This window comes from Lactuca serriola, chromosome 8 (genome assembly GCF_051521515.1).
Source record: "Lactuca serriola cultivar US96UC23 chromosome 8, Lser_US96UC23_V15, whole genome shotgun sequence".
Lineage (NCBI taxonomy): Eukaryota > Viridiplantae > Streptophyta > Magnoliopsida > Asterales > Asteraceae > Lactuca > Lactuca serriola.
In genome coordinates, this window is record NC_136415.1 from 26,241,078 (window position 1) to 26,313,166 (window position 72,089).

Below are 72,089 nucleotides of genomic sequence, written 5' to 3' on the forward strand. Positions count from 1 at the left end.
GTGGGAGTCTTAATGGTCTTGAAAAGTTTCAAGAACTAATCAAGAATAAACCTTATGTCAACTAGTGGAGGGTCGTTAGCCGAACGGGTAGGATAGGACGAAAACCTTCCATTATAAGTATAATGAATTACAAAAGTAACTAAATGTTTTCATAAAATTCCCAATCTTAGTTACTTAGGCAAAAGTGAATTGATGCAATTCCATGAAATTACACTTTGTGCCCTTGCAAAGACGTTAGTGGAGCGTGTGTGGTTTACCGGCACACTAAATGGTTCTAAGCAAAGGTAGCAAAGGGTGACTCAATGTTTGTCATAGTTCGGTGGAGCGTGCGTGGTTTACCGGCACATCGAATAGGTGACTGTAACATGTGAGGGCACCATGTAAGTTTGTATGGTTATTCACACCCGCTTTGTGATCCTCGGCATCCCAGTCACAAACAATAAGGGCATATCGAGATTTAAACATGCCATTGAAGTGTTCAATGAATCTCAAAGGATCTAGGAGTTTTCATAGATTTAAAACTTAAATTTCTTTTTCGTTTTTCATGGTGGAAGTTAGTGAATCGTCATTCACTTACCTTCAAATGTTCTGTAATTTGGGTTACGGCATCCCTCTCCCGAGTTGTAGAATATTGTGTTGGGTCCTAGCCTTAGTATCTCATTTGGGTGATTTACTAAGGACTCAATCAAACAACTAACTTGAATTCGTTTTCTCCCGTTTTGTAGATGTCAAAGTTCGACAACTATGGTCTTCCCAAATCCCGTCGAATGAGCATTCCACATGAAGATGATATTCTACGATTCGATCGAGGAACAAGAAATCATACTTCACTTCCTCCACCTCCTCCAATTATTCTCCCTAACCCACAAGTTCAAAGGCTTGAAAAGTTCAAGATCACTCAAGCCCTTTTGGCAAGTAAACATAAAGAAGGAAAGTCGGTGTGTGCACACGTCCTAGGGATGAAGTCACACATTGATAGGTTAAGAATGTTGGGATCCGTCGTCTGTGGGGAAATGGCTATTGGTTGGGTTCTTCAGTCACTTCCTAACTCATATAGTGAGTTCGTAAGAGAGTACTATATGATGAACCCCGACGTGACCCTTATAGATCTCACCTATATGCTTATTGTTGCTGAATCAGAAATGGTTTGGCGCAATAGAAAAGCAAAGTTGATTGGTGAATCTGCCTTCAAGACCTCTATGGATATAGACAATGGCAACGAAAGACATGTTATGATCGAAAAGTTTGATCATAAGAGAAAGGCAATGTCTAAAGTAGTTCCTTGTCATGTTCCAAAAGAGTCAATTTGCTTTTATTTACAAGAGAAAAAGGCATTGGAGACGAAGCTGCCCCATTTACCTAAGAGATCTAAGAGATGGGAGAGTCGAAACGTATGGCTCTAATATAGGTTAAATCCATTAACTAACTTTTTTAAGCTTCTATTCTAGATTCATAATACATAATGTGATAAGATTACAATTGATGAATCGAAGAAAAGAAAGGAAGCTTAAGGGAAGAAGTGAGCAGAATCTAACCGTGAAGGAATGGATTTCGATCGCATTTCTCGAAGATTAGATTCTTGAGCTACTACTTAGAGTTAGAATTAGATTGCTAAGAAAGATGTATTAGCATAGTTTTTCAATGAATTGCATTGTAAGGACAAATTTTTCCGCAATAAAATAAATTTTGATTTTATATTATTTATTTATCCTTGCATTGGCGTATATGAAAAATTGATATTTGAATGTTTCTATTATTAGCAATAATGGATTTGGTTCTTGTTATGTTATTTATAGAAATGTCGAGAATTTACCAAATAGAGAGAGTTTCTCATCGCCCAAGCTTCAATTGGACAGAAACTTGGAATCATGCAACTTGGTTGCACGATGAATGAGAAATTTCGTATTTGGAAATTAGACTAATTCATTGACAAAGTGTCAAGTGAAGGACTAGGAGATCGAGCACACAAAGCTGCGTGTTGATCAAGTCCACCATAAGAGTAACAAAATATTCGTCATGATTTACTAAAAGTTTAGTAAATATGATTATACTTATAAGATTAAGTGTAATTCTGAATAGATTGAAAAATTTTAAATCAATAGCAGAACGAATAAGAAGAATCAAGTAGGCAGAAAGATAAAAGTTTCTCCATTCTAAGAAGAAGGGAGAGTACCTTTTATGCTTTATGATAAGTCATAATGATTAAGAACCATATCTCAATTGATACTCTAAGTGAGTCTTAGTACAATTGTATGTATAAGAAGAGAAATCAAGAATTGAAGAAATGGTTAAATCAAAAGGTCTATCATACTTCGTTCCAATAACAAGTCTTAAAGTTAAGATTGTGACAATGAGTAAAAAGTATTAAGAAGGTTTATAACATTCATCAAATGTGGAAAGTTGCGATGTCTTGGATAAGACAAAGACCAACTATGACCATTTTATGAAGTGTTTTGATAAAAGCTACACTAACTCTTGAATATTTGTTTTGTCAAGAAATGGTTATTGACAAGAGAATCTTATATGTCAAGGAGTCAGTGGGAGTCTTAATGGCCTTGGAAGGTTTCAAGAACAAATCAAATAAACCTTATCGATCATCACTAGCACACGAGTTGAGGTTTACAACCTATCGTGTTGACATTATTTTGTTTCTGTTCCGTTCCAATTATGCATGTGAATTCTATGAGTTCTCATTTGAATGCATAAAAGGCAAGGACCTTGATCAATGAAAAGTACATTGATAGGAAAAAGTGAGCTGCTTAACTACTTGGAAGACATGGTGGGCAGCTGTGCTACCATAAGGCAAGAAATCGAGATTAAGAAAGTTCGATCCATATGAGTTTGAATTTGTCGTAAACTTTGGTTTTAACAAATTCACATGGATAGGAACACATACACCGTTTAAATCTAAGTGTCATAAGATTTCCTCCTTCATGAAAATGATTGTGAGGAAATGCTTTCACTAAGAAAGATTTTAAGAAGATAATGATTGTAAAATTGCATTCTCGAATTCGATTATGGTTACGGTATCCCTTTCCATAATTTGAATTGTGAGGTTTGGCAATTGTTTAGACACACATATGAACTATCTAAGGCAAAGATGTATAAGTTCAAGAACCCTTGATAAAAAATTATCAAAGCACTAAGTATTAGAAACATGAACTTAAGAAATTCAATAAGCATTGTTTTTCTGAAAGTTAAGTTGTTTCTGAATACATGTCAAAGCTAGTGGGAGCATAAGTGTTATGTTTATAATAATCATCATGATAGTGGGAGCATAAATGTTATGATTGTATGATTATTAAGGAAAGTATTGCAAGTTGGCAATATTAATTATAGAAAACAAGAGTCATTCTTTGGAAAGTTGTAAGGATGGAATAGTTGTTTTGCTATAATTAAGGGAGAGAATATTATGCTTCATTTCAAATCTAAAGGCTTAGGTTGTGGAATGTTAATAAATTTAGTCAAAGGTACATAGTGTGTTCTTAAATTTCGATTATGATTACGACATTCCTCTTCACAATTCAAATTTTGAGAACATAGCAAATGAAATATTATAGCGGAAGATTGATAAAGTATCAAATCTTTATGTAAGACATTATGCATTGTGTCCCATATGCTTCGGGTATAGGATCGATTGCAAATGCTATCATATTTGACCATTCTAAAATTTTCCAATTGTCTAGCGCATTTAGAGGGAAAAGGACAAGAATCGGTTTTGACTAAGATAATTAAACAATTATCTAAGGACAATCCAAAGTTCGCCTAAGATTGGTCGCTTGTGAGTAGTTGGAAGTATGATATTGGATGGACCATGTCGACATTATTATGAAAATAGAAAAGATTCTATCGAGAATAAGTTGTCATATGGAAAATATGGAAATGTGTCCATATTGGGAATTGAATATTGAAAATCTATGTCTAGATTAGAAACTTTTACGCAAAAGGATGTTCAAAGGAATGTACTTTGAATGAGAAACATCATATCTAAGGAATTATATTGTAACAATCTACGATAGAGGAATTTGTAATTTCATTGACAATAGTCTTTGTGACTTTGGTGCGGTGATATTACAAATGGATCGTTGCATAAAATGTTAGAATCTAGCATATTCTATAAGTGACAAGAATTTGATATTCTTATACTTATGAAAAGGATTTGGAGTTGTGAAATGAGAATGATTGGAAATGTGTTCAATTTGATCTATTTCACAAAGTAAGAACCATAGATAAACATTGTGTGCATGCTAGGAGCATGGGACAAGTGTTGTAATTCAAGTAAGACGTTGACTAACCGAAACGACAAATAATGAGTAATCGACATGGTGATAAATAAAAGGTGTTTTATTTATACTCAAAGGTTTGAGGCCATATGGGATTAGTATTATCCTTGTGTTTCACTTTGCATGTTTTGACTTCCTGAATAATTTAATTGGTTAAGAATAGTCAAATTATTCGAACGGGCCACAGTCGTTCATATGTTGGAAGTAGGTATGAATGAAGACTATCATGAATTGGTGTGTGGAATGTCTAAAAGAGTATTAGACATAAGCAAATGTTTGCTGCAACATTCATGAGTGCTTATGAATATGAATTTGAGCATTGGATTAAACCCACACTCACTTGGATCACTCCATGGATTGTTATCACGAGTGATTGGTGAGACGATAACATCTTATATTCTTGAAACCGAGATGTGTGAGTTGTATCTTGCAAATTGGTTGCACATTGATAATATGTAAACGCACTAGTAACTTGGTGTTATAAAACATATTGTTGTGTGTGATTCGGTGAGTAAGTGCAAGCAAGCATTGTATCAAAGTTTATCCGTTCCTTTTATCCAAAGTTGGATAAAAGCGATATCTTTGGGCCCCTCAATGATTTTGTGATGACAAACGTAAATGCTCGGCCGGGATAGGGCTAATTTGATTTGTTCAATTAGTCAGTCGTCATAAATCGGGAATCGAGAAATAGTACAAAGAGAATTATTAGAAATCATGTCTCATACGATATCTAGAATGGAGGAATATATGATCCCTTATCTAAGGACACGCGTATCTGATAGGATCAGAGTTGACAGCGGCTTTGGAAAGCTACGATTGCAGATCAGGATCTGAAGTCATACGCATAGTAGTTATTAGACTTATCCAAGTGGGAGACTGTTGGATTAGTGTCTAAGTCCATTACTATTTTGGTATGTACTTGACCCGATGGTGCATGGTCCTTTTGGGTTGCCTTCACCAAAGCAACTTGATAGGATGAATTATGGAGAGAAAGGATTAAATATGATTTATTAATATATTATGGGAATAATATATTAAAGGAGAAATCATATTGTTTAATTAATATTAGTCAAGAATTAATTGGTAATTAGTTTTGTGACTAAAAGAGATTAATTAAACTTAAGGGACTGGAATTGTAATTATAAGATAATTGCAATTTGGGCCATGGATTGCCTTATATTAAGGAGTGGAAGAATTCTATGGGGAAACCCATAAGGAAATCGTCCAAGGCCTTAATTAAAGGGGTCCATGGGTTGCTTAGGGCTTAAGCATCCAAATTAGGGTTTCCTTGTTAGATAACCCTAATAGCCTCACTATATATAGACCCCTTAAGGACCAAAAACATGGCTAAGCTTCATTCTAGGGTTTCACATGTTTTAGGGCAGCCTCCATCCTCTCTCCTCTTCATCCTCTTGCTTGTGGTGTTTGTGAGCCATTAGAGGAGTGACATTTGTGACTCTAAGCTTTCTAAAGTCAATACAAGGAAATTTGAGATTTTTATTGCTACATAACAATCAAGGTAACATCTTAAACCTATTCTCATGTTAATATGATTACTTGAATGCTAGAATTAGGGTTTATAGTCTTGGATAACTTGCATGTAGGGGTGCAAACGAGCCAAGCTACTCGCGAGCTACTCGAGATCGGATCGTTAAAATCTCGACTCGAAATCGATTTTAAACGAGCCCGAGCCGAGCTCGAGCTTAATATTAAGCTCGTTTATTAAACGAGCTCGAGCTCAAGCCTATGTCATTAAGCTTGATTAGGCTCGCGAGCCTAAACGAGCCTTTATACAATATAATTTAATATTATTTATATATATTAAAATAAAAACATATTAGGGGAATTATGGATTTAGAGTATTAGTAAACGAGCTTCTTAACGAGCTCGAGCCGAGCTTAAGCTTATTTAGATATATCAGATAAAAAACGAGTCGAGCCCGAGCTCGAGCCGAGCTTGTATAATTCTTTACGAGCTCAAGCCAAGCTCAGTACAAGGAAGCTCGAATCGAGCCGAGCTCGAGCTCGAGCCTTATATAACTTAAACGAGCCCGAGCCGAGCCTGGCCAGGCTCGGGCTCGGCTCGGCTCGTTTGCACCCCTACTTGCATGTACAATAGAGAAACCTAGATCCAAGCATTAGGGTTTGTATGAGCACATAGGATGTTCTTAGGACCAAAACCCATCAAAACCTATCTAACAGATCATATAGCATAGCAACATCCTAACCAAGATACCGACCTAACCGGTCACTAACATAACATCATCCTATATACCAGGGTACCGACCTAAACCATGTCACTAACATAGCATCGTCCTATATACCAGGATACCGACCTAAACTAGGTCACTAACATAATACCATCCTAACTACCAGGATGCAGATCTATCAGATCAATAAACATATCAAACAACACCAGGATACAAATCCGATAAAGGGCCAACCTTGGTGCCTTAGACCCTGTTGATATAGTGAGGATAAATCACCTCGCAACGCTGATCTGATATGAAGAAATGAACTCCCGAACCGCTAGTTCACTGGAAATCCCAAACTATCACACAATAAATACCAAGTCATTATACAACATAACAAACTTGGCAAAGAGGGTCCACTCAATCCATCATGTCCATTCCCTTATATTGGGTCAAGGACCAATTCTAAGTCCATAACCTTGATAGACCTTATGTAAGGCCCATTATTGGCCCAATTTACTAAGTTGGGCCCAACCTCCTTATTGGGCTTAACCCCATGATCCGTTATCACTAAAACTGCCCAACACAATCTACTCAGAAAGTCCAGCAAGGCCCAAACCTTACTAGCACAAAAAGTAGCCCAAACCCAAGGCCAAATCACCAAAAGTCCACAAAAAACGTATGTTGGGCATACCCCAAAGCTACGTGGGGCGTATGCGAGTCTTGCCTTGACTAGAAAACGGGCCATTGACTTAGTACGTTGGGCCTATAGAACCTTACGTTGGGCGTACGCATGGTTTCACCAAAACCTTAATAAGTGCTTAATGGCTTAAGTACTTAAGCCCAAACTCCATATCCATTGACCAAATGTGCCTAGGACTCATAAAGTCTCGAACTTTATCACTTTGGACGTCCAGAAAGCTCTTAATCCAAAGTCTTAATCTATTAAGACCTTTATACTACTTGCATGGGACCTCTTAGACCATTGAGACCTCATTTTTATCACTTAACACCCCATCAAGAGTCTAGAAGGACAAATCATCTCGTCCAAACCACAACATACATCATCTTGGAACTTTTAGGACTAAAAATGGTTCCAAAATGCTAGAATGGCTAGATCTATGATATACAAGCATAAAGTTTGAAGTTTTTTTTTACTTTCTGGAGCTTCTAGGACACAAACTAACTTCAGATCTACAAGTCGATCTTCTTCTCCAACTTCTTGGTGCAATGTCTCCACCTCTAAGAGCTCAAGATACCCACTAACTCACACTCTCACACAAGAACTAGGGGTTGGGACGTTTTTGGAGGATGGAGGCTGAGAAGGAAGAGAGAAAATGAGCCAAAAGGATGTTTATATAGCCCCCAACCCGAGATATTAGGATTTTCATCCTTTATGAGTACGCCCAACGTACACAAGTGTACGCCCGGCGTACTGGGGCGCGCCTTAGTACGCTCAGTGTACCCTTATGTATGCGCAACGTACTCCTCCTGGTCCCAAAATTACAATTTAGCCCTTAGGCTCTTCATGGCTTTACCCTTCCATCCCCAGAGACTTCAAATGACAAACTTGGGATGTTACATAGGGTTTCATTAGAGGTGTTTTAGAGGAGGTGGAGGCTGAAAATGATGAACTCTTAAGGTTAATGGCCTTTAAATACTCCAAAAACCCTAAAAAAAATATGTATCCCACTAGGTGGGGGCGCCCCACGCTTTTAAAGGGCCCTCTGCACTTTCCGATAAATTCTTGATTTTCCGGTTTTTAGCTTCAACTTCAAACAATCATAACTTCTTCATTCTAACTTCATTTTCATTGATTCTTATATGCGTGCAAAGTTATTGAAAGGCCCCACAACTCTCACCACTTACTTTTGACTTAAATCATACATAAATTAATTTATTAATACACACAAAAGTGCATAACATTACTTTTCCCATTTTACCCCTTTGGCTTCAACTCACAATTCAAGGGCTTAAATCACTTAACCAACATTATCAACATCCAATAAGCTCTAAACTTTATTCCCTTGAATTCCAAGACATTTACTCGATCAAATTACGGTCCACTATCTTGAAATCAAGAACATCCGAAATTGGATGTTACATGTTTTCATTTTATTATATATTTGATCTAAAATTACTATTTTATCCATAGTTTGATTTTTAGATTATGTGATTTATATTAATATCCTAACCCACGCCCCAACACTACCAACAAACACTACACATATGAGGGTTACATCTCTTGGTTTTCTTCCTAGTAGTCACAGTTTAACGTTGTTTGTTAGATGCATGGGCACATGACATATTCTATTATCCTTATATGTAGATGACATGCTTATGATCATTAATGACTATGATGGTATTAAGTCTTTGAAACATGATTCGTCTCATTATTTTGCTATAGACTTGGGGTTAGACATGACTTCATAGGTATTGAGGTTTCTCAATCTTAGAAGGGTTATATTATGTCTTAGAGAAATACATATATGATATTTTAAATGTGTATATTTTTCTGACAATAGGACCGTTGATATGATTCTTAAGATATATGGTTGATATTACCCGACTGATGGTGTTATGCTATTAGATTCATGCTTATATCGTACTACTGTCAGTAATTTGGTTTATCTTACAATCACTCATTCGTATTCGGTAGTTTGGTTTATCTTATAGCTTATGTAGTTAATGTGATTATCAAGTTTCTTACTGCTCCTTCTATTGTTCACTATGGAGCTATTCCTTATATTTTTGAGATGTCTTTATGTCACTTAGTTTCAGAGTCTTTTGTTCCCTTTTACATATTATTTATGGTAGTGTGCCTACAATGATGTTGATTAGGATAGTCATCCTAATGGTTACAAATCCATTACAAATCTTTTGTTCTAGTTGTAGGTGAGACTTTAATTTCCTGATGAGTTTCACAAGGGAGGCATTGCAAATGTATTGTTGCTCGTCCGAAAATTTTCTCCCAATCTATTAGTTCATAATAAGATCGACCTCAAGGTGTGCAACGATTGTCGTAGTCCTTTGTAGTTGATAGATATTATATGTTTGGAATGATCATCAAACTGAGTAAGAGTCACCTATTTATTAAACTTTCAAAAAAAAAAAAAAAAATAGAAAAGTGAAGATTCAGGAAACCATCAAGGATGGCATGGAGAATTAGAGAACATTCCCAAATAAAAAAATGTTTTTCCTTATTTCATGTTTTGAAAAAATGCACTAATGAGCAAACCATCGGGTATGGATCCAAGAAGTAGAAGATGCTTTAGAACATACTTTCTGTCTAATTGAGTTACTAACCAAAACTATCAAACCGTGAAGAAGTCGAGGATGACCTGGAGGAGTAAAGGATGCTCTCAAAACTAAACCTCTTGGTAAACAGAGACTTTTTTTTTAATCTAAAACACCAAATCTAAGAAGTCATCGAGCATGGCTTAAAGCCATAATGACGCCTTCTTCTAAAACATAAAATTTTCAAAAAAAAAAAAATCATTTTAAGCTTGTATCATTGGTTTTGATGTTTAGGATCCTTGTCCCAACTTTAAGCTTTGCATCGTCCTCTATGCATCAAAAATAAAAGATATAATAATTAAAATTAAAATAATAAAATAAAAACTAACTAGCCCTCTATTTTCTTTGGGATACTCAATTGTAATAACCATGTGCAATAAGCCTTTTAAACACCTTGATTTACACTGGACGAGTAAAGGCTTGTGAGGGTTTGTAGTGAACATATCTATAGAGTTTAAGGGATTGCAATCGAGTCAAGATCATATCAATATCAATTTGGAAACGCATACTTATATATTTCTATATGGAAACATAATCAAATTGAGATTATTATGAAGGACCAACCATTCGACTAATGTCAATAATCACATGACAAATACTACTATACTAGACACTTATCTTAAGATATAAACTTCAAACCCTCAAAATAGATAAAATTAGGTCCCATTACGACTCTTTAGCAATAACAAATTATGATTACATTCATGTATGCATTATTGAATGGTATGTTGAGAACCAACAAAACATTAATACTCGGGAATCATATCGAGTTTTATTAGTCGGAGACCATGAATCTATTATTAATATTTCTCACGAAGAATAAATTCGAACTTGTTGAACTTTATACGATGCTTTATATCAAAACATTAATATCTGTGAATCATATCGAGTGTCATTAGACAGTAACCGTGAATCTGTTATTAATATTTCTCACGAAGAATAAATTTGAACTTGCTGAACTTTATATGATGTTTTATATCAGGCCTAAGTTTTCCGCCGGCTACATTTTCATATTTTTACTATTGTTTTATGGTAACATGCTAGCACAAAATATGATTATTTTAATGAATAATTTCATAAAATTTGTATAAGATTCAAACTTTCTTAGACGAACTTTGTATAAGATTCCAGATTTTATTAACAAATTTAACTATATATGGGTTCAAAATATATTATTTCTTAACTATGATGGATGAATGTGAAGTTAAATACGAAAGCCTTGATGCGATTGACACTATAAAAGCAAGGAAACTAAAAATCCCCTTACCGAAAAACCCTCGTTTGACGTCCGGTCCCCGAGCTGTCACACCGCTACCAGTTCGCCACTAATCGCCTCCGCCTTCTACGTCTCCTTCATCTTCTACTCTCTACTGACTATCACCGCGAATTACTACAACTACAATCGCCCATTCCCAAAAACACAAGCTAATTCACCAAAAGAGCACGCACTTTTCAGGATCCCTAATCCTCGATTAATTAAAATTCACCGTCTCAGTCACCATTACAGTAAATTGCTATTTGATTAATCCGGTTAGTTACCTGAACTTGTGCCGCTCATTTGGAACAGAAGATTGAATAGAGATGGGTGATATCGTGCCCGAATACAAGGTAAATTTTCACTTGATTAAAAAGTTTATGGTGTTTTTATGATCAGTGTAGTCGTAATTGACGTTTACGGAGGTTAATTTTGATTGATTTGCTGCGGAATGTGAATGTTATGCCGTTGAATTTTCCCTTGTGATTGATTTTCGAATAAATTACAGCTATCGGGGATATTGTTATGTTTTTTGCCCATATTGTCTGAAATCACGCAGAGAAAAGTTGGTTTTCTTGGATCCCTACGGACTCGGTGCTCTTGAATCCCTACGGACGTGTCTGTGACTGTATATTATGTATGTATCTATGGGTGTATAAATGTCTGTCTGAGTGTGGGTAACAATCGGTGCACATTTTCCTTGCTTTGCTTAATTCTTCCATTGCTAGTATAATGCAAGATGTATAACTGTAGCACAGTGGACTATCAGTATCAATTTAGCATCCAGTGTTTGAACAAATGGTCGAACCATACTGCTATCTGTAAAAATTTCAGGGACTAAGTTCTGTAGTAGGATGTTGAGTGGGCTATCATGTATGTCTTTGTAATCAATCTTCATAGTGATGTGATTATTTTACAAGTTTCCAAAATTAGTAACTGCATTTCCCTAGATACTCTATTATTTATCTATCTTTTTGTGTTACTACTATTATTTACATTACTTTTTTTCTGGATTGTTCTATGTTCATGTGTTTTCTTTTTTCTTTTTACAGCATTAACTCTTTTCTTTTGTATATACTCTTCGTTTTTTAGAAAAGAATGGCACGTTTTAGAATCCAAGAACTCAAGGATGTCCTTGGCCAACTTGGTCTTGCAAGAACCGGGAGGAAGCAGGTATATCTAATTATTTATAATTTATACCTGTTTATTATTTTATAATATTCATTTGATTATACCTTCTATAATTTTTCCCATTTCCTCCACATATTTTTAAAAATTTGTGACATGTTTACTTTAATATAGGACCTCATGGATAGGATACTGACTTTGCTTTCTGATGAAGAAGGTATAGGATTAGGACCTCTTGTTTTTTAACCTTTTTTTTTTCTCTTCTTCTTCTCACATTCCTCCTGATTTTGTTTCTATTATTAGATATTCATGGTCCACAAAAGAATAAACTTATCCGAAAGGAAGATGTAACAAAGATAATTGATGACATTTACAGGTAAGTTTGTTTTTTTTTTTTTTAAAATTTTTTCAAATAAGTCCACATCAGTTGTTCCTACTTCCTATTTATATGTTTTTATTGTTACAGAAAAATGCCACATACAGGGGCAACTGAACCAATAACAGGTGGACATTGTGTCTCTGATAGTAGTAGCATTACACAAAAAAAGGAGATTGTGGATCAAAAAGTTCGTTGTCCATGTGGCAGTTCTCTGAAAACAGAGTTCATGATTCAGTGTGCAGATCCACAATGTCATGTTTTACAACACATTCCATGTGTTATTATCCCATTAGAGTCTACTGAAGAAACTCCACCTGTTTCTTCTCAACATTATTGTGAAATCTGTAGAATCGATCGGTGTGATCCGTATGTATAATCTAATCTACCCTCTTATTTATCTGATCAATCTGATTATGTTATTTTTTTTCTGTATTTTATATGGGTTCTGATTATATTAATATTTATGTAATGGGTTTTGTTTTGAATTTTTATTTGATCAGATTTTGGAAGAGTTTGGCTCACCCTTTATGTCCTGTAAAGCTCAGTGTCTCAAATGTTCTGGATGATGGGTAAGTTATATATATTTTTTATCTTCAATACAGTGATTTTACATATTTTGCTTAAATCTTGAAAAATTAAACTGTTTTATTGTAATACAATATTTGTGTTTCTTAGTGAATCACAGTTACTACAGAATGTGGAAACAAGTTTCCAAATTACAAAAGCAAATGTACATTTACTTGAGAAATCTGGATATGATGTACAGGTTTGATTCTTTTATCATCTTATTACATTTTCAAATAGATTGGATCATTTTTTTTTTTAATTTTATTAAAAATTTTGTGTCACATTTCTTGAACAGGCATGGTGCATTTTACTCAATGATAATGTTCCATTCAGAATGCAATGGCCTCAGTATCCTGATCTAAAAGTCAATGGTGTGTTAGCTTTTGTCATTATACTATTTGATTTTTATGCTTTGTATTTATAATTTATAATTTATAATTTGAAATTTAAAATTCCAAGTTGTGGATTTTCCAGGAATTCCTGTTAAGACAATTAATAGGCCTGGATCAAAGACACTTGGAGCCAATGGTCGTGATGATGGTCCTTCAGTAAGTTATTTTATGATTGATTCTTCTGTATGAAGGAATGGAATCACAAATGAATGAATGGAATTAACAACATAATACAATGAGGAATGGAATGGAATTAAAAATGTTTATGAAAATGAAAATAAAATGGAATTAATTTTATTTTCTTTTCAGATTTCGGTGTTCCTGGTGGAGGGACACAACACAATATCTTTATCTGGTTCTGATGGTCGACCTTTTTGCTTGGGTGTCAGATTAGTAAAACAACGTACTATTCAACAGGTACATTCTTTATAAAGTATAAAAATTTATCTGAATAATTAATAATAATAATAATATTAAATGAAGGTTATCAGCATGATTCCTAATGAACAAGAAGGTGAATCATTTACTGAAGCTGTTTCCCGTGTGTGTCGTTGCATTGGTGGAGGAATGGCTGCTGCAAATGATGATAGTGACAGTGATTTGGAAGTTATTGCAGATAATGTCACAATTAATCTTCGTTGCCCTGTAACTATTCTGATAAAACCATTATTTAATTTGCATAATTTAGTAATTTAAGCTTATGTGGTGGTTTTATAATATATTTTTTTGTTGTTTTTTTTTATATGAATGGCAGATGAGTGGGTGTAGAATGAAAACTGCTGCTAGATTTAAAGGATGCATACACCTTGGATGTTTTGATCTTCATACCCTTGTCCAAATCAACCAAAGATCTAGAAAGGTAACTGTTATTATTTTTACAATCTGTATGATGGAATGGAATGATCTAGTCCATTCCCTTTCCGATTGGTGTATACCTGTAATTTGCATAAATGATATGTTTTTGTTTGCAGTGGCAATGCCCTATTTGTCTGAAGAACTATTCCTTAGAAGACATCATCATCGATCCCTATTTAAATCGTATCGTGAAAATGGTATTATTTATTTATTTTTAATTATGTTACATTCTAGAGCAAATTAGATTTTTGCTCCCCAAGTATAACTGATTCTTTCATGTTTGATCCTAAAAGTTTTTCCCTTGCAGTTTTGGTCCCTGTTCCTTACTAAGGACCAAAAATATTCATTTTACTTGGAACAGGGACCAAAAGCTCTACAAGAACCAAAATTGCAAAAACCAGCTACACTCAGGGACCAAAAATGTAATTTATTCAAAATTCTAATTTAATTTTTGTATTTTTAAATAAAAGATGCAAGCTTGCGATGAAGACGTAACCGAGATTGAAGTTAAATCCGACGGATCATGGCGAACGAGACTGAGTCGTCCATTTATGGATCTTGAAAGATGGCATCTTCCGGAAGGATCTTTATCTACATCTAAATTTAATATTAATTCAAATTCAAATATGGAAACCTCTGAAGTGAAAAGCGAACATGAAGGAAATCAGTTAGAAGAATGTGTTACACCTTATGGGCATGAAGTAATATCAATGAGTAGTGGTTCTTCTGATAATAACATGAAAGAAGATGATAATAATGAGATGATGGATTCCATGCCATATAATAATAATTATAACCAAACATCCGGAATCACAAACAGAAGTTCTTCATCTTCAATCGGTGATCCAAGTGTGATTGTTCTTAGTGATTCCGACGAAGACAACTGCGATATAGCTTCTGCTACAGAAGATCCTGTAGTAGTTCCACCTGGTATGACTTTTTTACCCTTTTTTAAATATAATAAAATTAATATATCTTCTTTTTTTCTAAATATGTCACTATATCTTATTAATGAAGGTTCATTGGATGTTAAAGCGGAATCTAGCCAGATGAGTAATGGGAGAGGAGGAGGGTTAGGGTTAATTGGAGGCGACCCTTTTACATTTCCTCGGCAACCTAGGACTGTAAGAAACCATCATGGGACAAAAGATGTAGCAGCAGCCGACTAAAACCAAAAAGTAATAATAATGATAATAATAATAACAATAGTAATTATTATTATTATTATTATTTAACCTATTATAATATAATTATGCTTTAGTCTTTAGATGTAGTTATAAGTGAGACAAACAAGTGTGGTTTATAGATGATAGTGGAGTAGAAGTAGGTGGTAGGTAGGGTGGGTATAGGTTCTCATCGTTTTTGTAAATCGAAGGTTTGATCATCGGCCTCTTTTCACAAATCTTCGTATTTTTGTTTTTTGTTTTTGGGTTATCAAGAAAGAGCTTTGTAAATCGTAAGTAGTATCTGTTTTGTACATATGGCGAACTGGACCCTACCTTTTTTTTTTTTTTATTTTATTTATTTGTGGCTATTTGCATATTCATTTTCCATTGATGATGCTATTTGTTACATGTTGCAACTGCTTTAAGCACGAAGGGTTGTGTAATTTTGTTCATCTGAATTCAGTGGTAAATCGATTCACTGTATGTAATGTAATCGAAAGGCTATGAAGATAAATGTGTAATTGCGTTTCTTCAATTGCTAATATAATAGTCTATCCTTATAGCTACCATCACTTTAGATGCAACAAAACGGATAGGTTGACTAGATTGTGTAATTGCGTTTCCAATCCTATTCTAGTATTCATTTTCTTTGTTCTTTGTGCAACATCTCATGTTTGAGGCTATGACACTCGGGATTAAATACCACAAAACATGAGGTTTTTATTATGAGATACAACTAAGGCAACAAAAAACACACACCAAAAGAATCCGTCCAATTTGACTTCATATGAGAGAGTTATGCGTGTTAAAGTTGAAAATTTATGGTAAGAAAGAAGTGTTAAAGTTGAAAATTTATGGTAAGAAAGAAGTATGACAATGTGGTGGCTTCCTTGAAATTTTAGGAATTCTATAATATTTAATAGTCAAAATACTAGAAGAAATTCCTTAATCGAGAGATTAGTTGATTATTCATATAATTGGTTTGTAAATAGAAATAGGAAATTAATGGAGTGTTTGAGATTACTTTTTGAACCCAAAAGTTCTTTTAATAAAAGTTTTTTTCTTAAAAGTTCTTTTAAAAAGTAAAGTTAAAAGTTGTTTTTAAAAAATGTTTGGATAATATTTCTTGACTTTTAAATGTTTTTTACCTTTTAAAAGGCCAAAAGTCACAAAACAATACAATTTCATGATTTTTGAAAAACCATTTTTTTCTTTTTGACAAAAAGTTATTTTTTAATTTCAAAACATTTTTTGAATTTTTTTAACTTTTTGAAAAAGTTAAAAGTCAAAAAGTTATTTTAAAAGCAATTCCAAACACCCTCTAAGTCTTAGTAGAGGGTCTTGGTTAATAAACCCTATTTTATCGATTCCTATGTAATTTTTTATTAGCTTTTTGCTAATATTTTTTTAATAAAATTAAGTTGTTCAAAAAAAATCCAAAGTCTAGAAAATTTAAATTTTATGTACCATGTTAAGGACTATGTAATTTAGGTTATTTTTATTAAAACCAGTTGATTCTTGAATGTAAAATCACTAAAATGTAGCCAAGAAAGAGAAAGAAGATGCAAGAAAAAGAATCAATCCAATCCAAGTTTATATGGGAGTTATAAGTGTCCAAACATGAGTAGAAAATTTGATTCGATTCTGGTTGTTACCCAAACCTCGTGACACCGAAGTTGAAAGTCTCGAGATCTAAATTTCATGGTTTCGTGGAACCAAATATGAAATCGCTTGAAATTATACGGTATGGTTCGGTTTAGTACTATTGTTTTTTGCTCACCCATACATTAGGTCCCCTTATTGGTGGTTTTTTTATAATTATTATGTATTAGGTTTTCATATTATTTTTTCCGAACAATATATTGTAATATATGTCTTTTTGAAACAATTTATTGTAATTTTTTTAGTTATTTAAAGTATGATATGTATTTAAAAAATGACTAATTAAATGAGAGTTTTATATAACATTTTAGATAGGGGTAAATTAGTTAACTTTTTAAAAAATATATATATTAAAAAAGGTCAACCATTTAAATATCATTTTATTAAAAATTAAAATTAATAAAATGACGAAGATGATAACAATCTTGAGTTATAATACAAATTGGCCATCAAAGATAAACCAAATAAAACATTGCAAGTAGTAATACAGGAACAAAGTGATTTTTGGATGAACACTTACAACGAGACTAAAGTGGAAATGGAACAAAATAATCAAGAAGGCGACTAAAACAAACATTTTCATTAACTAGGAGCTATAAATGTACTTCGAGTATAAGTAAAGGGGTAATTTACGTAATTTATGGGAAAAATTCTGACACGCCTGCGCTACATATATACGAGCATACAATCATCCCCGAGAACCTCTGTCATTCCCCTCCCACAAAAAGCCGTTACAAAAATGGAGGACCAAATCATCGCCACCAGCAAAACCGTCGGCGCCGTGAAGGCTAACAACGGCGGTGGACAACAATTGCTAGAGACGACCAAATCAGAGAGACACGTATGGCTCATGAAATGCCCTCCAATTGTGTCTCGTTCACTTACGCAACAACAGCAACAACAACAACCGCAATTATCGACGCCTCTCGATGCTTCTTCAGCTCCAATCGGCGCAAAGGTTGTCGTCACCGTTGATCCTCTCCTCCCTAACAACGATTTCTCATCTACACAGGTACATTGCCGTTTCGTTTTGTTACACGTTGTGAAAATGTCAACCCTATAATTGTATTTTTCCTCCTGTATATGTATCAAACGTATGTTGTTTAGTTTTGTGATCGCGATTGTGAATAAATCTAGGTTTCGATTGATTTCATTAGATCATATCTCCGTTTAGATGAGTAGAAGTTCAATTTTGCATTTATGTATGCATGCGACGTGTAAATGAAGCGCGGTGACAGTGCTAGAACAATAAATTCATGTTAATCTATAATCCTCAATGTTGCTGAATGATATCTGAATTTTACAAAGGGTTCTTATATGCGTTTATTCTTCTTGATGATTCATAGCAATTTGGGCCTCGTATCAATCAAAGATCTCGTGAGCTTCAGAGCTTGTTACTTCATTTCCTTCTAATTTATGCAATTCTTACATGATATGGTCAGTTTACCATGGAGTTGCTTGGCACTGAATCTGGGAGAATACCCAAATGTTACTCCATGGACATGTCAACAGATTTTATCCCAATGTCTGTATTTTCCGAATCCAAACAAGGTAAAAGCATTAGCATTCTTCAACTTTTTGTATAAATTAATTACAACTACAACTATCAATCAAGACATTGTATCTGGGACAACAATGGCAATGGTAATGACTAATGTGACACTTGTGGATTTCAGGAAGGCTTTCTGTTGAAGGGAAAATATATCATAAATTTGACATGAAACCTCATAATGAGAACATAGAGGAATATGGGAAGCTCTGTCGTGAAAGAACAAACAAGTATATGACTAAAACTCGACAAATACAGGTCTCTTTACTCTTTTCTTTTCTTTTCTCAAATGAAATGTAAATTAAAACAAAAATTTAGATATTTCTTGTAATCATTCATATCATTCTTCTTTCTTGTTTCAGGTTATTGACAATGATAATGGAGCACATATGAGACCCATGCCAGGGCTTATTGCATTCAGACCCCCCTCACAAACTGTAATCAATGCTGCTTTTTCTCTGTCTTAATTAATTATTACCATGTATTTAGAAGACTTGTTTCTTTTTAGTCTATTTTATAGTTTATACTGAGTTTCTGTATTATTCTGCCATTTTTACAGCAGAGGAAGAAAGCTCCAGTGAAAGGATCAGACACAAAAAGAACAAGAAGGGATCGTGGAGAGATGGAGGACATTATGTTTAAATTATTTGAGAGACAATCCAATTGGACATTAAAGCAGCTTATTTCTGAAACAGATCAACCTGAAGTATGTTGTTAACTTAATTTCCTATTCCTTTTTTTTTTACAAAATTAGATTTTAATAAGGAAGCTAATTTTACAAATGATGGAAAATCATGAAAATGTGTTGTTTTGTGTTCAGCAATTCTTGAAAGATATGCTTAAGGATTTGTGCATCTATAACAACAAAGGATCAAACCAAGGGACTTATGAACTAAAGCCAGAATACAAGAGAACCACAGAGGAACAAGAACCTTCTTCAAAATAGCTCTCTATTTTATTGTTCTTGTGAAAATATTAAATTCCCACTACTTTTCATTTAGTTGAGTTTTGGTGCCACGTCAACAAACCAAAAAACTTAACAAACATTCATTGTAGTAGAACTTTTTGGTTGTGTTTCATTACTTTGGATTAATATTGGTAACACTTATTATGTTTTTTTTTTGGATTAAAAATCTTGAATTTTTGCTTAATTCTTGTTGGCCGCGTAAAGTAGGCAATTTTCTTGTAAAATTATTTAAATTCTAAAATCCTTTATTGTTATAGGAATTAAATTAACTCAATAGCAAACAATAGATTGATTCTTGGTTAGGGTTTGTTTTAATTGTAAACATACAATACATGTTGTAGCCCTTCCTGCTTGTGAAATAGATCAAACATTGTTGGAAATACTTGTAAAAAAACGTAATATTATCTTGGGTAAATAGCACAAAAGACATTAAATTTATATTAAAATTCTAATTTGACACTTTTTTTGTCTCAAATTTGACACTATGTTTTTCAATTTTTTACAATTCTGACCACTTGATCGGTCAACCCGGTTACTTGCTGACGTGGCATGATGACGCGTCAATTTTGATGGCGTGCCATGCTAACGTATCAAAATGAAATTTTTTTTCCACAAAAGATACTAAGTTTTCACTTTTTTTTTTGACATTAAGTTTAATTTTTTCTTTCAATTTTGACACTCTGTTTTTTTATTCAAAATCGAACATCATTTTTCCAATTTTATTTAATTTTGACCATTTTTCATTTGAAACTTAATAAATATATTTTTTGTTACATTTTAAACCTATAAATACAATTTTTTCGTATAAAAACCACATTTTAATTTAAATACAAGGTGGTTCTTTTTACATTCAAAGCATAATGTATAAATATGCATTATATATATATATATATATATATATATATATATATATATATATATATATCATGAGAACCGAACTAATCATAAGCTTCGAATAAGATGTAAAAATTTCACGGGTTGCAAACGTGCCATTTAGGCCTTGATCGACTATACGCCTCCAAACATTCAAAGTCATTTTAAAGTTGCGTATTTAATATAAAATACAATTTTTATATAACTAATACATATTAATACATAAAATTATGGTTTGAATGTAAAATAAGAAAAAAAATCATTGTATTTATACAAAAATATGGTTTTTAAATGAAAAAAATATATTTATATGGTTTAAAAAGTATTAAAAAATATTTACACAGTTTCAAATGGAAAATTATCAAAATTGAACAAAATTGAAAAAATGATGTTCGATTTGGAACAAAAAATCGAGTATCAAAATTGAAAAAAAAAATTAAACTTAGTGTCAAAATCGAAAAATAAAAAGTGAAAACTTAGTGTCTTTTGTGGAAAAAAAATTCAATTTTGACACATCAACATGTCATGTCAGCATGTCACGTCATCAAAACTGACACGTCATCATGCCACATCAGTAGGTAACTGAGTTGACCGATCAAGTTGTTAGAATTGTAAAAAATTGGAAAACACAGTGTTAAATTAGGATTTTTGTGTAAATTTAGTGTCTTTTGTGCTATTTACAGTACTATCTTTCAGCTGAATTTAAGAGCTTATTTAAATAAGTAAGATTAGGTTTAATTAAATAGTTTATTTTAGTTAAACATTTTGACAAGTAAAAGGGCAGTAGAGTTTGTTAACATCCTTTAATACTAAATTAAGTCTTAGTCCAAGTTTAATACACAATTCAAGATTAAATGTACTTAACATTGGATGTTTTCACTATTTATCTTTCCTTTTACATATTCATTATATGCCTTTTTTTTTCATACACCCACATTTGTCACTTTCGTGCCAAAATTCAATATCACATTATCCTTTAGGACACAAACCCTACTCGCATTATATTATTTATTTTGTGTGCACCTCTTAAAATCTTAAAGCTTATTGTAATGTCCAAAATTATTTTATTCTTTTTATTTGTTGTTTTAGAACCTAACATTCATACCCAACTAGGTGTAAGACTCATGTATTATATGAGTTAATAGAAAAAGTTAAATATAAAGATTTAAATATTTAAGAACTTTGGATTTATAAGAAAATAAGAAAAATAATGAATTATTAAAATTAATTTTTTTATCTTTTCAATTTAAATAAATAAACAAAATAAACTAATGAGCTTTTAATTTAGAAATAAAAATGTAAGTCCATTAATGAAATTGATATTCATTTATTACTATATTTATTGTAATTATTACATTAAAGTATTATGTGGAATGTATTAAAATAGAAAAACCTATAAAATGACATGTAGAAAAAAAATTAATTCAAAATAACCACAAAATTTAGCAAATTGAATGAGAATGTGACATATGTCAAAAAAAAAATCTTCATTTATTAGAGTAGATACTATCACTAAATTTCGTAAACTAGAGACAACATAATGTATTAAAAATGTTTATAGTTTCAAACTTGTTCTATGTGTTTCAGAATTTGTTTTTTGTTTGTATAAACAAAAAACTTTCACTACATAGAAAATGATTACTTATCAGTGCTATCCATTCGTAAAAATAATAATTCATAACCTTATTGGATATAGTTTTTTTATAGTTTCAAAATACACAAGGGGAACACTATATATTGTGCATACCATTTATGAAAGTTTTTTCACATTTTATATAGGGGCACCAGCAATCATGGAACTCGCAAACAATTAACTGCCAAAATGTTGGTAATTATATTGGCAATTTTAAAAAAAGATGGCTAAATTATTATATGTAATTTAAAATAATGGCTATTTTGATGTTAGTATATATAAATAAATTTTAGTATGTGTAAATAAAGGTTAATATACAAAAATAAACGCTAGTATAAAATTTAGAAATTTATTAATAATCAATACCTTTTTCAAACTAACTTTAGTTGAACCCGCTAGATAGTTAGTTAAAATATTAATATTATGATTAAAATATTACGACCAAAAACATATAAAAAATAAATAAATATCGAGTCAGAAGTCAGAACGCCATTAAAGATTGCAACTTTGACAATGCGTTTCCAGTCGAAAATTGTCAAAGGAAGGCAGCAACTAAATCAACAAAGAAAGAATGGGTCTCGTCGTCGTTTTATATAATTACTTAATGCATATTCAGCCCCCAAGCTTTGACCAAATGCGTGTGTACATCACGCTGTCGTTTTGGGGGTCTTCGAGAGTGGAAGTCGAACGCATATTACCCCCCTTCCCTCCTTTGTATTCAACGCATCTTCTTCCCTCCATTACTCTCCTTCAACATTTTTTGATTCTTTCATCTGTTTTCTTCATCACATACTCCAACTCGTTGATTTTTCCCTCAATCCATCTTCCCGCATCACCATCTTCTAAAGGTATGACGGAATTACGCTTTTTATTTTTCCCTTTTGAACGCTTGATTTTGATTGTGTGATTCGTTTGAATTTAAGTTTCAGATTGAATTGTTGATGGGTTTTTGCTCAAATTGAGAATTATTAGGGTCGATTAAACTCTGTATTGTTGAAAACTATCTTTTTTTTTTTTGAATTAAGCATTTTCTGTTCGTTTTAAGGAATTTGAGAATTAATTCACTATTATTTTTTTAGGTTCCGAAGGTCAAAATTCTATTTGCCAAAATTGTGATCATGATGTAATTTTTTCACAATTTGAACACAAATAGTTTCTGTTTGTAGTAATTATTGTATCTTTATTATGGTAGAAAGTGAAACATATTCATTAATCCATATGAAATTTCAAACGAATAATAGTTATTTGTCATTTGTATAACAATTTCAAAACATTATGATGTTTATTTACATTTTCTTTTTTCTCTTGCAGATCAAATTGCCATAAAAAATGAACTTTTTTGGTAGGAATATGACCGAGGAATCATCAACTTCTCAACGAGACACTCTTAGTTGCCCATTTTTGCATAACATTAACGAACCGACTAATTTCTCATTTTCATCTTCCGTGGCTATCCCATTACCGGTAATTAAATATTTTTCTTATAATTGTTATTAATATAATTCAATGACTAAATCGCTAAAAAAACAATAATTCAATGACCAAATCGATAAAATGGTGGTAATACATATTGTGTTTTCTGTATTTCGCATTGAATCAAAAAATGGTTAAATCATTACCAAAAACAAGTATTGATATGGAAAATTGGAAAGTTTGTTTTTGTTGTTAAAACCGTCCTCATAGTTTCTTTTATTGTGATTAGGCCCGAGGAAGGGGAGCAACAAAAGGTCCTATATTTGAAGATGGTCCCAATTTTGATAGAGCATTTAGGGTTTTCCATGGCCAAAATGGTGTGGTTCCACTTTCCGATTCTGAGCCATCATCACTTGGGTCCGAACCGGGTCCTCAACGGTTCAACCCGTTAGCGGCTAAAGCAGCTACAATTAGTCTCTCAGGGTTTGGTGGGGCCTTTGGTTTTGATGCATTTAACGAGATGTTCAAAAGTCAACAAAGAAAACATAAACCATCCAACAAGAAAAAGTCTTCAAAGGTACATTAGCTAACAATAAACAACCTACTTTCACTTTTCTAAAAAGAAACACAACATACTTTTTCAAACATGTATAAACTTAAAAAGATCTAACTTGCCTTCTTATGATATCTTTTCTTCTCCAGAACAAAGACTCGAATCATGAAGCAATGGGTGAAGAATGGCTACAAAATGGGAATTGCCCGATAGCAAAATCGTATAGATCAGTGATTAACATCCTACCAATCATGGCCAAGGCACTTAAACCACCATCGGGCATAAACTACAGGTGCCCGCCGGTCATCGTGGCAGCCCGGGCAGCTCTAGCTAAAACTGCGTTTGCAAAAAACCTCCGGCCACAACCGCTGCCCGAAAAAGTACTGGTGATTGGAGTTATGGGCATGGCTGCTAATGTTCCATTAGGGATATGGAGAGAACATACCAAGAAATTTTCACCTTCTTGGTTTGCAGCTGTTCATGCAGCCGTTCCATTTATTGCCATGCTTAGAAAGTCGGTTTTGATGCCTAAATCAGCCATGGCTTTTACTATAGCGGCTTCTGTTTTAGGTCAGGTGATCGGGTCTAGGGCCGAACGGTATCGCCTGAAAACGATAGTCGGTAGGGATGGGCGGTGTGGGGAGACAATTGAGTGGGAACCTGCAACTCTGCAGGTCACTGGACCTGCAGTAGTAGCCTGAGTCCAATTGTCCAATTCCAGTATTGGACAACTGGAGTCATCCTTTATTGGATGAGTGGATTTTTTTTTGTTAAGTGGGTTGGAAATATTAGTCTTTTGTAAGATTGTATTATAAGTGTTGGAGGGGGTTTATTAACGCAAACTAAATATGGGAGGTGATTGGAATTATCATTTTTTGTATTGACTTAAGTTGTATTTAAGCTAATAAAATGAGTCTTTGAATGAAAGATTAATTGTAAGAGGTTTGATTTTACTTTAATTTAAGTTGTTTTACAATAAAAGGTAATATTAACATTTTATTCCAAACCCCAAAAACAGTATAACACTCATCTTATCTTGTGAGGTAAATCAATTACTAACTGTTAGTAGAGATATTCATTATTTGGATAAAACCGAATTGTCCAATTGGACAATTTGGATTGGATTATTTGGTTCGGATATTCGGATTTTTGGATTGGATTTCATCAAAACCAAATAGTCCAAAAAACCGAATAACAATTTGTTATTTATTTATTTTTAATATATCTGTAAGTATTTATTAATTATTTTATAATTTGTTTTTTTTTTTAAAAAAAAGGTCAAAAAGTTTCACTTAATAAACAATTTAATATGCATTTAATCTCAAAAGCTTTTTATCAATTAAATATTAAATTATAATATACCTTCTTAGGATTTGTTTATAAATTTTAAATCACAACTAAATAATTTGTTTTTGCTTTTTCAGTAAAAATTGGATAATATTATAATTATATGTTGTTTTAAAATGTTATGACTGTTGAAAACCGAATTACAAAAACCGATCCAACCGAATTGTAATTGGATTGGATCGGATCGGATTTGAATTTAATTTGGACAATTCGGATCCATATTTTGAAAACCGAAATTAGTTTGGATTTACTTAATTCGATCGGATTGAACCGATCCATCCAAACGAACACCGCAAGAAACTACCAAAGACAAGGGAAGTTACAATTGGCGAAACCTCCACTTGGGCTTGAACCGAGAGGGTGTTTGGATGTGCTTCTTGAAGTGATTATTGGCTTATTGATTTTTCCGAAAAACTAATAAGTTAAAAAAATGTTTGATAAGGGTAAAAGTGTTTTTTAAATGGCTTTTTGTAAATGGTTATAAAGCTCAAAATGAAAAACAAGGGCATGTGACTTTTTAAATGGGTGTTTGGTTTTTTGGCATTCAAATTACATTTGTGCCATTAATAACCCTTTAAAGAAAAAAGGTCTTCCTCACATCGACGCACACATTTCCTCCAATTTACATCAACGCACGCCATAAGTACAAAACCTCTTCTTTCTCGTTCTTGAAACGGTCACAACAAGCTTCTCTCGTTCTTCTCCAACGATTTCCCACATCGGTGACCGAAAGAAAATTTAACTATCGCCATTCATCATTGCGAAATATCATTGAACGAACTTTTTGGAGTGTGGAAAACTAGGTGGACGTTATTAAGAGACATGCATGTTAAGTATAAAATATTATATGTAAAGTAGTAAATGCTTCTAAATATATAAGCATGTCATTTTTGTTCATTTTACATGTAAAAGCTAACCCAAATATTTTTTAAAAAACAACTTATTGATTTTTTGATTTTTGCCAACACAAAAGCTAATCCAAATATATATATATATATATATATATATATATATATATATATATATATATATATATATATATATATATAAACTCCTTATAGGAAAAGCCATAAATCAATAAACATTTGTCAAAAAAACACTTTTGATAATAAAAGCATACCTAGACATCCTCATAATCTCTTTGTGAAATGCATCTTTTTTTATAAACTTATTTTTGTGGGTGTTCCAATCTAGTATAATCTTGACTATCTTTTTTCTGATTTAAGGTGATTTTAGATTCACAAATTCTTTTATGAAATTTATTGTTGTGAATTTTAAAGATTTTTACGAAGATATGTCTTGCAGTTCTATGGATATGAATCATTGTTTCGTAAGACTTGATATCTTAATCTTGGAGAATGATTTTTTTCGATGGAAAATGAAATCACAAACACGAAAACTAACTTCTTTGTATCGAAAGGACGTGAGAGATTGAGAGCTTGTTAATGAGATTTTACACTACATATTGTTAGAACATCTCCAAACCAACGTCATTTTTGGTGTAAACATTATGTAAACCATTTGCATACAACATCATTTTTATTAAAAAGAATGACGTTATTAATGGTATGATTCCATATTTGGAGTATTATCGTTTTACTATTTATTTATATCCAACTTATTGTTGAAGTTTCACTTCTTATATTTGGTCATTTCAAGACTAAATTTATAGAGTTAGTTTTTAATTTGTTTTATTTTAAATATAATAATTATTTCTATAAATAAATGTGTATTATTTTAATTTAGTGTGTTATGAATATAAGTTTTTTTTATATAATTAAATGTTTTTTTTATAATATGAGAATTAATTTGAATTATTTAAATATGAATTACTAGTTTTTTTGTTATATTTATTTACCAATATAATCCTAAATTTATTGTAGCAAAAAGATTTTAGAAAATTTTCTAAAAAACCGGGAAATAAAAGATGTATTCATGAAAAATCTAAAAAATTAAAAACAGAAAATATACTTATAATATATTTCTTTTCTTGATTTAAAATGGTTTAGGATGGAAAACAAATCACTATATGTATAATGTTTTATGCCAAATTTATAATTCACTCATATACATATATAAATTTAGAAAAATAAAACTAAAAGTACTAAATGTGTATCCTAGAATAATCTCATTTTCTATTCCGACCTCTTCGTTTATCGACCCGCCGACACCTCTCATCCATCTCCGTTAACCAGATTGCCTCCATCAATGGACACTACAACTAAAACTCCCTTGCCTATCCTCTTCGGACACACCCCCTTCTCTTTCAACCACCGCCGCTAACCTTCCACATCTTCAGTTGCATCTCCATCTTCAATGTATCTCCGACAACTGCTCTCCTTCTCCACTACACCATTAAAACTCCACCACATTTCCTTCTCCGCCCAACACCACTAAACATATGACACCTATCCTTATTCTCTGATGCCGATGCCAGGTACAAAGATAATGAGGGGAAGTCTTGGGTTTTTCTTGCCATCTACCGCCCTAGTTCATCGTACCTCAAATATTTGCTCATCACGTTGTTAATAGGTCATTTCTAGACTATGGTGATGTTGGTAGCTTACTGAAGACAATGATAATGGTGGTGGTTGACGGATATGTTTAGAGACGATGGTTTGCATAGGGAGAGTTCTAGGATGTAGGTGGGGTAAGATATGTTGGACCTATGTGTTTATTAATTAAAGGGTAAATTACACCAATTGTCGCTCGTGCATGTGCCAAAACGCACGTTTGGTACATATTTTCAAAAATTAATGTTGACTGTCCCTTATATCGTAAAAAGGTGCACGCTTCGTCCCTATAAACATAAAATGACTATATTGCCCTTTTTATTTCCTTTTCATTTAATTTTCTGGTTATTTATCATTTTTAGATTAAAAAAGAAAACAAACCACATCACCCACACCCAACCCACCCTCCTCCTTTTGTTTACCCTTTCCTTTTTCCTTCTACATTTTTTGAAACCAGCACCACCAGAACCACCATCTACCATCGGAAACCACAGTCCACCACCACTGGAACCCACCAGATAGCACCGCTTTTCTCCTTCCATCCCCCCTATCTCGCTCTTTCTATTTTATATCCTCTCTCTAAACTATGCCACCACCCTCTCTTCCATACACTATTTCTCAAATCTGACAGTGGAGCTCGATCTGAAACGTATGGAGGTTATTTGGAAACCTAGCGATGGCGATCTTAGATCTAAGACCCTAGGTAGCGATGGCTTTCACGATCAGTCAAGCAGAGTAGTTCGTGAGTGTAGCTTTCACGATCTATGCCCTTTGACGATGTAGTTGATGATCTTAAACCGTTGATTCGAAACCCTCGACGGTTTGAAACCATGCTCGATGGAGATCTTAGAGGCAGTGATTTTGAAACCCTAAATGAAGTCGATGGCGGCACACATTTGACGAAACCCTAGCCGATGGAAAATGTGTTTAACTTACCTGGTTCCTTTTGTTGGAAAGATACTCATCGCCCCTTCTGCTCCGATCATCTTCTTTGTTGCCGCCACCTATAAATCCCTCAATCGTCGGAAAACTCTCGACCGATCTTTGTTTTTTGTCTATAGATTTCATTTTTTTGTGTGTGTTTCATATTGAGAGAGAGAGAGAGGTGGGTTGTGGTTTGTCGATGGTTGACGACTCTCTTCTCTGGCGAGATAGTGTCTTCTCCGGTGGTGGTTTTTGGTTGCTTAGGGAAAATTGGGTTAGGATAAGGTGTGCAGGACACGGTTTTTTTTTTTTTTTTTTTTTTTTTTTTTTGTACTTTATAAATAATCATAGAAGGATAAAATAAATCCAAATAATAATAAAAAATGCAAAATAGTCATTTCATGCCTCGCAAATGATGAAATGTACAAATTTCAACTAACGAGCGATAATATATGCAATTTTTAACTAATCGAAGGACAATCCGAGTTAATTTGTAAATTAAACATAATAAGAAAGACAAAATAATATATACGAAAAGAGGGAAATTTTCTCAGGTGTTGTTTGTTTTTTTGAAAAAAACCTCTTCAGACCTCTTATTGCTGCTGCGGCGCAGCACATGTGCAACACTTTTCATATCGCAACTGTTTGTTTTTCAGAAGTCTTCAGATTAAAAAACATCTGCGTGTGTTCTTCTTGACGCTACACTTGTTTTACATCTTCCTACTTCTTCCAACCTCCTTTTCTTCTTTTTTTCTTGCTAAAATATTGATTATATATTGCTTAAATCTCATTTTACACTTTTTTTTGTTTATTCTTGTTGAATTTTTTTATATTGAATAATAATAATTTGTTGATGAAATATCATTATTTTATGCTAAAATATATTTATTTTTTGTTAAAATATCATTATTTTTTGCTGAAATATCATAAATTTTTGCCGAAATGTCATATATTATTAAATTTTCGGTATTAAAAAACTATTTTCGGATTATAAAATCAGTTTATTTTAATTTTTTAATATCTGCAGCAGCATGCAGATGTTAAAAAAACAAACATGCTTCTTATTATAGTCTGCAGCTGTTTGGTCTACCTCTTCTACTGCAAAGGGTTACAAAGATAGTCCGCAAACTTTATGAATTTTTTCTTCAAAAAAACAAACATCACCTTAATCTCCCACATATCTAATGGAGCATCTTAGAACGTAACCATTAAGTTGAGCCATTTCAATCATTTCAAAGTTAAACTGAAACTTCAGATGAGTATAAACTATAAGGACTATAATTGTAACTTACGTTTAAACGATCGGTAAATGTCATTCTAGTCCAACCAACTTATGTGTTTTGGTTTAAAAGGTCCTTTATGTTTTTTTTTGGTGGTCTAAGTATCTAAACTTTCATTTTACCTGTTTAAAAAGGGAACCACCATATTTGTTTCCGGTTTACCGATTACAATTGGTATATTTGGCTTTTCTATATATTTTTTTTAAAGTTCAAAATTTAAAACAAATTCATGTGGATTTTTTCTTAATTTTTGGGGTATGTCGGTACAAAGAAACGAAGGGGAACACGACCCTCCTCTTCAAAGAACAAATTGCCAGACATCCTTCAACCTATGATATTCCGATTGAATTTGTGATCTGGAAAAAAAGAAGAAACGTTCCCATCTTCTCCGTCTATAACCGGAACATCATTTCCTTTTGTGGTCACTACCAAGTTGGGTGGTGGCGTAGAGAAATAGATCTCAGATTTAGTTCCATGAGTTTGTCGGACCCGCCGATCTTTCTATGATATCTTCATCTGCATTTATACCAGGTTCATTTAATGAGTATTATACTCTTAAAATCCATGAACAAGGTGAAACAAAAATAGATCTCAGATTCAAACTTGGTGGTGGGTTATGATTATCTCTAATTGATTAGATTTCTTGGTTGTATCTTCATGCTGGTAGGCCCTGCCACCACTCTGAAAGGGATGACACACTTGCTGACTTCGACTTTTATGTGTGGCCATACGAGCATCATCGATTCCTTCAGGATCGGTGTTCGCCATCTCTATCGACATTTTGGGTCGCAAAAATGGAAGCTTTGTGTGTGTCTGTGTGTTTCTGCAGTTATTGGAATCGATGGGTCTATATGGATTTGGGCGAAATCTAAACGAGGTTAATTAGGTCTTGGAATCGGAATCACAGAAGTATGTGTGTGATGTACATATGCTTTTGAGTTGCAGGTATTACAGAGAAAGAATATATGTTGAGAGAGAGAGAGAGAGAGAGAGAGAGAGATATTAACTGATGATGTGATAGTTACTAGCATAATTTGCTGATTAGGAAGAGATTCACCGGGTGACCCTTCATTTTCTCAAAGGAACCTTTTGAACCCAAAAACATGAATCCATACCTTATAGAGCAAAAAAATAACAAAATGGACCTTTTAAGCCAAAACACGTAAGTTGTCTAGGCTAAGTGACATTTACCCTTAAACAATTAATGCTTGTTTTTGAGACGAAAGTTTTGATTGTTTGGCATAATGTCTACGAACACTGAAGATACACCCGACAATCCATCTCCGGCGACGTTTGGAAAGCCTTGGCCAGAGTTCAACGACGGCCTTACCTATCGTGACCTTGTCCGATCACCTGATTCCGGTCCTTCTCCCCCTTTCTAAACATATTCATACGCACGATTCTCTAATTGCACAGAAAACGAGTGAAGATGGTTTAAAACTCAAACCTCTAATTGTGCAGGTTTGACGCTGATTGACTTTTACTCTATCAAGCATCAGAGTTCAGCTCCTTTACTAGGGTAAGCTTGTGTTAAGAATAATTAAATCAAAACATTACTTAGATTGTTGTCGAGTGTCATAAGATCGCTACATTTCATAGATGTAGGTAAATCTGTGCTTTATTTAAACAAATTTGTTTAATAACAATAGAAAACCTCAATTGTTAGCGTAAGAAAGTTCAGACTCGATGAGCGAATAATTTCTTCAGTCTTTTTTTGGTTTCAAATTAGGGTTTTACTCTAGGATTTTAACGATTTCGCTCAATAAGATTCAGTTTTAATGGCAAACGCGAGGTGTGTCTTACTTCTTCATAGTACTAAACATTCAACAGTTGGTTGCAGAGAATCGAAAATGGGCAGATAACAGTTAATGGTACAGTTATCACTGATCCAAAGACTGTTCTAAGGTTACCCTTCCACCTATCAAGATTTTGTTTCATTTAAGCCAATAAATTTATTTATTCACTTATTCTGAGTTCTGACATTTTTGTATTTGTTAGGATTGGTAGTGAACTAGTATATCACAGACATCCATGGAAAGAACCATATGCACCACACTTGCTTGAAGTTCTGTTTGAAGATGATCATTTGGTACTTTGATCAAAAACTTGTGTTTGTTAATCATTCAAATTTGTTTATTTAAATATTGGCTTAGATGTTTATTCATTGTATTCAGATTGCTCTAAATAAACCCTCTGGTTTACAAGTTTTACCTGGTGGACAATTTCAACAAAGAACTGTTCTCACACAGCTTCAATGGCATATGAAGAATCAAGAATCATGTCCTGTTCCAGTTCATAGGCTTGGAAGAGGAACTTCAGGTAACACTTCTTAATGAACAATTGTTTATGATTTAGATAATGTGTAATATTTCTTCTTTTATAATCTTCTCTATTACAGGAATATTACTTTGTGCAAAAACAAAGCTTGCAAAAACTAAGCTTGCAGCTCTTTTTGCTGAAAAAACATCACAGGTTGTTGGTAACAGGTTAGCAAATAAACATCTTATGTTTTGGAAAATTAATAAATAATAATTTCATTTAATCTTTATATGGGCAGAAAAGTCAACAATGAGGTCAACAAGGTAGTCAAAATGTCAAAGATATACAGGGCACTAGTTTGTGGAATTATAAATGATGATGAGGTGAATCTTTGGACATAGTTCTTTTTTATGACATGTAACATTATTATTATTATTATTATTATTATTATTATTATTATTATTATTATTATTATTATTATCATTTTTTTAAAATCTTGAAATGTATTATTACAACATAAATACATTGTGTTACAGATTGTCATTGAAGAACCAATTGGAACATTGAAATATCCTGGAGTTGCTAAAGGGTTATATGTTGCTTCTTCTTCAGGTTCTCTCACTTTATAATTTATATCTCTGGTTATTAATGTAATTTTTTTTTAAAATTTTTATTATGCCTGTTTTTTATACAGGGAAACCGGCATTGAGCAGAGTTCATGTTTTGAAAAGAGATGTAAAAAATAACCACACAGTTGTTCAGGTTCTAAGATTTAAAGATGTATATGAATTATGCTCATGATGTAACATAATAATCTTTATTTATTTATGTAAATGTTAAATTTCATGATTGTGTTTTTTTTGGGAATGTGAGTAGGTGGAGATTCAATCTGGTAGGCCCCACCAGATCCGAATTCATCTTTCATTCATTGGACATCCTTTGCTAGGTAAACAAATCATTTGATTTAAAAAAAGTAAATTTCATTTTTATTTTTTTTAAAGATAAAAAAAAATGAAAAAAGGTTTCAAAAGAAGTAAAAATTGTGAGCACATAATAATATTGGCAGGTGATCCACTTTATGTTAATGGTGGGATACCAAAGTGTTGTGCTCCTGAAACTGTTGATGAAACATTTGCTGAAGATGGGTAACAAACATATTTATTTTATCTTCATCTTCATTTATATAAATATTTTAGATTATTTTTTTTAAAAAAAAAATGTATTTTTAGAGGGTATAAGAAGCCTGCAAATCCTGTTCCTGGAGACTGTGGTTACTACTTGCATGCTCATCAGTTAATTCTTTGTCATCCAATCACAAATGAGGTATCATGTTATGAGATTTTTCATTATGATTATGATGCAATAAGTATTTCTATAAGATTATTATATCTAAATCTTTAATTAATGTATTTGTGTAGCTTGTTTAAATAGTTTGATTTAGAGATTCTGTTTGTTTGCAGTTGTGTAAAATAACAGCTCCACTACCACCCGTTTTCTTAGCTAACGAATCAAGTGAATCAACAGATCAGGAGTGATAACATTTTCTTTTCATATTTAAAATATGTACAATAGTTTATTTATTAATTATGATGTTAGTTCTTGATCTTCTAGAAGCTGAAGAGTGCATGAATTATGCATACGGGCTAATGTTGTAAATGAGTAACTTATAGACCGGTTGTCGCACCCGATTTAAACTAATAAAATTGTCACTGCTAGTTGCACTAAAAATATAGCACATGGAAGCAGGGTCGAATCTTCAGGGACACAACCTAGTGGTTGACCTTTTTGCATCAGACACATTCTACTCAAGAAACAAAAAATCTAAAAGGGGGGTTTTGAATTAAACTAAAAACTAAAAAAATGCAGTGATATTAAATTAAACGAAAATTAATAATAAAAACGATTTCAGTTATGCTGTGACTTTTCTAATAATGCAATCAATTTAGATTTGGTTATTCAGAATGTGTTTTATCTAAGTTGGTTGTGAGAAAAACTAACAAGTTCTAGTATAGTCTTTTTTATTTAAATTAGTTAACTAAAACAAGCTCTTTGAATTAATCTTAATTTTTTACTGTTAAATTAAATAAACTTTTAATTAAATAAAAAAATTGCCTTAAGTTCTGTGTAAAACTCTCAACAATATTTAATACTTCTCACAAGCTCATAACTGTATGATTTTTTCAGTTTATACCAGAGTTAAATCCCAAACACAGAACCAATCCGATACTTGTTATTTTTTATCAGTTGACAAGAACAATTACGAATTCTATTAACTGATTAACTAAATCATAAAACCCTAGCTAGGTGATTAGACTAAAAAGAATTAAAAATCAACCATTCATTAAACTCAAAACTAAAAAACCTAGATAGAAACACAAAACGAAAATCATATCTGAAAACTAATCACATGAAAAGTACTAGTTTATACATAATTGAAAACTAAGGTTTAACCAGACGTGGCTAAAAACGAAACTAAACTAGATAAAATAAACATTTACTGATAAATCTTCTAAACTAAATGTGTGAGATGATTCATAATCTTCAGATCTTCAAAAGTCACTGAAAGATATCAGAAATCGCCTTTAGAAGTGGTTTTCGTCGTCTGGAATCGTCTCTTTTTCGTATCTGATAATGAGGGTTGTATTTATAGGCGAAACGAAAACTTCCGGAGAATGAAATTGATAACATGCGATCACAGGTAGGCCCTATGCGATCACATGTTTCCTTAAAAACGCGTATCAGACCGATTTAATGATGTATATTGTTGTTCTGGGCTTTTTTTGGGCAACATACGATCGCAGGTTTGGATTTTTCATTTCAGATGACTTATTTTGACACTGGGAAGCTTCGTGGCAAACATGCGATAGTAGGAAAAACATGCGATCATACTTGCGATCGCATTTTTGGCCCATGTAATCGTAGATTTAGCTTTTTTCACAAATATGAAAGTCGTCTGACAGTGGATCAAAGCTGCCAGCAACATCCTTTTGCTTCAGATTGTGGAATCTATCTTCGTATGATCAATTCGATCGAATATTTCTTGACCAAAACATCTTCCAAGCATTCATCAACATCCTCCTTCAGTTCCACTCCATTTAGGCTCCAAATATGCATCCAACTGCTCCCAAAGTACTACTTCACTCGAATTATCTGAAATTGACACAAAAATGCTAGCAGTATGAGAATTTTAATAGAAGACATGAGATGAACATTATTTAAACAGATGATATGCAAATGTACAAAATATGATGTTAAATGATAATAAAAACTACCCTAAAAAATGCATAAAATGATATTTATCAGTAACATACTATTTGTGGATTTTGTTTTTCTATAAAACATTGAAAACATTACTGCTCCAAAAACACTATAAGTAGATAAGAAACATTTAAAATAAATAAATAATAAAAGCTAAAAGTTTAGGCTTGTAATTTTTTTTTAAAACTTGTTCTTAAAAACGTATTATTTTTGAGAAATCTTACCTTAACCAGATTCACATGTTAGAAAAATCAAAGTGATAATTAAATTAGTGAAATATACATGCCTTGCATGCAACATGGGAATTCAAAATTGAAAATATACATGGTGGATTAATTGAGGCATTTTTGAGAATATTTTTGTCCCTAAACATTGACTTATATTTATACTTTACTTTAGCTTAAACTAGGCACCTTTGTATTATTCTTAATCTTATCTTATATAATAGATAAACATATTTTAGAACCTACTCCAATATTAATTAATGTAGTGCGCAAAGTCTAGCCCCATATTTAGGGCGGGTCAAATGGCACTATTTATCTTCAAATTCAAGCAAAAATTACCGTAAAATTCCATATATCTTTTATTTCTTCAGCTATGATATGCGGTATTCTTTTCTTTTTTATTTAAGTTGATTTAAAGATTGATGAAATCATATTTTTTTTTTCAAATGAATTATATAAATTTGAAGTCATTTACGAATGCATATTCGAAAATATTAATAACATATACGGAATTCAAACTTAAAATGGTTAATACTTCAAATATAATTAATTAAACCGTTATAACTTATAGGGTACCCTAATTTATATGAATGAGACTGGACTTAGTCTTTAGTGGTTTACATTTACATTACTTTTATTTGTTTGGTGAATTAACTAAGGTCTAATAATAAGATCACATGGGCTACTTATATTTTTGGGCCTGTGACTTGCAAATAAATTCATTGAATCATTGGTAGCCAAAAAATAAATAAGGGTGTGAAGTGTGAACAAATAAAATTCCTTTTAACAAAAAGTAGAAAATACATTTCTTACAACGATTACACTTCATTGAAGATAATAAACACGTTATCATATTTTATTGTGCTTCTCGGTTATACACTCATACAAAAATATTTATTAGTTTATATAGTAGTGGAGTCCTGATCATCTCAAGTATATATCTATATCATTTAATCAAATTCTAGTCAAATTATCAGCTAACATAAATACTCAATAAATGTTGAAATGCGCATTATTTTCTCTATTAAATTATCCTTATTCTTGATTTCGTTGATTAAAATATGACGAAATGATGGGGTTTCTATAATTTGTGAAGTATTATAGTAATGTACGTAACTGATAAACTTGCATTTAATCGTGTAATCCTCCTTAATAAATGAAGGTTTTTGTTGCCACATGTCATCTTCTCCTTCATTTGGACACATGACATTTTCTAAAAATTTTGAATTTTCTATTTTCCACTTGTCATTTTATTGTAATTTTCATTTTATTAAATTAAAATTTCACATTTAATATGTAAGGTAATACATATGTAAGACATTTATTAGAAAGGATTTATATATGTAATGTATTAAAGTTTCATTAATTTTAATAATTAATTTTTTTTTTCATTTTTCTTATAAATTCAAACTTCTCAAATTATTAAAATTTCATATTTAATTTTTTTTTATAAATAAACCTATGTAATACATGAGTCTCACACCTAGTTGAGAAAATACAAAAGTTCTTTGACATCATGTCTAGTTTTTGTGTGACTGAGTTTATACTTTCTATGAATTTATTTGAGTTCAAAGATTAGAGCTCGACCTCTATTTGTTTCTTTGAATCTGGATCGAACAAGTTAAGCATGCATAGTGTGAATATAGTATCTCAAGATCCCTATAAAAATGTTTCATTCATGATTAAATACTCATTTACTATTGATATTATTAATGAATAAGCTAATAAAACATTATGAATTAACATGAATGTTACAATTTTAGTGATTAGCATGATAAAAACCATAAATATTAATAAATATAACAGGTTTCACTAGATATGATTTAAAAGTAATTGACAAAAGGATAATTGTAATCAATAAACCGGATGAACCGAAGTAGTTTTATGCTATTTTGTCTTGGAATATCAAAACAGTATATATAAAATTTAACTTAACTAATATTATTTATAAATACAAGAAGAATAAATGTTATCACTATATAATACGATTACTACAAGTTTAAAATTTTGAACTTACAAATTAATTAATTAACTACATATAATATTTATTTGTTCACACTTAAAAAGTATATGGTCAAAGAAGGTGGGATCCTGAGCTGGGTCTAGTGTTCATCTTCTTCTCGAGATCCATTTTCTATAATATTCTAATGTTTTATTATTATTATTTTTAGCCAAATTTCATAAAATTTTGTTTTGCCTAACAAAGAATTCCGAATAAGATTTTTTTTGCTCAATGATGTTTTCTTTTTTTTTTTAAATAAAATTTTAACGGTACTATTGTTTAAATCGAAAAAAAAATTCTAAAATATAGTTGCTTTTATGAAATTCAAAGTTTTATGTAGTGATTTTTTTGAGAAATAAACTCTTAATTGTAAATCAGATTTTTTATTTTTATTTTTAAATTTAAGAGGATAAAAAGAAAACCAAAATGCAATGAATTTTTAAGGAATTTTACCTTTATTTTTCTTTACAGGGTTAAATTTTATTAAATTTACTGAATACATGTTTCATATTAAATTTACTGAATACATGTTTCAGTTGATAAAAGATATAACATATAATGATTATTTGGAAAAGATAAAATTGCAAAAATGGTCCCTGTGGTATGCATTTTTTTGAGGTTTAGTCAAAACCTCATTTTTTTGGATTTATGGTCCTTTTGAGTCAGTCTTGTTGCATTTTTGGTTCCTCTGAATAATAAAATGACTATAATACCCTTGGGGTATTTATTTTTCATTTTTCATTTATTTCTTTTTAAATCTAATACTAATTTATTTATTTTAATAATTAAGAAAAATAAAAAGGGCCTCCCTCCCTTCCTCTCATATAGTAAAGAAAAAGTCAAAAAAATCCCATCTTCATTGTCGGTCAAACAGTGTCACCACCACAGTGGTAAGAAACATAAAATAAAACAAGCAAATACTTGATTTGTCCTCCAAGACGCCACCATCTACGACTTCAAAGTCACTGCCCCCATCCTCCTCTCCTCCAACTTTCAGGTTGTTGACTCCTCCCAGAACCCCAACAGCAAAATCGGGTTCTACTATAATAAACTAGGAAGTCTTCACTACCTATCACAACCAACAAATCACCCCAACAGGAGGTCCCAATGTTTTGAAATTTAGGTCATATATGTATATATGTTCTGATCATTGCCGCCGTGAGCTTTGGTACAATAAATTCAAGATCAATCCAAGTTTTCGTAATCTAGGGCTTCCTTCTCTACCATTCTATTTCAAGCTAAACATCACAAAACACCAATCATAGCAAACCCTTTAGGCATCGATGATGGAATAAGGAGTTACCGGGAGGGGAAAAAATCAGAAAGCTGATGCATCGATGATGGAAGTAGGAGTTACCGGAGAGCGGTTGTAGGGATGAAGACCTCCACCTCCACTAAGGTTTTTTCTGTTCTGTGTAGCCGGTAAGGATGAGGACCTCCACGTCCATTAATCCCTTACCACTATCGTTTATTGCTTCATACATTATCATCTCCGATATGTTTGAACTTGTGTAGAAGATAAGCCTCTTGGAGTGGAGAAGAAAAGTTTAGAAAGGTAGGGGTAATGGTAAGGAGAGGTTTGGCGTTTGTGTATCGCCGGTAAGAATTTTGTTTGTGTGGAGAGAGAGAGAGAGAGAGAGAGAGAGAGAGAGAGAGAGAGAGAGAGAGAGAGAGAGAGAGAGAGAGAGAGAGAGAGAGAGAGAGAGAGAGAGAGAGAGAGAGAGAGAGAGAGAGAGAGAGGCCACATATTTTTTATTTTTTTAAATAAATGAATGAATATAAGATTTAAAAAAATGAAAGAAAAATAAAAAAAATAAATATCCCAAGGGCATTACAGTCATATCAGTTTATCGAGGGACCAAAAACGTAACGAAACTATCTCAAAATGACCACCAATCTAAAAAAGTCATGATTTATACTAAAACCCCAAAAATACATACCATGAAGACCATTTTTGTATTTTTGTCTTTGGAAAATGAAAGATGGTATCTCCTCCAATGACTTGTATTTTAATCATTCTAACTTTCACATATATGATCATCAAACAAGTTACTTATATATAAATAATACATAAAATTTAGGAAATGCATACTAGATGGTATATTAGTACATTGTTATTCTCGATAAAATTGTTGGTACAAAAACTATTATGAAAAACACAAAATTAAAGAGATAAAAAAAATATTAACATCTCCAATATTAATTCATACGACTTTTTACATCTTTTTAAAAATAGGGAAAGATTATTTAATTTTATTAAATAAAAAAATCAAATGGCTATATTTAATTAAAACCAATCTCAGATTGTTTCTTAGACTATACTCTAATTCTAGTAATTCAATCAACATATAATAATTTCACAAATCCCAAACACATGCAAAACTCGAGGCTTTTCAGCAGTGATGAAAGGCCATCAGCACTCATCTTCTTCCCTCATCATCATCTTAGTGTTGGCCTTCATCACCACCTTTCTCCGGCCAGCCACCTCCGCTACACCCACTGCTGCCGCCCGTCAACACCGCTACCAACGATACAACGACAAGATTCTCAAGTTGCCCGGACAACCACCTGGTGTCAACTTTAACCAGTATTCCGGCTACATCACCGTTGATAAGAAACAGGGACGAGCTCTTTTCTACTGGTTGATCGAAGTTCCGTCCAGTAATGGCCCTGCATCGTCAAAACCTCTTGTACTCTGGTTGAACGGTGGGCCAGGGTGCTCCTCCATAGCTTATGGAGCGTTTGAGGAAGTGGGACCCTTTCGTGTGGGCCCCGATGGGAAAACTCTCTCCATAAGTCCATATGCTTGGAACAAAGGCAAGTGTTCTACTTTCTAACGTTCATTAATTCCTAATTTCCTATAATCTATTCATAGCTATATACGTGTAATTAACTTATCATGGTTAAATTAATGCATGCAGAGGCCAATTTGCTTTTCATTGATTCACCTGCTGGAGTTGGTTTTTCATATACGAATACTTCCTTTGATCAAATCACCGGTGATGAGAGAACAGGTTTATTTTTTTCTCGTTTTTACGAATAATCTGATGAGATTAATGGATGTGGTTTATGTTTATATATTCTTGGATTAACATTCTTGTGAATTTCGAAATGTTGCAGCGAAAGATGCCCATGCATTTCTTGTTAATTGGTTTCTGAGATTTCCTCAATATAAGCATAGGCCGTTTTACATCGCCGGGGAAAGTTATGCAGGTTTGTTCGATCTTGTCGACTAGAAGAAACCAATCATAATCCATCGTTAAATCTCTAATTAAAGACTGAATTAACCCTACCCATGAAAGCAGTCGGAATTCCATATATAGCTGTCGTTGATCTCGATAAGTATTTAATTTCAGGTCACTACGTTCCCCAACTATCTCAAATTATCGTCAGATTGAATAAAGGCGTCAAGAATCCAGAAATCAACTTCAAAGGTTTCTTGGTAGGCAAATCATCATCATCTTTAATTGATACGTGCTAATCACTCCATGCATGCATGGCTTAATTATAAAGAGTAATTAAAAGAACAATTTTAGAATTTAAATTAATTAACTTTTTTTTTTGATTAGCTGGGAAACCCGTTGCTTGATGATTACTATGACAACATCGGTACATTTGAGTTCTGGTGGAATCACGGGTTAATATCAGATACGACGTATCAAATATTAAACGAATCGTGTCCATACGACTCTTTCTTGTTCCCAAGTGGAGATTGCTACAAATATTTGCTACGAGCTTACTCTGAATTCGGTGACATTAACTTTTATGGCATTTATGACGATCCTTGTGATGATTTGGGCACCAAGCTACCTCTGGTGATATATATACTCTTTCTTACAATACAATTTACGTATTTATTATCTTCTCATTTCTAAATTCATGCATGCATATATACTAATTATTTTAAGCTTTCTTATTTTGGTTTCAGCCATGGATGTTTAGAGGGAACAATAATTGCCTCATAAAGTACACAAAGTCGTACATGAATCGCCCCGATGTACAAAAGGCTCTTCATGCTAATGTTACACGATTGCCCTATTCTTGGATCACGTGCAGGTAACGTTCAAACCAAATAAATGATGAACATAAACATGCATTAATCTAGTATATAATTTATATATGTGTAATGTGAAATTGTTAATTGTGAATTGGTCTCTTTTGATTAATAACATACAGTGACATCGTTAGAGGTAGTTGGACGGATTCGCCCACGACAATGCTTCCAATTTTCAAGGAGCTCATCAAGGCCGGTATTCGGATATGGGTATTTAGGTAATTTGCCTTCTCTTTTGTTTTCAATGAACAAAATTGTAGTAAAGAAATCAACAGTTAAAGTTAGGAATTGTAAACAAGTCTTTAAATTTTACCTAATTCTATGTAACAATAAATGGAAAAAATGAAAACAGCGGTGACACAGATGCTGTTCTGCCATTGACGGGTACCCGTTACTCTATCAAAGCTTTGAAATTGGAAACCCTAATTGAGTGGCATGCCTGGTATGACAAAGAAAAGGTAAGCACACATGTTCTAATTGAAAATGATATATATATATATATATATATATATATATATATATATATATATATATATATATATATATATATATATATATATATATATATATATATATATATATATATACACATAATTTAAATAGATAACCATTACTAATGAAGGTATAAAGTGTCGGAATTTAAAGCTATCAACGACAAAAGAAAAGGTTTTAGATTTTTAAAATTGGCGTACATATACCGGATTATAACAAAAAACCTATTTTTTTCGTTAAATTTTTTAGACCATGTTTTTTATCGAAAAAAACCAAATATACCATTGAATATGATTTTTCGTTCTCTTTCCACATCGATTCATATTGATATACAAAAAATGATTTTTTTCCCAAAAAAACCTACTTCATTTCTTTGTTTTTTAAAAAGTTATGGCCTACTTTTTATTGAAAAAATTTATAAATATATCAAAATTCATATTTTTTGATACTTTTTAAATATAAATTTATATTGATATAAAAAATGAAATTTCAGTACAGATTCACAATATAAATAATAGTAAGTCAGATTCACACTGTGAATTATGGTTTAGATTCACAGTATGAACATAAATTAATCTAGTTTTTTTTTTTTTTTTTTTTTTTTTTTTTTTTTTTTTATAAATCGTTGATGATGTTTATTAATAGAGGACAAAAAATTGAGATTTTGGTATAACTAGTTTTTTAGTTTTTTTATATATCAACATGAATTTCTATGGAAAGAAGACGAAAAGTATTGAACAACGGTATATTCTATTTTTTTTCTGATAAAAACATGGCTTAAAAAAAAATTTTAAACGAAAAAAAGAGGTAAATTTTTTTTGGTAAAGATGTGAGTTTTATGGTATAATTCAGTATATATGCGCCCACTGTATAAGTGTACATCCATTCATTTGTCCGTTGATCGTTTTAAATTCCGATGCTAACAATTGGTTCTTTGTTAATAATGATTCAGTATTAAATCTCATATATATAATATTATTTTTGAATAGAGCATGTATTAAAAAGGAGAAGGGATTCATACACAACAATTTTTTGTCATACACAACAATTCATGAATTATATAATTGTACAATACAACATTTTAAAGCACCAATTGTTGTGTATGGAAAAAAATTGTTGTGTACGGATCAGCTCCTATTAAAAAGTACAATCATTTTCATTTCTCTCTTTAACAAGATTAAAACGATCTTGATGAATATGTATCTTGCATTAATCTCCTTTATATTGTACTAGGTGTGAGACCCATGTATTATATAAGTTTATTTAAAAAAAATTAAATATGAAATTTTAATAATTTGAGAAATTTGAATTTATAAGAAAAATGATTTTTTTTTGAATTATTAATATTAATGAAGCTTTAAAACATTTAATACATTACATATATAAAACATTTTTAATAAATACCTTACATATTAAATGTGAAATTTAATTTAATAAAATGAAAAATACAATAAAATGACAAGTGGAAAATAGAAAATTCTAAAATTCTAAAAAAATGTCATGTATCCAAATTAAAGAGAAGATGACATGTGACAAAAAGATTTTGATTTATTAGGGATGATTTTTAGAACAATTTCTTTACAACGTATATATAAGTGAATAACGGATGAATGCTTTTAGATTATTTTCTCCTTTTTGTTCTAGAGGGGGCAAATATCTCCCCTAATAAATAAAGACCTTTTTTTTGTCAAATGTCACACTCTCATTGATTTGGCCACATATCATTTTGTGGTTATTTTCATTTAATTTTTTCTCCGCATGGCATTTTATGGTTTTTTTTCATTTTATTAATTTTCACATAGTATTTAAATGTAATAATTGCAATAAATATAATAATAAATACATATCAATTTCATTAATTGAAATTCCTTCTAATTTAAAAATTTTTAAATTAAAGTTTCATTAGTTCCCTTTGATTATTTATCTAAATTATTTGTTTAATTTAAAAGTAAAACAAATAATTTAATTTTAATAATTCGATATATTTCTATTTTTTTCTTATAAATTCAAACTTCTCAAATGTTTAGAATTCCATATATTTTTTTCTTTAAAATGAACCCATGTAACACATGAGTCTTACACCTAGTATACTTATATAAGTGTGGTGTATTCATAGGTCGGCGGATGGAGCCAAGTATATAAAGGGATGACATATTTAACAGTGAAGGGGGCAGGTCATGAAGTTCCAATGGATCGCCCAAAGCTTGCTCTTACACTGTTTGCTCATTTCTTGAAGAACATTACGTTACCATCTTCTGCTCATTAATTCTCTTAAATTTTATCCAAAAATAGTGTTTTCAATATTTCTCATTTGGATTTTGTATTATTAATTTGTTACATTTACTTGTTACATGTTTTCATACAATAGCGATTCTGGTTTATGATGATTTGATTTTTCTTGAACGATGTCGATTTTTATTGATAACTAGCAAGATGCGGATAAGATGAAACTAACCTTGATCAACTATTCAGATAAAAAGAGAACTCGAACCTAGTTCTGCAAGCATGAAATAAGAGGATGACCTCTAATTATGAGGTCATGACAAGGAGGGGGGGGAGTTGGAACACCCACGCTAAGACTAGGGTGGCCGAATCCAAAACTTCAAACCAAAATCGTATAAACAAATTTAATATTACTCAAAGTTATGACTCATCTAAATTTTAATCAAGAAAATTAATACGAAATATATACCATCAAAATGAAAATTGTCGATGTTTTAATTTTTAAACTCTTGTAAAATTATTTTTTTAACTCTACTTGAATTGTTTTACAAAATTCTTAATTATACTCTAAAGACAATAAACAAATTACAAAAGTAACTCAGAGGTTTACAACCACTTTTACAACAAGTTCAAGGAAATTAACCAAAACATGCCTCATTTCTTTAGTACCAGATTCAAAAAGTTATCGATCAACGACCGATCCATTCTTGAAGCAGCTATTACCCTCGAAGAAGTAAAGTTTGCGGTGTGAAAATGTGGGGCCGACAAGGCTCCAGGTCCCAATGGATTTATGTTTTCATTCATCAAGAAACAATGGGATATAATCATATGTGATATATTCTTAGCTATCCAAGAATTCAAGAAAACCAGAAAAATTGATAGAGGATTTAACTCCTCTTTATCATTTTAGTGCCGAAGATTATAGATCCAAACACTTTGGATGAATTCAGACCGATTAGCTTAATCGGTTGTCTTTATAAGATTATCTTGAAGGTACTAGTCGAAAGGTTAAAAGTTGTGATAGCCAAATTCATTAGCCTAACCCAAACAACTTTCATAAAGAACCGTAGCATGCTCGACGACCCGTTGGTTGTAAGTGAAATCATCTCATGGGTTAAGAAATCCAAAATCAAGGTCTTCCTCTTCAAAGTAGACTTTGAAAAGGCTTTTGATTGTGTAAAATGAAAGTACTTGGATTCTATAATGGCAAATATGGACTTTGGGATAAAATGACGCAATTGGATTTAGAGCTGTCTCATTTCTATCGGGGTCTCAATAATAGTCAACGGTTTAGCAACCAAAGAATTCTCCCTAGAGAGAGGAATTTAGAAGGGGGACTCACTATCTCCCTTCTTATTTATTATGGCTGATGAGGGACTCAATATCGCAATGGAAGAAGATACGAGTCAATGCATATTCAAAGGTGTTTCCCTTCCAAATAACGAACCAATCGTGTCTTATTTTCAATATGCGGACGATGCGATTTTCCTAGGAGAATGGTCAACCCCAAATGCCAAGAACTTAATCGGAGTACTTCCTCGTAGTTTTCAAGGAGTATCCCATGTTGGAGATAGTCCAAGAAGGGTGTCATCCAGTTTGGTTGTTCGGATGAAAGCGTGCATACCTGTGTAACATCCATAAAATTCAAGCCAATTTAAAGCTTTTCAACCATTCGAAAATAATTACTTATTACAAAGTGTTTTCCAAATAGTTTATGTCAGAGTATCCTATAAATCAAATTCCCGCTATCATCTGAAGTACCTGAAACAAAATCCAAAACTGTAAGCCCGACGCTTAGTGAGTTTCCCCAAAATACCTGCACAATAAATAACACACATATAATAACAACATACTATAGGCCCAATCAACCATCGGGTTGGAATGCCCCAGGCCCTCAACCATCGAGTTGGAATGCCACCATACTAAGGGTCCAATCATCCTCAGGATGGTATACCCTCGGCCCACAACCATCAGGTTAGAATGCCCACATACTATCAGTCAAATCATCATCGGGATGGAATACTCTCGACCCATAACCATCTCGGTCTGTTAGCTCTCGCACAAAGCAGATAAGCCTCAACCACCAATCAATCATGTGCACATATATCAGATAATCACGTAACAGTCTACAGACAGACAAACCGATCTACAAATCACTAAGCATGACAACATCCTATCTACCAGGATACCGATCTAAATGATCATAACCACATACATCCTATCTACTAGGATACCGATCTAACAGATCACACTAACAATAAAGCAAGATAACAATCCAAAGGTCCAGCCTTGGTGCCTTCGACCCTTGAGTATAATGAAAAGAACTTACCTCGCAAGTAGTGTTGAATTAGACTGAAAGTCTCAGACCGCCGTCTCACTGAAAATCATGAACTATCCAAAATAACGAATACTAAGTCAACACATGGGATATCAATCTTGACTAAGGGTCCACATAGTCCATTTTCCTTTTCTCTAATTTGGGCCACGGCCCACTATCAAATTCACTATCCAAAAGTCCATATACATAAGGCCCATCATTGGCCCAATCTTCCCAATTGGGCCCCAACTCCCTAATCTGGCCTCATTTTAAGATCTATTACCACTACCAGCCGAAAGCACATCTATTCAGAAAGCCTAGCAAGCCCATCAAGTCCCATGTCAAACTGGCCTAAAAAGGAGCCCAATCCTGAAGCCCAAATCGCCAAAAGCCCAACAGAGGGCGTACGCGGGACGTACTTTGCTTTACGTTGACCACCATCGGGGTGGTTGACTCAGTATGCTGGGTGTACCGAAATTACGCGTGACGTGCACAAATTTCACCAAAACCCTAATAAGTGCTTAATGGGTTAAGTACTTAAGCCCAAACTCCTGATCCATCGACCAAATGTGCCTTAGAACCATAAAGTCTTGAACTTTAAGACTTTGCACGTCCAGAAAGTTCTTAATACATGGTGTTAACGCATTAATACCTTTTTACTACATGCATGGGACACTTTTAGCTATTGGGACATCATTTTTATCACTTAGGACCCTTTCTAAGGTCTGAAAGGACAACTTATTTCGATCAAAACATAACTTGCACCAACTTGGGACTTTTTGGACAAGAAACGGTTTCATAAAGCTAGCATAGCAAGATCTACATCATACAAGCATAAAGGTTGGAGCTTTTTATCTCCTGGAGCTTCTAGAGCACAAAGAAACCTGTAACGCTCGTAGATCCGGGCTAGTCAATTTAGAGATAATAGGGGTCGAAAATGACTTTTCGACAAAAGATTAATAAAACCCAAGTTGTATAATATGTCTCAAGGGTTCCGTACATATAAAGAACGCTGAAATCCGAGTTATAACAAAGAAGTTATGGCCCGTCGAAGTTTTACGACAAAACCGACACAACACCGGGAGACGTAAATAGTGAATTTACGATGGAGGACTTTTTAGCCTTAGTGATATAAACCAAATTTGTAGTATACATTAAACCAAAAACATCCATAAAAAGAACGCCCAAATCTGACTTTGTATGAGGAAGTTATGATTTTTCTAAGATTCGACTTATTAGTGTACAGCCCGAAACTCGAATTTTAGTTCGAGCGGTTTTTTGCTTACGCAACCTTAATAAGAGTTGAAGATCTCATTAATAGGAACTCAAAGCTAAAATAGAGAAACATTGTAGTATGGACCTGGTGACCTATAGGTAAACACTGGCAGCAATGGACCTAGCACCCTATAGATGAGCACTGGCAGCTGCGCCACAACCCGTAGATGTTTTAGATCTACGGTAAACGTCCTAGCAGCTGCGCTCTAAGGACAGTATCGGAAACTGCGCCTAATAGGGAGCCTTATGACCATGACAGTAGCGTTTAAAGGTCAATACCGACAGAAGCGCCTCATAAAAAATATCCCAATTCTGGCAGCTGCGCCTACGCGATAATATTAGCAGTTGCGCTTGACCACTGTGTCATTGGCAGCAATGGACTTCATGTTGTTTCCTTAGGATGATCCTTAGGAATGAATGAACAAGGGTTAGCTGATCCTTAGGGTAAATCCTTAAGAAGATAATGAGGATTGGGTAATTGGCTTGATTGTTTAATGTTTAAATATAATAATTATATTATTGTGGGTTGAAAACCCTATGTCCTCACCAGGTTTCTCAACCTGACCCACTCAGTTTATTTATATCACAGGTGTCGATATGAAGTTACATTACACTGAGAGATTTAAAAGAGATGTAGATCACTAGTGTAAATGAATGTAAGTTCTATTTATGCTTATGTTTTTGTATTGACGATGACATCCCAAATGTTTTAAAAGTGAATAAAAAAAATACATTTCTTTAGAAATGCTTTGATAACGCAATTATCATGTTTTTCTAGGAACAAATTCCGCAACATTTTTATTAAAAGAGGTACTCTGATTTTTATAAAGCATAAACAAAATCGGTCTTTTCTAGTCGTGAAAATGGGGATGTCACAGTTGGTATCAGAGCATTAGTTTAAGCGAACTAGGAATATGGATTATTTCAAGACTTAAACTTAGAATGCTAAGCGATGATTGTGAGGTGTGAGCATTAGCTTATTTTAGGAATTGTGCCTAAAATGCTTTTATGTGCTTAATGCTTGTGCCTGATATGCTGTTATTTGTTCGGATCTATGGTCTATTGCCGACCGGATCTGGAAACCTTATGTGTTTAGGATTCTAAGCATTTAACTACGATATTAGAACTAGCATATAAACGTTTCAGAGTGATAAGGATGATTTAAACGTCAATCCTAAATAAAGATCTAGATTCACCTTATTCGATGTATAGATCAAGATGCCAAGGACCCGTAGCGGAAACGTGAATGCAAATGGGAACCGAGATCAGCCCCCAGTGATACAGCAAATAACAGTCGTAGTAGAAGTTGCACCTGAGCCAATCACCATAGCTGGAGTACAAGCCATGATGTGGGCTATGTTAGCTGAACAAAGGAAAGAAATGAGGCAGATGTTGCATGAAAATAGGGACGAACCTACAATGCCAGTTGAACAGCCCGAATTGAACGATCGGCAGTCAGAAGGAGGGAACTATAGTGGGACCGTTGGTCAAGCCAACCCACCAATAGTTCGACAAAACAACCAGGATGACGGAGTCGAGAGGAATGGATGCAAGTACAAGGATTTTCTGACTTGCAAGCCATCGAATTTCACTGGAAAGGAAGATTCGATCGGGGTCATGGATTGGATCTCAGAGATGGAGTTAGCTTTCATGACGTGTGGATGCAGAGGCAAACTACAAACCATGTTTGCGGTACGCCAGTTCAGAGGAGGCGCGGTTTGTTGGTGGAACACTCTGGGGAAGACTCTAAGCCCCAATGAGCCCCTGCAACTGACGTGGGCAGAGTTTTTGGTGCAGTTAAAACGTAAGTACTGCTCAGCCCAAAATCTACTCGAGTTAGAAAACCAATTCCTTACCTTAAAGAAAGGAAGCATGTCTATTGATGAATACACCAAAAACTTCACAGAAAATATGGAGTTCGCCTTGCGCTTGTTACGGATGAGCTGACAAAAATCGAAAAGTACGCAAAAGGACTTCCATGGGAGTACGCGGTGCCAGTACGTCAAGCACCTACTCTGGAAGCATCTATCTGGGCTGCCAAATCTGTGGAGGATATGATTAAGGGAAGAGCTGCCAGCAAGGTTGAGGTTGGCGAAAAGAGGAAATCTGAAGGATCGGCAAGGCCCGTTGAGAAGAGAAATTCCAATACGAGGAAGTTTAGAGGAGGGGGAAGTGAAGAAAGATGGTGCAAAAAGTGAAAAAAGAAACACACTGGAAAATGCAGTGAGGAGGTGACTTGTTTCAAGTGTGGGAAGCATGGGCACTATGCCAACGAGTGTACATTCAACAAAAGGGTGTGCTACGGATGTAACGAGGAAGGGCACTTCAAGCAAGACTGACCAAAGAGAGAGGGGGATACAAAGCCAAATGTACCGCCAAAGCCAAAGGCGAGAGCATTTCAAATGATCCTTGATGAAGCAGATGACAATGCGAGGATTCAGGAGTGAAGGCTTGACATCCAAAGATCGAGTTATGAAGTAGTCGTGTAGATAGTACCTCGTGATGTAGCCTGTTAGAGGCATAGTCTAGGGTGAACTTGAACACCTATGTAATCATTTCAAAGAATAATATAAAACCCTCGTTTTGTTATCTGGTTTGTTAAGCTATTATGTGATTATTCTTGTATGGTGACTTGGAAAACTGCAAGACAATACTTGGGACGGGTATGAGTAGGTGTGAATGATAGCAGAGGCCTATACTACTGGAAGCACAAGACTCACACTTGGATCAGGGAAAGTCAAAAGGTTACCAAGGAGCTAGTAATTGATTCCATTTTATTCAAGTATGTCGTTATCATCATTTCGGTAATGACTAAGAAGATGATTGTTATTCCGACCCTAGTGGTCATATCAAATCTAGTCCGACTGAGATGAATATGCTACGTGGTTCAGAGAACCAAGTTTGATATAACATCTGACTTAAGCCGGAAGATTGAAATAAAAGATAATCGAAGCAACCAATAGGAGTATCGCGAATCGCCGTTAAAGTAAGAAGCTTGTAGCTAGAAATGCTACATATTGAAATGTGATTGTATCACATTAGAACATGAAGGAAGGTATATTCTGTTCTAGAATTTGACTCTAAGAGACCTGAGTCTGAGCGTTGCAACATACGATGAGAGGTCATTAGAATATAACACATCGGTCCATGATAGTAATAAAAGAACTTATGTTAAGTTCATATCCAGTGAGGATCAAGATTGTGACTTGAAGGTCATAATTTGGAGTCTAACGTGAGATAGGGAGCAAGTGCAAGATCGAGCACCGCCTGCAGTCAGGAAGTCTTAGAGTTAGATACTCGTTCGAAGAAACATCAAAGTTATGATTATTACTTATGATGAAGAGGTAATGTATGGAGTCATCATGTGAGCCTTGTTTCGTTGATGATTCCGGGACGTAATCATCCTAAGGGGGAGATAATTTTAACGCCCGTAGATTCGGGCTACTCAATTTAGAGATAATAGGGGTCGAAAATGACTTTTCGACAAAAGATTATTTAGAATAAATAATCTTACCCAAGTTGTATAATATGTCTCAAGGGTTTCCTACATATAAAGAACGCCGAAATCCGAGTTATAACAAAGAAGTTATGGCTCGTCGAAGTTTTACGGCAAAACCAACACATCACCGGGAGACGTAAATAGTGAATTTACGATGGATGAATTTTTAGCCTTAGTGATCTAAACCAAAGTTGTAGTATACATTAAACCGAGAACATCCATAAAAAGAACGCCCACATCTGACTTCGTATGAGGAAGTTATGATTTTTCTAAGATTCGGCTTAGCAATGTACAACCCGAAACTCGAATTTTAGTTCGAGCGGTTTTTGGCTTATGCAACCTTAATGAGAGTTGAATATCTCATCAATAGGAGCTCAACGGTAAAAACATAGACGAAAATGGAGTCCGTATGTAGAAGTTATGAATTTTACGCGGACATTTAACAGTATAATCTCCTCCTACTGTTAAATTTAAGATCGGTCGAGAATTAGCCGACAAAGTCTAAATGAGCGTTGTAGATCCTATTTTTACCTACGCCTGGATATAAAGAACATCGAAAACAGAGTTCGTATGCGAAAGTTATAAATTTTTGAAAATCGGCTGATTTCCACCCTGTGTGTAATGCCACGTGTCAGCACCAGGTGAAAACTTGGAGCCTACGCAACACCACGACGTGGTGACGCTCCAGGAGCACTATAAATAGAGGTGTTGGGGCATCCTTCAACCTCACACCTTCACCCCTTCTTTCTCTCTCTAGAAACTCTCTCTAAGCCTCCCAAAACCCCCCAAAAAGCCTAGGGAACCCCCTAGCACGAGGCGGAAGCCCCGGAGCGCCTGACGGCTCCAAAAAGAGGAGCCTTCGGCATAGAAACTCTGCTCTGGCGGAGCCCGGTTTCCAAGAAAACCCGCTGTTTTGTCGAGGGAAAATTGTTTTGAGATAACGAAGCGATGTCCGAGTACAGAGTCACCACCTAATCAGGTGAGTGCATAGTTCATTTCATCTTACACATAGATATGAAGTATTTTAATATAAATTACGTGTTATGTGTGCATATTATCTGAATACTTGTTGTCTATGCTGGTGAAAGATTTTTATACATGTTTTAAATGATGTAAGTTGTATAAAGTATTTTATATCTACAAAATATGTTAGGTAAAACATGGGTAGATGAATGATGAGGGATAAAAGCTGAAATAGAGGAACATTGTAGTATGGACCTGGTGCCCTATAGGTAAACACTGGCAGTAATGGACCTAGCATCCTATAGATGAGCACTGGCAGCTGCGCCACAACCCATAGATGTTTTAGATCTACGGTAAACGTCCTAACAGTTGCGCTCTAAGGACAGTATCGGAAGTTGCGCCTAATAGAGAGCCTTATGACCATGACAGTAGCGTTTAAAGGTCAATACCGACAGAAGTTCCTCATAGAAAATGTCCCAATTCTGGCAGCTGCGCCTACGCGATAATATTAGCAGCTGCGCTTGACCACTGTGTCATTGGCAACAATGGACTTCATGTTGTTTCCTTAGGATGATCCTTAGGAATGAATGAACAAGGGTTAGCTAATCCTTAGGTAAATCCTTAAGAAGATAATGGGAATGGGTAATTGGGTTGATTGTTTGATGTTTAAATATAATAATTATATTATTGTGGGTTGAAAACCCTATGTCCTCACCAGGTTTCCCAACCTGACCCACTCAGTTTATTTATATCACATGTGTCGATATGAAGTTACATTACACTGAGAGATTTAAAAGAGATGTAGATCACTAGTATAAACGAATGTAAGTTCTGTTTATGCTTATGTTTCTGTATTGACGATGACATCCCAAATGTTTTAAAAGTGAATAAAAAATACATTTCTTTAGAAATGTTTGATAACGCAATTATCATGTTTTTCTGGGAACAAATTCTATAACATTTTTATTAAAAGAGGTACTCTGATTTTTATAAAGCATAAACAAAATCGGTCTTTTCTCGCTGTGAAAATGGGGATGTCACAAAACCTCAGATCTACAAGCTTGTCTTCCTTTTCCAACTTCTTGATGCAACACCTTCTTCTCCAACTACTCAAAACATACACTTTTAGCTCATACACTCAAGAAAGGGGTTAGGGTTTGGGGAAAACAGCTTAAAACTATGGATGTTGAGATGATGGAGGGTTTTGAGCTCATATGGATGTTTATATAGCATCCAAACCCTAAATGTTAGGGTTTCCATCTGTCGTGAGTACGTCTAGTGTACACAAGTGCACGCCCAGCGTACTAGGGCGTGCCTAGTATGCTTAGCGTACTCGTCTTGTTCTCAAAGTTGCAACTTTAGCCCTTAGGCTTCTCATGGCTCGACTCTTCCAACCCCAAGGACTACAAATGACAAAATAATAATAAAAGAGAGGATTCAAAAATACTTGCAAATCTCGAGATGTTACAACCTGGCGCTTTTTGATGCTTTTTTCTTCCAATAATTCTATCGACACCTTCTTGGATAGATGAGCGAAGCATGTCAATGCTAGTTTGTTGAGGTCATCCGCCCTCCTGTTGCTTCCCCTCGATATTTGATTTATCGAAAAACTTTTGAAGGAGCTTGTTAGATTTTTTACTATCCTCACATATTTCTCCATTCGTTTATCCTTCGTTCCAAATTCTCAGTTGATTTGGTTTGCTGCTAGCATTGAATCTCTCATGGTTGTTACTCTTTCTGGCCCCATCTTCTCTTAGTCTGGCTAGTAGATCTTCATAATCAAGTTTGTTGTTTGACGTGTTGAAGTTAAAACAAAGTGCATAGGTGACTTCTTCCCCATCTGGGATTTTTAGTATCAGTCCCGCTCGAAATCCTTCTTTACTTGACGCCTTGTCAGTGAATAGCGTCCATACTCATGCCTTCTCTCAGTCTGTTACTGCCGTTTCACCTAGAATCTTGGCTTGGTCTTGTGTTTCTGGGTTACCTGGTATCTTTAGTAGGAAGTTTGCCAAAGCCTGCTCCTTGATGCTCGTCCGAGGGTGATAGTTGATGTCATGTTCCCCTAGTTCTATTGCCCACTTTGCTAGTCGTCATGACATTTATGGTTTAAGGAGGATTTGTTTAATTAGGAAGTTAGTTAGGACTTCTATTTGATGTGCCTAGAAATAATGTCTTAGATGCCGAGCTGTGTGGATGAGGGCTAGTATCAACTTCTCCAAAATAGGGTCATTGATTTTAGGTCCCTACAGAGCTCGACTGACAATGTAGGTTGGGAGTTTTCTGTTGGGTTTTGGTATAATACATCATCATATTGTGCACATACAACCCTAAATACCTTGGATCTATGTTTTCACTAATTATACATGCAAATGGTTTCCAAGGCATTAAACCTATGGCTAGCATGCATTTGACATAAACCATATAATATACTAGTTAAGGAAACATACCTTTTATGTGGCTTGAAGTCTTGATGTATTTGGCCTTAAGAGCTTAGCACCAATAGTATGAAATGCCTCAAATTGAATCACAACACACCTAGGACAAAGGTGGCTCTTAGAATTCCATGCACCAAAACACCTCCATATTTCTCTAAGAAAAGAAGTGGTGATTTCGGCTATGGAGTAACCTATTTATATGTAGGATTCCAAGGGTCATGGGTATAACCCATAATCCATACCCATGGGTTTTATGATCCATGGTTCATGTGGCCCAACTCTTTATGTATCCATACATAAACTTGGTCCAACATGGATCATAAGCCCAACACATATAAATATAACTAATTATCATAATTAGTCCCCATAGATTTAATTAGTCTCTTTTGATCACTAAATTAATTCCAAATTAATTCTTGATCGATACTAATTAAAACATATAATTTCATATTAATATATTATAACTTGTAATATATTAATAAACCATAAATAACCTTCTCTCAAAAGTCCATCCTAACAAATTGTCCTGATGATATGCAACCCAAATGGACCATGCTACTCTCGGGTCAAGTACATACCAATAATAGTTATGGGCTTAGACATCTAATCCAACAGTCTCCCACTTGGATAAGTCTAAAACTATTATTGCAAGTACGACTTCATAACCCGACTAGCAATCGTAGCTCTTAAAGCCACTGTCGAACTCTGAACAAATCAATGACGCGTTCATTAGATAAGGGATCATATATTCGTCCATTCTAGATATCATATGGACTGAGACATGGATTATCATCATTCTCTCTGTCCATTTGTTGTTTCCCGATTTCCGATTTATGACGATTGACTAATTGAACAAATCAAATCAGTCCTGGCCCGGCCGAGCACTTCCATTTGTCATCATCAAATCATCGAGGGGCCCACAGATATCGCTTTTATCCCGAAGGTAAAAGGAATGGATAAACTTCGACTCATATGGCTTGTTCTACTACTTGTTGAATCATATACAAAGGCACATTTTATAACATCGAGTTACCAATGCGTTTTCGTGCAATCAATGTATAACCAACTCATAGTAACAACTCATATCTCTAGGTTTGAAGAATATAAGATATTATCGTCTCATGATCACTCGTGATAAAATCCATGAAGTGATTCCAATGAGCGCGGGTTGAATCCAATACTCAGAACTTATGAGTAATCATGAGTGTTTTAGCACCACCTTGTCCAACATCTTAGACCTCTACAAACCCAACCCATGACAGTCTTGATTCATATCTACTTCCAACATATGACCGACTGTGGATGGTTTGAATAACTTAGTCAATCAGAACAATGACCTAGTTATTCTGGAAGTCAAAACATGCAAAGTGAAACACAATAATAATAAAATCCAATATGGTCTCAGAACTTATGAATATAAATAAAACACCTTTTATTTATCACCATATGATTACACATTATTCATTGTATACTGTTTCAGCTATCAACTTTATTCTTGAATTAAAACAATAGTTGTCCCATGCTCCAAGCATGTACACTATGTTTTTCAAAACACTAGTCATGTCACACACCAAGTATGCATATTATGTTTGTCTATGATCTTTACTTTGTGAAATAGATCAATTGAACATAACTCCAATGATTCTCATTTCACAGTACCAAATCTTACTACAAATGCAAGAATTCCAAATTCATGCCATTTACTTAAATCTGTTAGATTCTAAACTTATATGCATTGATCCTCTTGTAATGATTATGCACAAATTCACAAATACTTGGCAACAATCATTACAGAGTATTCCAAAGGAGATCAACTCCTTGGAAACATCCTTCTTGCATTAAGTTTCCTAATCATACAGGTTGAATACTTTCTAACTTTGAAGCATTTCCATATTCCATTTTGACTATCACTTCTAAACAAGAGTTGCCTCCTTACAGATTATGTTAATATGGTCCTTCCAGAATTAATACTATACTTCCAACTGTCCTTGAGCAACCAATCTTTGGTAAACCTTAGATTGTCCTCAACAATTGCTTAATCATTTTAGTCATATCAATTTCTAGACCTTTTTCCCTTTTTCATGCCCCAGTTTGGAAAAACTTAAAAAGAGTGAATATAGCACATGTAATCGATCCTATATCCGAAGCATATGGGACATGATTCATGATGTCTCACATAAAGACTAAACCAGTCTTTTGCTATAATATTTCCATTTCTATTTGCCAAGTTCTCATAATTCAGATTATGAAAAGGGATACCGTAATCATAATCGAATTTTAGAACGCAAATAATGAACCCATATATAGAATTTCCTTATGTTGAGCCATCCCAACATGAAATTCATATATATTCTTGACTAAATACGATTAAGACCTCAATCTAAGCTTTTAGATTTGAGATGAAGTATAATTTCCTCTCCCTTAATTATAGCAAAACAACTTTTTCAACCCCTGCAACCTCATGAATTGAAACTTTTGTTTTCTATAATTAACATTGCTAACTTGCAATACTTATCATAATTATCATGCTCCCACTAACATGATGATTATTAGCATAACACTTATGCTCCCACTAGCTTTGACATGTACCCAGAAATGAACTAAATTTCTAGAAATCAATACTTTATTGACTTTCTTACCAAAGTTCAGATTTCTGATACTAGACTTCCTTGATAAAACTTTATAAATATCATACACCTCTCTTAGATAGCTTACATGTGTGTCTAAACAATTATGAAGAGGGATGCCGTAATCATAATGTTTAGACCTTTTGTCATTCCCATAATTGCTATCTACTCAAAATCTACTTAGTGAAAGAGTTTCCTTACCATCATTTTCATGAATTGAAGAGAAACCTTATGACACTTAGATTTAATGGTGTATGTGTTCTTATCCATGTGAATTGTCAAAACCATAGTTACAAGACAAGGATAATGACAAATCCAAACTCATATGGACTGAACTTGTGCAATCTTAACTTCTTGCCACCTGGCAGCTCAAGGGCCTGCCATTGCTTCCAAGTAGTTATGCAAACAATTGAGAACATGTAGAACTCAAATGTATAGCCAACTTAACTGGAATGGGCACAGAAATGTCAGCACGATAGTTTATAAACCTCTACTTGTGTGCTAGCGATGAAATACAAGTTTTATTCTTGATTACTTATTGAAACCTTTTTCAGGATCTTTTAGACTCCCACTGTCTCCTTGACCTATACGACTTTCTTGCCAAATATTCAAGAGTTAGTGTGGATTCTAATCAAGATAGACACTTAACACAATTAGCCTTAGTTGGTCTTTGTTTTATCCAAAACATCACAACTTACCAATTTCAAATGTACAAGAGTAGAAAACTTTTACTCTTACCTTTGACAAGTGTTTTAAACCTTCTTTAAGACATGTCACTCAAGTTACAATCTTAGAGTATAACTCTATGAATTGTTTTGGAATGAAGTATGAATCATCTTCTTGATTTAACCACTTCAACAATTCATAATTCCTCTTCTTAACTAGCAGAATGTACTTAGAGGATGAATTGTGATAAGGTCTCAAAATCATTAAGATGACCTTAAAACATGATACTAAAGTACTCTCCCATCTTTTCAGATTTGAGAAACTTTTATCCTTCTGCCTAATTTGATTTTTCTTATTCGTTCTGTCATACATTGAAAATTTTCCAATGTTTCAGAATTATACTTAAGCTTGTAAGTATAATCATATTTACTAAACCTTAGTAAATCATGACGAATAGTCTTATCCATATTTTGTGGTGGACTTTGATAAGTGCACAAGAAAGTGTACTTGATCCCTTAGTCCTTCTCTTGACTCACACATCCATGTGAACAAGTAGTTGGTCTTAATTTTTCCAATGCTCGAAAGTTCTCATTCATCATACTATACAACTTGCATGATTCCAAGTTTTGGTCCAATTGAAACTTGGGTGATGAGAATCTTTCCTTATTTGGTAAATTTAGACACTACCACAAATGAACGAATCAAATTCATATTTCCAATATTGCTATAAACATACAAACATCAAGTTTTCATGAATGCCATTGTAAGGGATAAAAATAAAGTAAAACAAACTTTTATTTATTTTAAAATGCGGAAAAAACTTTTTCCTTACAATGTAACTTGAAATGAAAACTATGTTATTACTTGTTTCCTAGCAATCTATCATAACTCCTAAGAGTAGCTCAAGAATCCAGTCTTCAATCAAGCAATAGAAATCCATCTTCGCGATCAGATTCAATATACTATTTCTTTAAGTTTCCTTCACTTTTCCTTTGATTCTTAAACATCAACATGTGACCCAGTCACATCTTGTAATAAGAATCTCAGAATAGAAACTTAACCGAGTTAGATAGTGGACCTTACCTGAAATAGAGTCAAACTTGTTGACTTTACTAGCCTTATGATCTTTCAGGTAAAATTGACAGCTTCGCAACCAATGCCCTTTCCTTTTGGCAATAGGACCATATGGACCCTTAGGTAATAGTACATGGGACTATCTCAGACTTAGCCTTTCTCTTTACCATTTGGTCAACCGAGTTGACTATGGCCGATCCCTTTCCATTGGGAAGAGAATGCTTTTGTGGATTTCCTGTGTCACTATTGTCCCTGTCCATAAAGTTTTGGGAAGTTGATCTCCTAATGAAATTTGATTTACTAGTACACTAAATCATTTCTGATTTAGCAGCACAAAGCAAATAGATAAGATCATTAAGGGTCTTGTCACAGTCTGTTTCATAGGAGTCCTAAGGAACTCACTATGTGACTTAGAAAGTGATTGAACCACTAACTTTCTTAAGACTTTGACACCCAACTTTCCTGGCTTGTCAGTATGTGACTTCATCTCCAAGATGTGATCACACCTAGACCTTGCCTTGCCAATAGGGCTTGAGTGACCTTGAACTTGTGGGTTGGGGAGAATAATTGGAGGAGGTGGAGGAAGTGAAGTTCCAAGATATTTGGGAAGATCATAGATGTCTGAACTAGACATCTTTTGGGAGATATTCAAGATAGTTGATTTAAATTCCTTAATATAACACCCAATATGAAATATTAAGGCTAGGACCCAACAAACTATTTTATAACTTGGAAGAGGGATGCCGTAATCCAAGCTATAAAATATTGAAGGTAGGTGAATGACGATTCACCAATTTCCACCATGAAAAACGAAATAATTTATTAGGTTTTAATTGGATTTGAAACTAGATCTTTTGAGATTCATTGAACTTTTCAATGGCATGTTTCAATCTCGAGTGTACCCTTCAGGTTTTGTGACTGGGATGCCGAGGATCACAAAACAAGGTGTGAAGTAACCATGCAAATTACTTTGTACCCGTAAGTGTTTACCCCTCAATTGATGTGCCTGTTAACCACACACGCTCCATCGATACTATGATAAACATTAAGTTACCCTTTGCCTACCTTGTTAAATACGAGTTAGTGTGTCGGTTAACCACTCACGCTCCATTAACCAACTTAAACAAAGTGCAAAGTGTAATTTCATGGATTAGCACCTTATTCACATTTTCCTAAGTAACTAAGATTGGGTATTTATAAAAGGTTTAGTTACTTAGTATTTATCATTAATACTTTTAATGAAGGGGGAATTATAGTCCTTGTCCTACCCGTTCGGCTAACGACCCTCCACCGGTCAAGGAAGCGGTGGGTGAGAGTGGACACCCATTAAACTGCCATTTTATAGGCAGTAACCTTATACCCCTTTATAGATTGGCTTCGTGAATGAGGCCTACTAACGGTAAGACTGACTTTACTCTTATACATATATATAAATATTATTAACTTATAATATTATAAAGTATAAGGGTTGAATTTTAACTTTTAAAATTCTAAGGTCTAGTTTGGAATTAAAGTAGACATGGGGGTAACTTTACAAATTCCAAAACTTGAGGACAAGTTTTGAAACCTTTCAAAACTCTTAAGATCATAACTTTAAAAAAACTTTTGAGTTCCTAAATTTTATGACAAAATTTGTAACTCCTTAAAACCACTTAGATCAAACTTTTAAAACAAATAAAATAATCATATCATTCTATCTTTTAATAAATTGAGCTAATTCAACTCTTGTAGTAAAGTGACTCAAATGTTACAAATAATTAGTTTTTCATAAAATCAAGTAATTATCATAAAATTTGACAAACTTCATGTTTTTTTTCTTTTTTTTTTTCTTTTTTTTCCATCAACTTGAAAAAAATACATTTGCATCAAATATAGTAGAAAACAACCCATGACTCTGATACCACTGTTGGGTTTTGGTATAATACAACATCATATGGTGCACATACAACCCTAAATACCTTGGATCTATGTTTTCACTAATTATACATGCAAATGGTTTCCAAGGCATTAAACCTATGGCTAGCATGCATTTGACATAAATCATATAATATACTAGTTAGGGAAACATACCTTTTATGTGGCTTGAAGTCTTGATGTATTTGGCCTTAAGAGCTTAGCACCAATAGTATGAAATGCCTCAAATTGAATCAGAACACACCTAGGACAAAGGTGGCTCTTGAGAGAGAATTCCATGCACCAAAACACCTCCATATTTCTCTAAGAAAAGAAGTGGTAATTTCGGCTATGGAGTAACCTATTTATATGTAGGATTCCAAGGGTCATGGGTATAACCCATAATCCATACCCATGGGTTTTATGATCCATGGTTCATGTGGCCCAACTCTTTATGTATCCATACATAAACTTGGTCCAACATGGATCATAAGCCCAACACATATAAATATAACTAATTATCATAATTAGTCCCCATAGATTTAATTAGTCTCTTTTGATCACTAAATTAATTCCACATTAATTCTTGATCGATACTAATTAAAACATATGATTTCATATTAATATATTATAACTTATAATATATTAATAAACCATAAATAACCTTCTCTCAAAAGTCCATCCTCACAAATTGTCCTGATGATATGCAACCCAAATGGACCATGCTACTCTCGGGTCAAGTACATACCAATAATAGTTATGGGCTTAGACATCTAATCCAACATTTTCTTCCCTCCCTCTCGACTGAGGATATTGCCTTATTAGATGATGATAAGTATACCAGGAGTGTTTCTCCTAGTATGGGGCTGGCCAAAGTTGGGAGCTTGTACAAGGCTTCCTTCAATTGTTTTAGCGCCGCTACAGCTTCTGCTGTCCAATAAAAGTTGTTATTTTTTATGCAACTAAGTGGCGGGAAGAGTGGTATGACTTTCTCTGCCGACTTAGATATGAAACGAATCAGCGCAGTCAGTTTTCTGTTCAGTTCCTGCATGTCCCTTAGGGTATGTGGAGATTATGTTCCTAGCAACACTTCTACATTGGTTGGGCTTGGTTGGATGTCTTTGCTCGTAATTTATGTTCCTAAGAATTGTCCTTATTCCACATTGAATGTTCACTTTCATGGTTTTATTTTCATTTGGACCATCTCCAAGGTCTTGAAGGTTTCCTCGATGTCTTTAATAAGGGTTGTCTCATTAGGACTCTTGATGACCATGTTGTCAATGTATACTTCTACATTACGTACGATCTGCTTGGCAAAGATGGAGTCCATCGGCCTTTAGTAGGTCGCTCCTCCATTCTTTAGGCTGAATGGCATTTTACTATAGTAGAACGATCCGTGATTCATGAAGAAGGCCGTTTTCTCTTATTCTTCTTTACTTATGAGTATCTAATGGTAACCCTTGTAGGCGTCCATGAAACATTTCCATTTGAATTTGTGAAGGGGATCTACCTTCTGGTCAATCTCTGGGAGTGGGTAGCTGTACTTAAGGAAATATTTGTTTAAGTTCGAGTAATCAACACACATTCGCCACGTTCTATCATGCTTCTTCACAATGACCAAGTTTGCGATCCATGTTGGGAAGATTGGCTTTCTAAGAATCCATGCTTTGGCAAGTTTGGCGACCTCTACATTGATTGCTTTGTTCCTGTCTCCCCCTTGAACCCATTCCTTTTGTCAGAGATCCTTTGTTCCTGGTTTAATGTTCAAGTTGTGCTCTATTATCCTTCTACCCACCCTACCATATTTGTGGGTTTCCATGCGAATACATGTTTGTACTTCTTGAGGAGTTCCAACAGTGCTTCTCTCATGGTCGGTGGGAGGTTAACTCCAATTCATATGGACTGGTCTGGATATTTCGTGTTCAAGACCTCTATCTTATTTGTTTTCTCTGATGATGGCCTCTTGGTTCCTTTGGTGATGTCTGCCGGTTGGATGATTTAATGACATTGTAGTTCTCTACATGGATTGATTGAACTGTTCCTAGCCTATTTTTTGTGCAAAATTTTAGGACACCATGTATGGTGGATGATACCATCCCAATTTTTAATAGGGTCGTTCGCCCTAGTATCATTTTGTGTTCGATAGGGTTTCGAATCACTACGAAGTCTAGGAGCACTGTCTTTTTTTCTTGTCGTGGTTGCTTAGCATGAACAGTAGGTGAATTGTTCTTAGAGGCCTCTGGCTATGTCCGATGAATCCTTTTAGTTGTCCCGCGTTGGGTTTGAGGCCCTCCTTCTACATATTCGGAGGAGGCAGAAACAGTGTTCATAAATAATATCTACGGAGCCACTTGTGTTGATGTATACACAATGTATTATGATGTTCTGTATCAAGCCTTAGATGATCGGTGGATCGTCGACCCTCCATCCCGGGAGCCGTGGGTCTGTATGTGAGAACGATAGGCCTTGCACGCATCTTGAAATGCTATTGATGCCATCATGGTTGTCTGGTTGTCGTCTGCGGCCGTGTATGGTTAAGATTTCTTGAGCCCAGTTGCACGGTTTTTCGCCCTCTTTGGGGTTTTCTGCTTTGAACTTGGTGTGTAAGCTCCGTGTGATTCCTACTAGGTTTCCTTTTAGTTGCTTCTCCTCCATTTCTCGCTTCAACATGGATCAGTTGGTAGTGTGTGAGATCTGTTCTTGTGGTATTCACAATATCTCGTCTTTGAGCTTGCGTTCTTCCCGGTGGGTTTGTATGTCATAGTGTATATATCCAAATGTATTCCCCCTCCGTTCTTCCTTATGGAATGGTCTAAGCCTCCTTGGTGGTCGTCCTCCTTGTCCATATTACCTACTTTAACTATGGCCTTCTTGGTAGGCACTAGGTTGGTGGTGTTGTTATGTGTGTGTGGCTGACATCGCGTTCATATATGTCATTTTTTAGGCTTCTCCTTCTTCTTGTCATAGGTAGAGTTCCAATTTTTCTTTGAGCTCAACGCATGTTTGGGGTTTCTTCCCTATTAGCTTTTGATATAGGGATTCTGGCAAGAGTCCCCACGTGAAGGCTCCTGCAACCAGGCCTTCATCATGCCCTGGAACATCCAAGGTGGTGTTTGTGAACCCTGTGAGGTAATATTTGACAGACTCCCTTTTTTTACATCCTATGATGGAGTTAAAGTCTCCCTTGTATTTTCTTAGTTGCATTACATTCATTAGGAAGAGGTATTTTAACCACCCAAAGTCATATATGCTCCGTGCTCGCATCATCTTCAGCCACGTGCCTGCGTTGCCATCTAGGGTCGTCTAGAAGCATGTGCGCCAATAATGCTTATTGAGCTTTAGTGAAGTTATGGTTTATTGGTACGTGTCAATATGGCGATCGGGGTCTATGGTGTCGTTTTAGGTCTTCAGGTGGGATAGTTCGAGTAGCTCTTTCGCGAAGGGAGATGTAACACTTCTTTAGAGGCAGTCTTGGTTTGGAATTTGCTGGTTATAATTAGGTTGTGGTTGTTGTGATGTCATATATGGTTGTATGGACATGACATTGTATATTGAGAGGTTTGTTTGTATTGGATTGTATAGCGTTTGCTGTTGGTTTGGCTGTTAGAAAGAGAAGGTGGGCATATGGATTGCTAACGACAACATCATTTGTTGGTATGGTGAAGGAAATAGGTTTGGCGGTGTGAATGGTTTTTAGTTGGCGATCGGAGGTGATAAATTTTGGATACTCATGGTCATAACCACCAGTGGGGTTACAGTTCTAAGGATCTTCTTTGGTTTAGGAGGGTGTAGCAAGAAATTTGACAGTGGAGCTTTGGAAAAAGATAATGTTGGCCGCCACATCTCCGCCTGAACATTGGATTGGGGCGTGTTGGGATTTGATTGCGCGGTCTATTACGATTACTGAGTTGGAGACTATGTCATGGGATGAGTTCACAACCCATTTTAGGGAGAGATCTTGCTTGGGTCCACAATACATGTTAGAAGAGGGCTCAACTAAGAAGCCCAAGGCTTTCAATTCACATGTTAGCGGATGGCAGGGCCGGGACCGTTATGCCAAGTATGGGAGGTCTCACGAGAGGAGCTATCGTGAAAAGAAAGTGGGTTGCTTCAATTGCGGCCAAACTAGTCATTTCAACAGGGATTGTCCTGAGGGATCTTTGTCGATTTGTTTTCACTACAACCAGGTGGGTCATAAGTGATAGGATTTAGGTAAAACAAATAAACTTAAAAACCCTTAATTTTGCATGCAACCTAAATATGATTTATGTTTTCTCTATTGAACCTATAACTAAGAACATCAAATAAGAAACCTTAAGATCCCTAGGTAATTTTTGAAAAACACAAATTAGGGTCTAGGATTACATGCATTAATTTTTATTGTAGTAAATAAGAATGATTCATTCTTATAGATCTCTTGGAAGAAAGCACCACAAGTGTCGTGCCTCTAATGGTTCACACCCAAGCTAGCAAGAGGATGACTTAAGAGAGAGAAGAGGGAGGGGAAAGTAACAATTTTCGTCCAAGCCTTAGGGGAAGAGAGGAGTGTACGAAATATGGGACTAGGGATGACATTATATAGTTGAGGAATCTTGGGGCCAAAGTTAGGGTTTAAGGGGAGACTTAATATCGTCGGCTAAAGTGGATGGTATATCTTGTCTTCAAGGTAGAGGTGTGTCTTCTCACTATACTCGTGGGTCGAAGACACCAATGTCGGCCCACTAGCTTGTGTTATGTAGGATGCTAGTTGTCTTTGTTATACTTGCATGGAAGACCCTGGGGGTATCCCGTGACATTTGTATGAAAAACCATGAGGGTAGCCCATGGAGCTTGTGTCTAAGACCTTGGGGCAGCCAAGGTACTGCAAGGGAAGACCATTGGGACAGCCCATGGCAATGGTATAAAAGACCATGGGGGTAACCTATGTCACTTGTATGCAATACCATGGGGGTAGCCCATGACAATGTGTGTCTAGTATGTGGTATTTTGGGGAACTAACTAAACTTTGTGCTTATGGTTTGTGATATAACATTTTTCAGGTACTTCCAGTTTTAAAAGGAAGGACCCGGCTTGACTGCACCACATCCCCTGAATGCTTTTTCTGCATTGGTTATTTTTGAGATACTCTAATATTTGAAAATTACACTTTTACTTTATTTGGTTTTGGAACAATTGGTTGTATGACTCGATGTTTAAAATGAAAATTTTTTATTGGCATTGTTGGGACATTACAGGTAGGTTTCTCGTATTTGTAGTGGTTAAGGCCAACGATGTCACGGATGTGAGAACTGGTTCCAATGACGCCATCGGCCGCACTGGGCTTATCGGTATTTTGCTAATTTCGCTGGTGTTTTCATTCAACATATTCATGTTCAAGTGATGTGTGGTTTTTCATATTGCTTGTCACACACCGGACGATGCCAAATGGTGTGACTGATTTCTCCAACTCCGGAAGCTTGAGATGATTGCAGTAACGGAGACCTGGTAAGATCACAACAGAAAAAGAGCCATCAACCATTTTCTGGGAGGTGATCCCGGAAGAGCGCTCTGACGGTCAAGTAAGTGGTTTGAGGTGTCGAGTTTAATGTGATAATTGAGAGTGACAGTGAAGGGTCCTCCCTTTTCCGGCGGATAGAGGATACCTTTTATATTGAGATCTCCCTATCAGTCCATACGACAAACAAGGGCGTTGGACCAGATAGGATCGGGCGCGCTAATTGGGTAATCGTGCTCTTCATCGTGTGATAGCTTGCAATTGGCCCAGGTGGTAATGCTCTGAGCTTTCCCTTTGTCTCTTAGAGCCGTTAGATTTTCCGTATATGTTATGGAGTCTTGTCCTACGTGAGCTCCTTCTGCTGGGCAGACGGTTGCGTGCGTAAGACCCTCTGACATGGCTATTGTCGGGAGTCCCCAGCTGCGTTAGCGGCCGACCAAGACCCTTGGTATGGCTGGGACGTGGCCCTTGGTTTGCGCCAAGGGGTATGTTATCACTATCTTTTTGGTAATGTTGGCAAATAGATTTAGCAGTGAGATCCTTCAAGTGTTTCTAGGTTAGCTCTTCTAAGAACAATATTAACCAAGGTGTGTTGCCTATATTTAATGTCTTTACTTGATGGAACATGTTTGTTCCTATAAAGATCAATATTTTGTTTTGCAAAGTTCTTTTCAATTAGGTTCCTACTATAACCAATTTGGAGATAAAGGTACTGATTTGGACTCGACTTTATATATATGCTATCGAGAACATATGGAAGATGTCGATTGTTTATTTTTGCAGTGTTGGAGGGATTTGACTTCTTTAGATTTTGCTTCTATTTTTTTATATTATTTTTGTTAAAGAAGAAAGTTTTACATAGACGTAGCGGGTAAACGAGCAACAAGCTGTGTCGCAAACTCTTTTTAGATGACAAAACTAATTCTTTTTTAAAAACAACATCTATAGATCTTGGGGTCATAACATTACTATGCATGACATGTTGGACTTTATTAAGTAGCTCCACAGCTTTTGGCGAAAGGAAACCGAAAGTATCAAATGAAAAAGGTATAAACGTGTGTCGATTTTCCATGCACACTTTCTGATGTTTTGCCACTTTGAATGATGCAGTTTTTAAAGTAGCTTGCCCCACAGTGAAAACCCCACTCCCTAAGTCCACAAGAGGGGAAACCCCTGTTAGATCCACGCAAGCATGCTTCCCTCCAACCCATCCAAATACTAAAGCATCAATTGGTGTAAGTGTTGATCTTCCTTCCAATGGGTCAGCCAGTCGGAAATAAAGGGATCATAAAGCGATACTTGAAGATGACACGATACTCCACTGGCGACATATGCTGGCCAAGATCGTCAATAAGAATAGCCATAAGAAAATCCTGAGCATGTGGGGACCTTAGACACTCAAAAATTGCTTTATGCTTAATCATCATGTTGAAGTGCACTTCCATGTCTTGGACTATTTTACTAAAAATGGCACTTGCCAATGAATGTTAGGCTTTTGGAGGGGCAGTGTCCTTATTAGTGAAACCGGTGAAGTCAAAGCCCAGAATCGTATCACGAAGACAGGACAAAGCACAAACATAATCTGAATCCATACCACATATGCCACTATATCATGAGATGTTGTCTTGTAACACCCACGATTGAGCTCATGAGGCCACAAAAGCATAGGAGGAAGCCTCTACTGCTGAGTAAACCCCTAAACCACCAAACCTAATTGGTAATGAAACTAGTCACCATTGAAGGTTCCTAAAGAACAGACCCCCACAAACCATAATTTCCTCAATCGATCCACGTAACCCTTTATCAAAACACAAAGCAACCTCTTCCATGTGAACGGGTTGGCATGTCCTCATGCCAAAGAAAAGTTTGGCGATGCCCATGCAAGATCGAAGCAAAAAGAGCTCACTCTAAGGGTCACGTAACTGTGGTAGAAGGCACATCAAATCAACAACCTTGGCATCCCTCTTCATGGCTAACCCACTAATCAAACTCGCATCTCTACCTAGCAGCTCCCCCAAGAAGCTTCACCCCCAATAACAGTCGCCCAATGTCAGCAGGGAATAAACTTGTATGAAGCTTCCTACCATCGCATGAAGGCCAAAATAGCTCAGTTTTCTTGATATTTAGCTCAAGCCTAAATCCCAGGCCTGCCATCCTAATGATGTCCAATACTCTGGCCAACTCCTCTAAATCTCCAATGACGGTCCCATCATCAAGATACCAAGCATGAAAAAGAAACTTGCAATTGTATCTAATTTTATGTATAAGTGGGTGTAATACAAGAGCAAAAAAAAGTGGTCTCAAAGGGTCCCCTTGTTGGACTCCAATAGTGGACCAAGTATGCTTATCTCCCAAATACAACCTTGCTGCATGTTCATATAAGAATTCGACCCATAAGAAAATGGAAGGGCACCTCATCCTGACCTCATGAAGTAAGGAAGATCTATCCATTAAATTAATGGCATTCGAGAAATTCACAGTAAGCATTGCAAGAGATCCATCATCATGACGTGCACTCAACACCTTATTGACACTATGAAGTATAGCTTCAACGCCATCCAACACACCTACTCAAAACTGAAAGTCATTAAGGTATTGTGTCATTTCTTTACCAACTCCTTTCATACCAACCTTTGAAACAAAACACCTCCATATAGTGCCTACAACAATAGGACAATTCCATTGTCAGGTTTTAGAAGCATAGTAAGACGTACAAACGCTACAAATTCTTCCAGACATGACAGACATCTTCCTCCTAGCCATAGATTAATCACTGCGGTGATGGCATGTAAGAGATCTGTGGCTATAGTGGACCCCTCCCCGCATAGAGCATCCAAAATGTGTTAAGCTCTCAAGCTGTCTCTCCCACAAAAAGTTCCTTTAGGAAACAATTTAATACAACCAAGGACATTATCATTATCTACTATAAGGAGAGGCTCAGAATAAATGGTGCTCGACATGGATGGGATGACTTGTATGGATGCTTAGCCTTTAAAGCTTTGATAGTGTCATTGTCGTGTGAAGCAACACCCGAGGAGCACAACACTTTCACTGTTGTTGTAAAATGCTCATCAGCAACCTTACGAAGACATTGTCTGACGTTGGTGTTGCCCTTTGTTCTTCCCTCCGGAAAGTGATCTACTCTTTGGACCGATGAGCCAAGACCTACATTTTCGAACATATTTTCAACTAATGTGACAATACCATCCCTTTCCCCCATGTAGCTAAAGAGTTCAATATACAACGATTTTGTAACGATTTCTTGTTCCCATATCTACTTTCTTGTTTGTTCTTAGGCCTGAACACCTGCAAAGTACATCGAGGAAGAAGCAATAGCCTTACCCATGATCAGGGGCGGACGCAGGATTTCATTGTAGGGGTTGCACGGGAAAGATAAGGGTTGCACGATAGTAGAAAAAATAAATTTTTTTAAAAATTTCAAAATTTTTTCCACTGCGGCCGGAAAAGTTAGGGGTTGCCGGTGCCACTCCGGAACCCCCCTAAATCCGCCCCTGCCCATGATTCAACAGACTTGGGGTGAGCGTCCAACTTGTTAAGAGTTGTTTGCAACACTTGAGAGAAAGCCATACGACAACTATGAGGGATACTTTTGACGGTCGTGATAGGTGCCTTTAAAACACAATCACGCAGCTCAGCATCTAAAGCCATCCCTTCAAGCACTACGTTTTCATGCCCTATGGAAGTCAGATTTGAAATGCCATTAATATGTCCACTCATGCCGTCGACCCCACCAGTAAATTGTACAAGAGCATTAGGGTGGTGGCAAAAGCGACTGAATGCATGAATATTCATACAATTAGCGCATATCCATTAACCAACCGCTTTTAATGTTTCTTCTACATCCATATACAATCCATGGTCCCCATAAATAGTCTCCCGCAACACATTTTTACGCTCATCAGAAGCAAGGTGTAACCTCTTAATATGAGATATCAAACGAGAAATCCCCTTAAACCCCACCTGATCATCCGGGCAAGAATGAAACTCCCGAAAAGGACATGGCCAAGTACCGATCGAAGAAGTAGAAGAAGAAGCCATGAAAATAATAGATAAGCAAATTAAGCCTCGAGCTGAATTCTAAAGAAAATACTGAAACCCTAAGATGGAAACATTGCAACCAAAAGTTGGCGTGCACCAAATGAAGAAATTATTGGGAAGAAACTCTACATTTCCTTGAAAGCACGCGTGATGGGCTCACTATAAATCTTGATTCCAAATCTGGGGGATAAATAGCCTTAAAGAACTTTGTATAATAAAAGCCATGGCTTTGCGTGAGATGTAAAATAAAACATCTTGAATAGAGTTAAAAATATGGTTGTAGTATTTGAAAATTTCACATTGACATTTTATCGAACACTTGTTGACAATGAAGTTGGCATCTGATTTCACTTGTAGGAGGCTTGCTTGAAACCGATCATTTGCAAACCATAAACAATAAACCCATTTGCTGATAAAACACACAAAATAAAATATCAAACAAAAAAATTGTGTTTTTCAACCTTCGATTTAGTGTGATCTTTAGGAAGAGCAAAAACATGTGGATTTTTAGGAGAAAAGGGGCATCTTGGTTTTTGGCTTCTTCAACAGCTAAAGATGTCACTGAAGGTATCAATGGAACTGGTTTGACTACTATTATTATAGGTAATCTTCAAAGATGGCGATGGGGTGGTAGCGCAAAGGTGACAATGAGATTATAGATGGAACTGAAGAACCTTCAATTTCACTGAAGAATTGTCGAATTAAATGTCATTGCAGAGGCGTGAAGGTGTCAATGGCAGTTTTGCAGGGCATCAACGATTTGAATTGTGAGTTAGGTGCTGTTTGTTTTTTTGAAACAAAAATTCATGAAGTCTACGGACCACCTCTGTAACCCGTTATAGTAGAAGAAGTGGACCAAACGACTGTAGACCGTAATAAGAAGCGTGTTTTTTTTAAACATCTGCATGTTGCTGCAGATATTAAAAAATTAAAATAAACTAATTTTATAAACCGAAAATAGTTTTTTAATACCGAAAATTTAATAATGTATGACATTTCACCAATAATTTATGATATTTCAACAACAAATCATAATATTTCAACAAAA

At 34.6% G+C, this 72,089-nt stretch overlaps 5 protein-coding genes across 7 annotated transcripts; all 5 read left to right on the plus strand.

Moving 5' to 3' along the window:
* The first annotated feature begins 11,001 nt into the window (after positions 1–11,001).
* LOC145068458 (E3 SUMO-protein ligase SIZ1-like) lies at positions 11,002–15,889 on the plus strand. The gene is made up of 15 exons (XM_079015427.1): positions 11,002–11,379; positions 12,119–12,199; positions 12,329–12,371; positions 12,458–12,530; positions 12,621–12,899; positions 13,034–13,102; positions 13,209–13,299; positions 13,396–13,471; positions 13,575–13,648; positions 13,802–13,909; positions 13,976–14,137; positions 14,247–14,351; positions 14,464–14,544; positions 14,818–15,277; positions 15,365–15,889. Exons 1-15 carry the CDS (start codon positions 11,353–11,355, stop codon positions 15,514–15,516), a joined length of 1,881 nt encoding a protein of 626 aa, XP_078871553.1. The 5' UTR covers positions 11,002–11,352; the 3' UTR covers positions 15,517–15,889.
* A 2,003-nt stretch (positions 15,890–17,892) lies between these two features.
* LOC145069058 (Transcription initiation factor IIF, beta subunit) lies at positions 17,893–19,846 on the plus strand. Of its 2 annotated transcripts, none has more exons than XM_079016039.1 (6): positions 17,893–18,187; positions 18,618–18,726; positions 18,852–18,982; positions 19,087–19,161; positions 19,287–19,430; positions 19,545–19,846. In XM_079016039.1, the coding sequence occupies exons 1-6, from the start codon at positions 17,915–17,917 to the stop codon at positions 19,668–19,670; spliced, it is 858 nt and encodes a 285-aa protein (XP_078872165.1). In that variant the 5' UTR covers positions 17,893–17,914; the 3' UTR covers positions 19,671–19,846. The 2 variants fall into 2 exon arrangements, with proteins under 2 accessions (XP_078872165.1, XP_078872164.1); XM_079016038.1 differs by having other exon boundaries at positions 19,284–19,430; positions 19,545–19,845.
* Positions 19,847–22,887: 3,041 nt separating this feature from the next.
* On the plus strand, positions 22,888–25,090 carry LOC145069860 (uncharacterized). Its single transcript, XM_079016806.1, has 4 exons — positions 22,888–23,045; positions 23,509–23,661; positions 23,900–24,187; positions 24,313–25,090. The coding sequence occupies exons 2-4, from the start codon at positions 23,527–23,529 to the stop codon at positions 24,862–24,864; spliced, it is 975 nt and encodes a 324-aa protein (XP_078872932.1). The 5' UTR covers positions 22,888–23,045; positions 23,509–23,526; the 3' UTR covers positions 24,865–25,090.
* A 6,340-nt stretch (positions 25,091–31,430) lies between these two features.
* LOC145071069 (Pseudouridine synthase family protein) lies at positions 31,431–34,214 on the plus strand. 2 transcript variants are annotated; one of them, XM_079017995.1, is made up of 13 exons: positions 31,431–31,589; positions 31,689–31,746; positions 32,058–32,132; positions 32,226–32,316; positions 32,402–32,546; positions 32,626–32,713; positions 32,785–32,869; positions 33,023–33,098; positions 33,181–33,266; positions 33,363–33,432; positions 33,553–33,631; positions 33,716–33,809; positions 33,947–34,214. In XM_079017995.1, the coding sequence occupies exons 1-13, from the start codon at positions 31,472–31,474 to the stop codon at positions 34,019–34,021; spliced, it is 1,140 nt and encodes a 379-aa protein (XP_078874121.1). In that variant the 5' UTR covers positions 31,431–31,471; the 3' UTR covers positions 34,022–34,214. The 2 variants fall into 2 exon arrangements, with proteins under 2 accessions (XP_078874121.1, XP_078874122.1); XM_079017996.1 differs by having other exon boundaries at positions 31,432–31,589; positions 33,181–33,248.
* A 6,139-nt stretch (positions 34,215–40,353) lies between these two features.
* LOC145070276 (serine carboxypeptidase-like 27) lies at positions 40,354–44,919 on the plus strand. The gene is made up of 9 exons (XM_079017212.1): positions 40,354–40,787; positions 40,892–40,984; positions 41,091–41,183; positions 41,327–41,412; positions 41,540–41,785; positions 41,899–42,026; positions 42,147–42,242; positions 42,377–42,482; positions 44,633–44,919. Exons 1-9 carry the CDS (start codon positions 40,373–40,375, stop codon positions 44,780–44,782), a joined length of 1,413 nt encoding a protein of 470 aa, XP_078873338.1. The 5' UTR covers positions 40,354–40,372; the 3' UTR covers positions 44,783–44,919.
* Positions 44,920–72,089: the final 27,170 nt, after the last annotated feature.

Excerpts from the sequence above, each read along its gene's own strand:
- LOC145070276 (XM_079017212.1), top strand. The coding sequence starts at position 40,373 with ATGAAAGGCCATCAGCACTCATCTTCTTCCCTCATCATCATCTTAGTG. Across the intron at positions 40,985-41,090 it reads CACCGGTGATGAGAGAACAG|CGAAAGATGCCCATGCATTT; the intron begins GTTTATTTTTTT and ends GAAATGTTGCAG. Across the intron at positions 42,483-44,632 it reads CCTGGTATGACAAAGAAAAG|GTCGGCGGATGGAGCCAAGT; the intron begins GTAAGCACACAT and ends GTGTATTCATAG.
- LOC145068458 (XM_079015427.1), top strand. The coding sequence starts at position 11,353 with ATGGGTGATATCGTGCCCGAATACAAG. Across the intron at positions 13,103-13,208 it reads TCAAATGTTCTGGATGATGG|TGAATCACAGTTACTACAGA; the intron begins GTAAGTTATATA and ends TGTGTTTCTTAG. Across the intron at positions 13,300-13,395 it reads AATCTGGATATGATGTACAG|GCATGGTGCATTTTACTCAA; the intron begins GTTTGATTCTTT and ends TTTCTTGAACAG.
- LOC145071069 (XM_079017995.1), top strand. The coding sequence starts at position 31,472 with ATGTCTACGAACACTGAAGATACACCCGACAATCCATCTCCGGCGACG. Across the intron at positions 32,547-32,625 it reads GCTTGGAAGAGGAACTTCAG|GAATATTACTTTGTGCAAAA; the intron begins GTAACACTTCTT and ends TCTCTATTACAG. Across the intron at positions 33,810-33,946 it reads GTCATCCAATCACAAATGAG|TTGTGTAAAATAACAGCTCC; the intron begins GTATCATGTTAT and ends GTTTGTTTGCAG.
- LOC145069058 (XM_079016038.1), top strand. The coding sequence starts at position 17,915 with ATGGAGGACCAAATCATCGCCACCAGCAAAACCGTCGGCGCCGTGAAG. Across the intron at positions 18,188-18,617 it reads ACGATTTCTCATCTACACAG|TTTACCATGGAGTTGCTTGG; the intron begins GTACATTGCCGT and ends TGATATGGTCAG. Across the intron at positions 18,727-18,851 it reads ATTTTCCGAATCCAAACAAG|GAAGGCTTTCTGTTGAAGGG; the intron begins GTAAAAGCATTA and ends TGTGGATTTCAG.
- LOC145069860 (XM_079016806.1), top strand. The coding sequence starts at position 23,527 with ATGAACTTTTTTGGTAGGAATATGACCGAGGAATCATCAACTTCTCAA. Across the intron at positions 23,662-23,899 it reads CCGTGGCTATCCCATTACCG|GCCCGAGGAAGGGGAGCAAC; the intron begins GTAATTAAATAT and ends TATTGTGATTAG. Across the intron at positions 24,188-24,312 it reads ACAAGAAAAAGTCTTCAAAG|AACAAAGACTCGAATCATGA; the intron begins GTACATTAGCTA and ends TTTCTTCTCCAG.